Below are 72,089 nucleotides of genomic sequence, written 5' to 3'. Positions count from 1 at the left end.
TCTGGTACACTAGTCATAACAAATAATTGAAACGTTAATAATTATGTAACGTAAATATGGTATTTATGGCTTAATTATCATATTCCAAACATGAAGATTTGTTTCCTAAATGAAAGACTTGTATTTAATTTTTAAATGCTCTATAAAATTCTTACTATATTTATTTTATCTCAATATCTATCCATAATTTTTTTTGAAAGAATATCTGTCTTTAACTATTACTAAAGATAAAGGCCAAAAACCACTATTAACATTTTTCCGTCCTATAAAAAATTATAAAGGTTTTTAGTTGACTCTCCTTAAATATGTCTTTTTTTTTTTGACAAAACTTAACTATTTCCTTAATTAAAAAAAACATTTACCTTATTGGTTTTGCAATATTTATTATTTATTTTACTTAAAATAAACGGCAATTTTTTTCTAAAACTAAAAAATGTTAAATTAATTTGGTCTATCATTCTTTTTTGTGTATAGCAAAGTCGATTAATGATTGAGATTTTTTTATATTTATACTGACAAAATTTTAATAATTATATTTTAAAAAATAATTCTTCACTAGTCGTAAATAACTTTAAAATCCAAATATTTGCTCGGAAATAATATACTTATATATTGCTAAAAGTAAAACTAAAAAGGACACTTGGAAACATATTATTAAAAATATTTCCTCCAAAATTACTTTCTTAAAATAATTAATCTTACAATAAAAATAAGGTACATCTAAGGGCCTTTCCTCTAACGTTGAAATTCAGTTCGGTTCAGTTCAGTTCAGTTCAGTTCAGCTAAGTTCAGTCAATGAGAATAGACCCTAAGTTATGACTTTTACTGGCTAATTGGCGAGATTGGTAAAAAAATGACCTCGAATGACACTAAAAAAACAAAAAAACTATGCCAACAATATTGTAAAAAAAGTTAACCCTAAGCGATACCCACTGACAAAAAAAAAAAATTTAATAATAATAATAATAATATCATGTGACAATTAGGCCAAAAAAATCGATAAACTTCTTGCAAATGTATAATTTAATGCTTTCTTGGATTTTCCCCTTTTTCAACCCTTATATCTAAAAAATAAAAAAGTTGAAATAAACCGATTAAAATATAAATTTTCAGCCCTTATTAACGAAATTAAAAAAATGGTTGGAATAAAATTATATTACTCGAGATTTAGCAAGATAAATTGGAAGAAATGGTTGAAATTTTAATTGAATTTTTGTTATGAGAAAAATTAATTTAAAAAACACGCATTTGTAGAGTTTTTGTGAAAAAAAAAAATTGTTTAAATGTTGCATGAGATTTTTTTTTTAAAAACCAATTTATCGATTAATAGGTAAACCTTTTATTTTTCCCTCCCTAATCTAAACTGGGTTACTCGTATTCACTCCCCTCCTTAACGAATTGTCCCAGAAACAATCAAAGCTTCATTTTCATTCTTTCGAAAGCTTGAAAAAATCCAGGCTTTCCTTAAATTTTTCTTCAATTGGAAGTCCTGAAAGGTTTTATCTTTGCATGCGGAAGAGTAATTCGCAAAAGGAACGCAATTGCATTGTTTAAGGTAAATTTACGAACCCTAATTTTGCGTTTTGGAGAATTAGCTTAAATGGAGTGATTGAAGTGGTTGTGTAGTTTCTTTCAAAATAAAAAAGTGGTTGTGTAGTTAGTTATTATAGTTTAAAGTTGATTTCATTCATTTAATTGCGAATATGGTTGATGTTTGCTTGAAAATCTATCATGGGGGTAAGTTTAAATTGAACAACAATGGTGTGTGGGTTTATTTGGGAGGGCAGTATAGAACTTTTGATGTTGATCCTGATTAGTTTTGTTGGTTTTTTATGGAAGAGTTAATTGCTAAATGTGGTAAGTATGCTGAAAAGTACTTGCTTTACTATTTAGTTACTGGATTTGACTTTGGGGAAGGGTTGAGGAATGTCTGTAATGATGCTGAGTTTAGGACAATGGCTGAACTCATTGTGAACAGTAGACAAATAGACTTGTATGTGGTGCATGATGATGTTGAGCCTGATGTGTTTGTCCAATCCCAAACTGGTTCCAGTAACAAAAGCCAGCCCAATGTTTCTCCTGGACTGAAGTCAAACAAGTCCAACAGGCCCAAAAAAATGACTCCCACGAGGGCAAGTACATTGACCCAGAATTCAATTGTTGTGGCAGATAAGATTCCTTTCCCCACTTGCATTAAAGAAACAGAATTTCAAATGGTCCCCACTCCAACAGTCAACAACCAAACAGCCTCAAAAAGCATTCTTGTCCCCTGTTTATCCACCCCAATCCCTTCTGAAACATAAGAAAACCCTACTGAAAAACCAGATCCCCAATTTGAAACCAAAAAAACAGCTTCAACTCCATCAAAATTGATAAGGTCTGCTGTGCCTGATGTTTATGAATGGGAAGATAACAGACCAGACAGTCCTATCCTTTTAGACACCTTCTTATGGGGTGAACCTTATGGTGATGAGGATGATGGTGATGATGAGAGGGATGCTGATTTTGTAGTGGAGAATAAGAATCAATGGGATTCTGATTTTGAAGAAGAGTGTGAGGAAGACTATTTGAACAAGGATAAATTGATTGACTGTGAAGAGGAGGACTGGCTTGGTGACTATGAGATTTATGAGGCAAACTTTGGATCTGGTAAGGTTGATGGTGAGCCTTATGATCTTGAGCTGTTGAAAGACCCTGAGGTGTTTGATTTGGACACAAGTGATGATGAGCATGAGGTAGCTAGGGAGAGAGTTAGAGGTTTCAATAGTAGTGTAGTTGAATTAGCATAGAAGCTTCAAGAAGAAGTTGGGAAGGGAAAACTAGGTGCACAAAAGGAAGGGGGGGTGAGGTAGTTGAGAGTAGGGTGCAGGGTGGTTATGTGTCTGAATATGAGGATTCAGAAGATGACATTCATACACCTAGAGGTACTGAGGATGAAGAAACAATTGAGGATAGGCAACTCAGGAGAAGTTTGTTAGTAGGGGTTGACATAGACTTTAAACAATTCAAGTGTAGAGTAGGACAAAGGTTTGGCAATAGAGAAGCATTTAAGGAGGCAATGGCTAAGTATGTAGTATTTTAGGGTAGAAACCTAACAATAGTGTCAGGGAATTGAATAGGCCTAAGCAGTAAAGAATAATTGTTAAGTGTTCAGCAGGGTGTCCATTTAGGTTGTATGGTTCTTGGGATTCTAGGAGAGGTTCATTTGTAGTTAAGACTGCCATGGAGGAACACACTTGTTTGAGAAATATGGAGTAAAATAAGCAACTGAAATGCACTTGGTTGGCTGAACAATTGCTTGATGTGTTCAAGGCTAGACCACACCTGCCTGCAAAAAAGATAGTAGAGACAGTGAGGAGGGCTTACAGGGTGATTGTGAAGAAAGATTTTGCTTACAAAGTGAAATATCAAGCCCATAAAAAGTTGCATGGTTCTATGTAAGAACACTATGGGAAGCTTGGGAGGTATTTACAGGATTTGAAAAAGACAAGTCCACACATTCATTTAGATTTAATGACTTACATGGAGAAGAAGAAACCACCTAAAATATTTAAAAGGTTGTATGTTTGTTTTGAGGGAGTTTAGAAGGGTTGGAAGGAAGGTTGTAGAAAAGTGATTTATGTGGATGCTTGTTTTTTGAAAACATTTTTGGGAGGGCAGTTGATGTCAACAGTTAGGAGGGATGGCAATGATCAGATGTATCCCATTGCCTGGGCTGTTGGAAAGGGAGATGAGAATAACAATTCATGGGAGTGGTTTATGAACAACTTGAAGAAAATCCTTGAGCTTGGTGATGGTGCAGAGACTGTTATTGTTTCAAATGAGCATTAGGTAACATCAGTTTCTATCTTCCTTCATGTTTTTGAATTTGTTGTTGTACTATGTTTGTTTAGAAGAATAGTTGTGTAATTTTCTGTTTGTTGGATGTATTTTGGTAGTCCATATTGGCAGGATTGAAAGTGGTTCTGCCAAATGCTGAGCATAGACATTGTGCAAGGCACATCGTTGCTCATTGGCACAAAATCTTTAAGGGTGATGACATGAAGCTTTTGTTTTGGATCTATGTCAAGTCTTATAAAGAAGCTGATTACAATGAGGCAATTGAGAAGTTAGTAGTGGCAGATCCCCTTGCAGCAGAAGCCTTCAAGTCATACAACCCTAAGGTCTTTTGTAGGGCCTTTTTTGAAGACTAAAGTCAAGGCTGATGTAGTTATAAGCAACGTGGCTGAAACTTTTAATGGATACATCATACATGCAAGGGCTAAACATTTGATTTAAATGTTAGAGGATATCAGAGGTGCCTTGATGAGGAGATTAGCTCTGAAGAAAGAAGAGATGTTGAAGTGGACGACTGTTCAGTGCCTAAGAATTCAGAAAATATTGGACAAGAAAAAGGAGCAGGCTGCCTTCTGTGAAGTCCTTCCATCCTCAACCACACAATTCCAAGTGAGCTACAGGTTGGATACTTGTGCTGTTGACTTAGAGGAGAAGTCATGCACATGTAGGAAATGGAACATATGTGGCTATCCCTGCTGCCATGCTGTGGCTGCCATTTTCTTTTTGCACAAGAATGTTGAGGATTTTGTGGATCCATGCTATAAGAAAGAGACTTACCTGAAAGCATATGAGAAATCTATACCACCATTAGAGGGTGAAAGGCATTGACCTATGTCTGACTTGGCTGTGGGCCCCCCTCCAATCAAGATAGGTCCAAGTAGACCTAGGAAAAATAGGAGGAAAGACCCTTTTGAAGATCCTAAAAAACCAGGGAATTTAACTAGGCATGGAATGGAAATGACCTGTGGTGTTTGTAATTCAAAGGGCCATAATAAGAGAAGCTGCCCTAATAAAGGAACAGCATTGCCACAAGAACCCCCACAAAAGAAACCAAGAGGTAGGCCCAGAAAGGAGCTTGTGGTAGAGTTTACCCAACCACCACAGACTGTAGCACCTTCCCACCTCACTGCTATTGCAGAGCCTTCAAGAATTGGAAGAGGTGGCAGAGTCATAGGCATGGGAGGCAACAGGGGAGGAAACAGGGGAGGAAACAAGAGGAGCAAGTCAAACTGGAGCAACAAGGGGAAGAGGGAGGCCAAGGAAAGATGGTTGCAATGGAGGGCATGCTGGTACAAGTGTTTCAGTTCAGAGTACCAGGGGAAGGGGTGGTAGAGGTGGCAGGGGTGGCAGAGGTTCAAGGGGTGGAAGAGGAAAGGGACAAAGTATTCCTAAGGGCTATGGGATCTTTGTCACACAAGATGGAAGCTCCTATGTAAGCTATATTGCTCCCTATTTCACTAACTTTGGTTCCGTGTGAAGTCCTTTTTTCTAACTTTGGTTTTTTTTTTTTTTTTTTTTTTTTTTTTTTTTTTTTCCTTTTGGTGTACAGGTTCATGGAAAAGCATCAGCAAAGGATGTCAGTGTAACTACCACAACCTTTTCATACAACTTCACCCAAGGCTTAACTTCTTAGATTATTTGCTTCAACTTCTTTTATATTGTACTAGACTATAGTCTATGTTTGGAGACAATTTTATTTACATTTGAATGTCCACTTATATGGATTTGGATTACTTGATGCAACTTTTATTCAACATTAATGTACTATGTTTTTAATTTCATTGTGCCATTATTTTCATCCAACATTTCCATACAAACAACAACATCAAATAAAGCAACAACATCAATTCATTCTATTAAAATCAGTTGCCCAAAATATACAATTAATACCACCTAATAGGTCCACATTGACCATACTAAACAAAGGAACTTTTTTTTTTTGCCATGTACTGTCTTTTACACTTACTACAGACACTTAAACAGAACCATCAATCTAGTACTACTACTTGATGCATATACATCCCCAAAAGTCAGCACTTACACCTACACCTTAACTCACCCAAAACAAGATACATACACCAAACCATACTAAATCATCTATCCAAAAACCTGCAGCAACATCCCAAACCCCCCCCCCCCCACAAACACAAGCACTACCACTACTTAAACATAAGCACTAGAGTGAAAAATGCCCAAGAAAACATAAGAGTCAGCATGAGCCTCTTGTCAAGTGTTGTTCTCCTTCAGCTCGAACATGGTCTCAGTAATAGCAATACCCATCTCTTCAACCTCCTCGAACAACTTTTCCTTTTTTGCCTTCAATTTCTTCACTTTGTCCTTCATCAAGTCCATCTCTTACTTCAATATGTCCATCTGATTCTCAAGCTCGGAAATTGTTTCATCCTTCTCAAGTACAATGTTTTGCAGCTCACGTACATTATCAACTTCATCAGCCCACTTGAAGAACCCACAGGTCCTCTTCTCCTCCAAATTAATTAAATTAAAACTGAATACGCACAAAAAAAAAAATATATACAAGTATAAAGAAATTAGATGACAATTAACACACTTACAGGCCAGTACGAACAACCATAGAAGCGTTTATCCTTCGTGGGACCATCGTAGCGAACAGTCCTCAACGGCGCAAACTCATTGTGGTAGCACACCAGTTTTGCAGGGGAGGAGGAATTTCCCTTCGACCTAGACCTAGACGAACCAGAGCCAACTGAAAGATGACTTGCCATTTTTGTGGAAAAACTTAGAGAAATTCAATTAGCCTAAAATGGAAATGAAAGAGATGAAGAAAAGAGAGGGGAGGGCAGAGCTTTTAAAGAAGGGGAAGCTTGGGAATTAATAGGGCAGTATTAACTACCTTGCAACGGTATTAAATGGAGGGAAACCGGCTAGATTAAGAAAAGTAGGTATTTTACCTGTTTTAAAAGGTAATGGACCTGTTGGGGAAGAAGGGGTATAAAGTTTGGATTTTTGAGGAATAATCAAAAGGTTGGATTTTTAGACGGAAAAAGCTGAAAGGTTGGATTTTTCTTTTCTATTTTTCCTTTTTCAAAAAAAAAAAAAAAGGATTTAAGATTAGTAGAATAATACATGAAAACTATAATACGAAGTAAAGAATATTTGACGTATAAACCCGGGGCATTGCTCGGGCTAAACACTAGTGATTTAATTATATATCAAATAGTTTTAATGTAACTTTTAATCAATTTTAGATAACCATTAATTTTCTTTGGTTTAATCTAACTTAATCGAATATTTTAAAACTAAATATGATTAAACTTTGAAACAATGGTTAAAATTGTTATCCAATGTTAAAACTCATACTACCTCCGTATTTTATTACCGCTCCCATTCTTCCGGGCATGTATGCCAATAATGTAGATACCTAAAAATGTCTCCCCAAACTAACCAAACCCGATGATATATAACCTTTCACCGTCATTATTGGTCTGGTTGAGTATTCAATCTTTAGAATGCTTGAATTCCTTATTTAGTCCAAACACATTGTATTTCACTTTCCCAAATATACCCTTTTCATTTTTTTCTTACTTTTATAAATAAAAAAAAAACCTACCATTCTTGAGAAAAAAACTACCTTATTTTCTTTTTTAAATTTATAATTGTAAGGAAATTCATATTTTATTATTTACTCTACATGCCATCGTTAACATACTATTTTAAATAACAAACTATTTTTAATTATATTTTATAAACAATTCTTAAACCTACCCACTAATATTTTTTAATTAGAGTTAAGGAGATAATATTGTGAAAAAAAAGAGAGAATTGAGCTTGTATTACTTATAATGCACACTCACGCAATCTCTTAGCTTGTTTTTTATTAAGCCCAAAGCAAAACCCTAAACTTAAATCATACCGGAATAACAGATTCAACACCTAATTATCACGTGCTTTATGAAAAATCAAATAACAATTTAATTAAACGACATTTTGGTAAAACTGGGAAGTACAGCGCCACGGTACTAGCTTAGGGCAATCACACGATACAAAGATCTTCCAAAACTCTTTTCTTAATGCGTTTTCATCTTCTTAAAATGATAAAATTTGGTACTGCTACACGGTACGAGTATCGCGCCAAGGTACACATGTCGTGTCATGGCACATCTGCTTTGCAATGGCACTCGTTTCTAGGGTTCCAGATTATTTTTGTAACACCCTAGAACTTCCTTTCCTTTAAATTACATGTTCTGCTCTTTAAAAACATGAAATAGGAAAATCTAAGACATTACCACCACCGTGAAAATGGCTAAGGCAACTATCAAAGGCACACATATGAAGACTATCTTTAAAAACATTCAAACCAGTTAGCTCAAAAAGTCAACCAAACGAAAGCAAAGTCAAACCAAAGTCAACCTACAACTTGGAACCATTATATGTAGGCCCTTATCAAACCAAACCAACTTCAAAACTTTGCATTAGTCCGATAAACAATAATATCATAAAAAATAATTAAACACTATACACATCATAAACTTATGGAAACTAGCATGATTCGCTCTTCACTCATTGGCCATCATGAATATGCTTCATCACCCGAAAAGCTTCTCTCTACTTGTTTCCACTACTCTCCATCAAAAATGGGTCATCATAGGGCCAAGGTAAAGACAAGGCCAACAAACACTCAAACACACAATCATAAGCGTAATTAAACGCACTAACATGATATCACCTACCAACACACAACTTACCTCGTTGCACCTGTTTACAAGCACGCAACATACAACAAAACTTCTCAACTAAGCAACTAAATAATTTGTTTAGTATTGATTACGCATCGAACGCGTTCCCTCCCCCCCCAACTTGCCCCAATAAAGGGGTACTAACACAGGAGCTAACTGTGCCAGTATAAAATAACCACTCGTAAGTGGCGGAATTCCTGCGCATGATAATAAAAGAAATGTACAGCGTTTGGGTACTCTAGTAGAAGTTATGGTTAAATATAAAACCCCATAACACCCCACATATGATCATACTTAAGGTGTATACGTTCCAAGAGTTTTGGTGCGTAATCTCTTTCACTTTACGCTATTTACATATTATTAAAGTTGGTGATGACTCTCAAACCATAATCTTTCAATCATAATAATTATTCAAACAATCAAACATACCAATTAATTCTTGAATAATTAGTGACCACATAATATTTAATTTCCCTTTTTAAATCCACCTCAGTGTCAAAGACACCTTAAATGCATGAAGCGACACAAAATCCTATCCCTCGGTGTTGGAATCACCTTAAGTGCACTAAGGCACCAACATATGATGTAATCCTCGCGTACAAAGACACCTAAATAGTTCCTTTCTCATGCTTATAGCATCAATAAAAATTATATGAACCATAGTAAAATTCCCTTTTAATATTCCAAACCAAATTAAACATTTTAAACATGCTTTCTATCATACCATAAATAAAAGTGTGGTTCATATTCAACATGCCAAACCACTATTGCCAATCATTATTTAATCACAAATAAATCATGCTTCATAATTCTATCACCAACATCAACAAAATCACAATTTCTAATCATAATCTAGCATGATACTACTTGTAATTAATTAACCAAATCTAGCATGATACTACATCATCCAAAAATCTGCTAAGTACGCGAACGTACCTTGAATACGATCTTGGAATCACCACGACGATGCAAAATCACTTAATTGGAAATCTCCTACAAGTCAAAATTATAAGGACGGAGGCATTAATATCTACTCCACACAAATTTCCAGCAATATATACTCTTATTAAACCACTCATAATTTAATTAGAACAAGCTGAAATTTTATTTTAATTAAAATTCCTTGAAGAAACTTGATTTTTAACATACTACCAAAAATTCCAGCATTATATATTAATAAAAACTTGCTGTAATTATGCTTTAGAACACTTAAATTAAAGCTTTAAACCACCCTAAATCATAATCCTTTAACAATCAATTATTTATGAATCTAGGGTTTCAAAATTGGGGCTTTTTAATTAGAATTAAAATCTGAAAAATAAATTGCACCATACATAATATCTGTTTAGGGTAAAAAAAAAATACCCCAAGTACGTGGTCCGATTTCGTGGTGACACGTGGCCCAATCAATAGTCAACGCGTGTCATTGTAGGAAGATGACACGTACCAAGAGGAATGGAGCACCTAAAATAAGGGAATGACATAAGGCCTCCTTACATCAGGAGGCCCAAAATCCTAGGAATGCCACAAACGACGCCTCCAAAGGGGCACTTGTCCTTCCCTGATAGCGCAGCAAATCAGGGCACTAAATTCTAGGTCACTTACCTTAAGGGCACAAATCTCCATCCCTATAAATACCCCAATCATTGATGATGGGAGTGGTGGATTGTGACATAACATCAATAGATCACTAAAGGCTCCAACTTCTCTCTACTTTCTCACTCTACATTTATTCCGTTTTCCGATCACTAACTTGATCGTCGGAGGCAGATCTCCGACCACCGAAGATTCGTGTTTTTGCAGGTGTCTGAGTCTCATTGCCGGCAAAGCGTGACTAGTATCCCAAGGGATTCCAAAAAAACCCCGAAACAATATCAATCATCATAAAATTAACACAAAACCCTTAATTTATAATTAGATCTAAGGTTAAAACAAAAGATAAATATTTTTTTTTTTTAAGGACAAGGGTGGCCGGACAGCATGTGGCGCCACAGCCGGCTGCTGCCAGCCTGTTGGCGGTCGCCGCCATTGCCGGCTGGTGTTGGGTGATGGCCGGCGGCCCACCGATGGTGGTGGTGGCTGGCGGTGGTGATCCGAAAAAGGGGAGGGGGAAAAAGAAAGAAAGGAAAAAAAAAGAGAAAAATAAAGGAGAAGGGAAGAAAGTTTACCTTGGGTTTTCTCCACTTTAGGCAAAGTTTAATTTGCCCAACTGTAGAATATCTATACCCCTTTCTCTAGAAACCCTTCTTACCTAAATTATCCCTTTTTACTCTTTCCTAATCCCTTTCCTAAACAAACTTTACTAAAATAAAACTTTCCTAAATTAAACCTCAACTTTAATAAAATAAATAATTAAATAAACTTTTTAAAAATATTTCCAAACTTATATAAAATAAATAATTAAAGTGCCATAAATAAAACATTTCAAATCGTTTTAATAATTTACAAAATACTTATTTAAAATAAAATATGTATAAAAATACAGGGATTACATTTCTTCTTTAAATACGAGGCTCATTTACAAATATTGGGGCAGTAACATCAATTCTCTCTTCCTTCCCTCGTACTTACAATCATTACACTTTCATTAATCATCCCTAGGGCCTAGGCACTGCAAGGAATTGTACAATACCCGAAGTTCCATGCTTAAACCAAGGTGTAAGAGGTAGCCTTGTTTGAGGGTTTGGACCAAATCAACTCTACTTTAATTTAATTTCGTTTCGATTTATTTATTCTTTGAAGTTATTAACGCTTTATTTATGATGTAGCAATTTACAGAAACACGAAAGGTGAGTATTTTATACAATTACTTACTCTTGGTTTATATTAATTACTAATATCATGTTTAGGTTTACTTTTATGCTTTTAATGATTTGACTAATGATTTTATGGTTAAATTGCTTCAAATTTTGTTTTTTTTTTTTTTTTTTTTTTTTTTTTTTTTTATGTATGTTGATCACCAAATTGCATGCTTAAAGAGAATATGAAATTGAAATTAATAAATATAATATGTAATTGAAAATAACAATTAATAAGATAATTTGGACGACCGCTTAAGGTTCCTTTTTAATCTCATATTTTATTGAAGTGATCACTAATATCTAAAATTATGTGTGCATTAATATTCAACCAATTAAACCTAATCTAGTTTGTAACAAATGAACATTTGTTTGTATGCTTTTGAGATCGCAGGAAACACTTTTTACTATAAAAATCGAGTATAGTCCAATATAGGCGAAGTTGTCTTCCATAACTCACTTCGTACCATCATCCCCGATCTTTCATTCGTAGTTCCAGATCATATGGTGTTAGTAATATGAATGGGGTATAACCTTCACGAGTCAATCATTATTGCCTTTCGTTGTTCCTTATCGTGGTTGTCTTTTATGATATGTGAACGGTTTACAAGTTCCTTTAAAAACTTATTAGCGGCTCCTCATTTCTATTGTCCCTAAATAGTTTAATGTCGAATCTCACTTCCAATGATTGTCAAGCATATTCACCACGTGTCTCAGTAGGTGCTTTAATCAACGCCTATACAAACCTTTAATCAGTATTATCTTCAATTATCAATAAGTATACATCATAACAATTAAAAATTAGTAATCAATTCATGGATACAATTTCAACAGATACCCAAAATACTTAGTATATTTTTTTCCTAAGTATATATCATAACTATTATTCAAAGTAGGTCAAATGAATAATGCAAAATATGAAAAGAGTAATATTGAATCTCTATAAATCTTTCTCGAAATTTTTTATATTTATTTTTCAATTTGTCATTTTTCATTTCTTTGTAGCAATTAATCCTTTGTGATAAAACACTCAAAGTGAAATAAGACCATTAATTTGGGTTTTTATTTATTTTTAATTTTATTTAATTTTTTTTATTAACAAAAAAAGAAGGAAACATTTTACAATATTAACAATTGATTTAGGGCATGTTCTGATTTACTAAACTGAGCTGAACTGAACTGAACTGATTGGAGTTAAATCAAACTGAATAGAGCTAAAATGAACTGTTTTTGAGACAAGGAAATTAGGAACTGACTGGACCTAAGCTGAACTAAATTAAACTGAAATTAAGCTGAAGAGAACATAGCCTTATTAATTAATGTCTGCTTACATAGTTACATGCATTCTAAAAATAAAAATGCTAGTTTTATCTTGAAGTCTTTGAATGAGCATCAAACTCATTTTTATTTCTTTTTATAAGAAAAAATTGGAATTATGGAAATGAGAGAGCAGATCTTTTTAAAGTTGGAATTTGGAGGGGAAAGAGGTGCAATTAGCTAAAATAAGGGTCACGTGACAAGCACACTAAAGTCAATGCCGGAAATCAAAGTGTCAAACGCTGGAAAGTAGGTTTAGGTTGTGTTTGACAAATAAATTTTGTAATTAGGTCTGAAGTAACAAACAATTTTTTTAAAAGGTTGATTTTGATAAAATGGTCACTTTAAAAGGTTGTTTTTGACATTTTTTCCATTTTTTTAATCAAATATTGTAAATAATACTTTGTTATATGATGCACATTATATTAATAAGGAGTAACTAGGTTATATCCCGTGCAATGCACCATTATTAAATATTGAAAATTATAGAGTATATTAAAAATAAAAGCATGTAAGAGAAAATATTTAAAATACATGTAATAATTATAAATTTATAATGGATAGTTTAATCTTTTAGGAAAAGATTTATATTTTATATAAAACAAATTATGTCATAATTTAGATATAATTTATTTTTTCCTTACATAACAATAATTTTTTTAGAAGGTACTTTTGGTGGGAAATTATTTAATAATATATTGACAAGTGTGTGTTTAGATTCGCTTTTAGTACGGAGTAGTATTTAATTGATTGATTGATACATTATTACATATACCAATATCTAAACAACTTTCTCTCTCTCTTTTTTTTTTTTTTTTTTTTTTTTTTGACATTTCTAAACAACTTTCTCATTTCTACCAAAAAGTCAAAAAAAGAAGCTGAAGTTCCATTCAGTCTTTCACCGTGGAACATGGGCTATAATAAATTAAATTTACATTAGATAAACTGATGCTATAATAAATTAATGTAGCCCAAGTATAAATTCCGTGAGTAAAATTATTTTTAAAGTGAAATCTTCAATCAGTTGTTGGCTAATGGCTACCTATCTAATCTTCTACAAACAATTTCAGAGGATTTTTGCTAGAAAAATGCATAAAAGGGTATTAGACCAGACCAAGGGCCTCTGCAGCACTTCTTGGGCTCTCTTCACCACAGATACTGACAAAATTTGTCAGTAGCAACTCCCGGTGCTCTGGTTTCAAGTGTTTCTGAAGACCCCGAGCAACCATCTCCATCTCTGGCTGCAAAAACATACACACCTTGAACATTAGAGTGAATGTTACAACGGCAAGAGTAGCTACAATTTGAGCAATCAGCAGTTCAGCACCACTTTAAAACAGAATGCGTCTTTCTGGTAAATAAACAGCCTTATTAGAGGTAGGGGAGAGAACAAGTATAGAGAATGGGAAAGATATGAAATCTCTAACTTTAAACAGGAGACCGTTAAGCAAGCATAAAGCCATATAAAAGTCAAAGCAACAACACTACAACTATATTACCCCAAATGGCTCTAAAAAGCTCCTGCTTTTTAGTGGGGAGAGAGGGATCACATTTATGTGGCCTTACCCCTAATCTAATGCATAATAACTGCCTGTTATTTCATAAAAAGTAAGTGCAGGAGGTTTAATAAGTTACTTTTAGGTAGTTAATTATAGTCCAAAAACAAAATAAATACTGTATAAACATTTGACTCCATCGAATCTTAGCTTACTATGCCGTTGTATAATGGCCACAAGAAAGCCAAAAATTTCTTTCATTCATATAGTTTGATTATTTTCTGTTAAAGTTCTTTCACATATACATAAATTCAAGCATGACCCATCAAAAATACTCTAAAAAGTCTTTCACAGCCCAGCACACATAATAATCCAAAAGCAACTAAGCAAATATACATACAGAAGAAGGTTCTGGTGGAAATATCTGATGAATTAGACATATTTTCTTCAATTCCTCCATAGCTTCAGAATGTTTCGCTTGCATCTCCAAGGCCTGAAAAAAGAGGGAACAGACAACAACACTAGAATCAGTCCATTCAAACATTAGACATGGATGTTAATTGGAGCCTAAACACAGGAACTTCATATAAAAAACAAGAATCGGGTCACCACTGCCATGGTATAATGCATCACAATTCACAAGTAGGCAAGTACTCCTATTGAATTTCCTTTCTTAGGCTAATAATGAAGTGTCCGAGTGTATAGAATCCATTAGGAGATTATCAGACATAGTTACTTGAGAAAAAATGAAGAGTCCACGCATCATACAAGTCCTGTGTGTAATGAAGACCAACTTTGAGCCATTAATTTAATGACTTCACATCAACTAAAGAAATTACATTCTAGTATTATATAGCCTGAAAATTACAAGGAAAAACCTAGATAAATACAACAAAGTATAATTCATCGATGAACTTAAAACATTCTCTGCACCAATGCTTCATCATCAAATCTTGATGGATGCTAAAGTGTGGTAAATGCATCAATTATATTTCACTAAATATGTTTTTCAAGTAGAGAAAGGTTGGTCAAATTAACATAATGTAAACTAATAAGAAGCATAAAACAAATGATATTACAAACAATTAAGATTAAACATTGATAATTAATAGCATTACCCAAGCCTGTAAAAACCATTGGCGTGTTTGAGCAGCAATAGCAGCAGATACAATTGTTGCTGCTCGAGGATTAGAGAGACCTACATCATAAGCAAGCCCAGCTACAAACAGACGAGCATCTTCACCATCAATTTGGACTGAAGGACTTCCTGCCCTGCAAAATAACTTAATATATCTCAAGTATTGGAGAGATCTGGAAGTGCATCAGATCTGGAAAATTGTAAGCGGATGTTAAAAGTGAATATGACTAATACCTACAACAAGTGTTTATGACATTGTGCACAGCTAAACGATAAAAAGAGTCTCGGGCATTCTCTGTACCGAAAGAGAGTTGTACTCCAGAAATTTTACAAATCCTATGCAGCTGCTCATCCCGCCAACAAAATTAAACAAAAACAAAATAGCCATTCCAGTCAATAATTCAAGTGAAAAATAAAAACAGCAACACAAAGTACAATAAGTACACAGACACTCTTTTAATCTAGCATTTGGACGTTCAAATAATTAAAAAGAGAAAACATATAGGCTCTATCGCTCCTAGTTGAAGCTGTTGTGTTAGAATCCAACCTCCTTTCAATGTATTCTAGGCCTTTCCATTAAGATATTTAGCGTTAGACGTAATAATAATATTAATGTCGATCAAATGAAGGAAAATAATTGTAATTCCAAAGTAAAGCTATTTATTTGGTTAGGCCTTTATATATAATGTGCTGCTACACTGGTAATAAAGGCTTCCTACCCAAAGTCACCTTTGCTATAATGCTTGCATTGGGTTATTAGGCCTTTATAACGTGCCTACACTTTTAATATAGCACCCCAAACTCATTAAAGCTCTGCAAATGCAAAATTCTTCTCGTCTTCTTATTCCTGCTATGTGCACACAAGCACTATGATAATGGTCTCTGTTCTTGTCGCCAATAGGCAAGAGTTCCCCTCCTTAAAGTAAATACCCACAAGGGTTGCTATGTGCACACTAGTATCTTTCCACACTAGGCTTGCACCCTTGCCAACACATTGGCAACAGTGTGCCACACAATCCGGTGTCTAAGCACTTAAACCATGACCCATTACATCATAAATTTTAAAATTACGTTCTTCTACCTTACATAATTTGTTATCACAATTTAGCACAAGCGAAGTGAATTCACACTTCATATCATCTATAATAGTTGGAGAACTAGTGTATATCACAAGATGATTAAAAAAAAGATTATATTTATAACCAAACTCCTCAATATCAAGTGTTGGGATTGGGGGTTTTCAAGAGCTTCATCTAGATAATCACACTAAAGCCTTATTACAAACTAGCCAATCCTCTCTGTCCACCTATTGGACAATACCAGAGCACAAAGGTTACTTATCTGCAGCCCTACCTGGTAAACAATGATCGACGTTATGGGAAAAACTTTTGCTAAATGCTGGGACCTTCTGGACTGAAACTTTTATCCCATATACTCTGAGGTAATGCATCAAGGAGGGGTAGTAAAAGTCAAACTAAGGAAAATAAAGGTGAGTAGAGATGGTGATTAACGGAAAGAAGTGGTAGTAAAGAAAATATAGTGCTAATATTATAAAGGACAGGGAAGGATGATACGAATTATTATCATCCTAATGGGAGTAATTGTTACCCACCTTTACCCTAGGATAGCTATTACCCTCCGTATGAAAGAAATAGCTTTTCCCTCTCTCCTTTTGTCATGACACATTCATTACTTCATCCCCCATACAACCATCTCTTCTCGGCTTCATTTTCTGTTTTTTTGACTTTTATTACTCCCTCCGTCCCTATTTAGTTGACATGCTTTCCCTATAGGGCCGTCCCAATTTAGTTGACAGTCTTGAGACACTTAAACTTTTTTCGATCCCACTAATTTTTAAATTTCCTTTCTATGGGTCTCATATTTTTCCCAACTTCTCTGAAAACAATTCCCACACCCCACTAACTACAATAAAAAACTACACCACCACCAACTTTTACATAATAAAATACTAGAGTTGAAAAATATATCTAAAATTCTATGCTGGTCAAACCATGTCAACTAAATAGGGGCGGAGAGAGTACCTTCTACTGCAATGCCTTCCCTTACATAGCAATGGAGCGAGTTTATGACTTACCACCCCCCCCCCCCCCTCCCTTACAAACCCTGGAAAAAAGTTTACCAAAATTTAAGATAATTGAAAAAGCAATTTCAACTTGGGTCATCTATATCCACCACAAATTTACAGCAGGAAGAAGTTCAAAGCAGCTATGACCCTAAAGAAACTCAAGATTATTTGCAAAACGCCAAAACAAACATGTTAATAACAGAATTTTATAGTTATAACTTATAAGATAAAGATGATTAGCATAGGAGATCACCGACTTCAAGTATATCTTCCTCTGAGACGTCCTTTCCTCTCAATTTATCATCCATGATTGCTGGAAACAGGCCAACGAATCATGATTTGAAGAAGAAAAGTATGATTCTAACATTTAGACAGGCTTGAAATGCATGCATTTACCTGTTCAAAAGACAAACAGCAATCAATCACACAACGTTGACACCTTGGGGAGTATAAAAAGTACACAACAAAGAGGGAAGATAAAATACTAAGCATTACTATGGGGTATGGACACACAACACAAAGGTACCTGTTCTTTCAAATAACATAATGGCCTGTTTGGTTTAAAGTATTTCATTTAAAATGCTGGATTTGGCCAAATTTTCATGTTTGGGTAATCCAAATATTTGGATTTAGAATTGGCCCAATTCCAACCCAATTAAAATATGAGGCCATATATTAGATTTTGAAATTCAATCCAAAAATCCATCATTTGAAATCCCACCACCTCAAAATTAACGACATTTGCTCTCTGCCATTCTCCTCTTCGTGCTCTGCCTCTCCCTCACTCAAGCTTTCTCTCTCTTCAAGCTCTCTTACAGAATTACAGTCTCACGCAAGCTTTCTCTCTCCTCGAGTTTTTTCTCTCTCCTACTCTACTGTAAAATAACACTTCTAAAGTGATAATCTTACAAAATTGAAGGAGAGCATAATTCTCGATTTCCAGGTTGCTATGGCAGAAATCTAATCCAAGTTCAGCAAGGAGCGGAAGATTTTGTCAATTAATAATCCGCTCGTTAATCAGTGTGATAAGCTTTCGATTTTTTCCAAATTTTTGGTTGTGTAATTTTGTCAATTTGATGAAATTAGGGCTTATTGTTAAGTTTTCCCCCAATTCATGCTTCAATTTTGTTTCAATTCGTCGATTTATGCGGCTGATTGAATCTTGTATCACTTACACTACAGATTTCTCGTTCTTCGTTCTTCTTTAATTCGTGGTTTTTTCCCTAATTTTTTTAATTCTCTGAGTTGTTGTTTAAATTTATGTGCAACAGTTTATGATTTGGGAAGAAAAAAAAGCAAAAAGCAAAAAAGAAATTATTCTGGAAATAAATGGTGGAAAAAAAATCAATTTTGTTGTTGGTAATAAAAAAAAAAAAAAAAAAAAAAAACATGAAACTTGGCCAATTTCAGAAAGTGAAATTACTTGGCCAATTTCAGAAATTAAAATTCTTAATTTGCCAAACATGAAACTTGGAATTGAATTCTAGAAATTGAAATTGTGGAATTGAAATCAATGATTTCAAATGAAATGTGAGTATCCAAAAGCAACCTAAAGGTAAACTAATCATTTACTCACAAGAAATAAAAGAATAAGAGAGAGGAGAATTAGATTACAACCATGTTGGATTCTATTTCACATAACAGAATCTAAGTTTGACAGGAGCTTTGCCTTGGGTCATCTCTCTCCCCTTCCCCCAGGACCCCAACAGGAATTTTCACTATGTATGATCTCTCTATCTCCTCCCTCATTAAAGTGAGATATATAAGTACTATGTCAACTGTGACATGATCTCCACTCCGAAATTTTAACAAAAGTTGCTCACTTCCCTATTACAGGCTTTACAGCCATATGTTATTAGCTCAAAGAGGTTGCTTGCTGCCTCCGGATAAAGCTTGAACAACTTATCAAATTGATAGCATCGAACAACTTGTCAAATTCTCTAATCCAATTTTCAAGGCTTGTAGGATCTTCCTTTCAAAGATGAAGGGGTGATATAGAGAGCCACTAACTGGAAGCATAAACTAACATGCGAGCCACTAATTGGCCTGTTAAAAACTTTAACTAACAAGCGGGCACTAATTGGATTATCCCAAACAAAAGAACTACTACAACTTGACATCTAGGGCATTGATTGAAAATATTAAAAATAACAAGGAGTAAAGTATCAATCACTGTCTTCAAAATAATAATCTGCTTTGCTTGGATCATAGTCTAGATCATTGCCCTTTGATTCACCATCAACTCGGTAACCTCTAACGAGTGAACTTGGTGTATAAAAGGCTGAGGGGTAAGATTAATAGTTTAGGCTAGTTCTTTGATGAATTGGGTAAGGAACTCATATTGGTTTAGGCCCCAAACAAATTGAAGAAATAGGTGTGCATTCGGGCTTGGTTCTATAGGCTTTGAAGTATAAGGTTCATGCTTGGCCCTTTTTGAGATTTGAAAGGCTAACAGATGGTTCACTTTCTGTAATAGACTAACCTTAGGGGGGCAATTTGGAAAGTCTAGTATTATTAGGTTAGTAGTTTTTTAGCCTAAGTATAAATAGAGAGAGGGGAGGAAGAAGAAGGGAGGCAGAGTTTTGGAGTGAATCCTTGAGAGAGTCGTGACCTAAAGTCACTATTTGGAGAGTTGTGACCTCAAGCTACTAATATGAGCTTTTTATGCTAAACCTACCACCTTTTGTAAGAAACCATTAATCTGTTTAATCAAATTTCCAAGCTTCCTCCTTTAAATTTCCTCTTAATCAGTAAAGTATACAAATCAGATTACCAACTTTCTCAGGTAGACATGAAAGAGTTTTCATCAGGATTCCACACTCATGAATATGGTTAATATTTGGAATGTCAAAATCTTCCGAAGATTGGCAATTGGGGGATCATGTAGTTAATTTGGTATCGCTCTTCTAATGGTACTTCAAATACTTCCACCTCTCTCGAGGGCATACTCCAGCTATTCTCAAGATAATGCAAATCAGTTTTAGAGTTAGTCGGAAGTTCCTAACCATTTTCCCTCATGCAAGTGTCTCTCATCATTCCAAAATCTGTTTTGTTTAGTCACATCTCTATATTTGCGAATAATAGGCTCACACATATAAGTTTCAGGCAAATGAACTAGATCTAAGAGGACCATCCAAGGTGCACAACATACCACATAATATGCGTACTAAAATCTCTCACAATAAGATAATCATTCTAGCCACTACCTGAAAAGCACTAATCGACATATTAGTTCTTCCCAACAATTATAAGATTTTTGACTGAGTTAGCATGCTAGCCACTACCAGAAAAAATCTGGGCAGTAATGTTGTTCACGTAACAAAATTGTCATAATGCAGAATGGCTCATTGACCGTAAATGTTCTAATTAACATATAATGTTAAGAATGTATGCCTTAGTCAGATGGATCATCATAGTAAATGGTATGATCCAAAGGTTAATTATGTTTGCTCTAGTTCAGATACTCCTTACTTCTAACTTGCTGCATCAACCTACATAGCAAGAATTTCTACCCCAATTAATATCGACTCTCATCGTAGTAATATCCCACATATCATCACCAAGAAATTTGTTCATTAAAGAATGAGAGAAACTACTACTTGTATTAGAATTTATGGACATTAAAGCAATTACTTTCACACCACATTTAATAACAAACACAAAATCAACTATCATTAACAAAACTTTGTGTGAGTCCTAAAAACACGAACCTTGAACGAGTTTGTTGGCCGCACTCCGGTACTCCTCCCTCAATACTTCCACAACAGGCCTTGGACTAATAACTGGCCACCACCCGGGCAACTTCCGCTGCGGCTGCTTTCGTATCGAATTCCTCGACATTCCCTCCGAACCGCGTTCATTCAACTCAAGATCACTCTTTCTCTCCACCCCCTCCACAACTCTCTTCTCAACCACCACTTCTCTCCCACCCAAACTCCTATCCCTCCTCGTAACAACCTCCACCTTAATCTCCCCACCTCTCCGCCGCAACCCTAACCCTAAATTAACCAAAACCCTAACAAAAACAACACTAACAAAACTCCAAAGCACAACACCACCTACGAATCGAACAGTGGATTCAGTACACGACACAACAATTCGATTACTCCCAGGTTCGACAACAACAAGACTACGTAAATCATTATAAGCATCAATCCCAGAAGACACAAATTGATGAAACTTCGATTCACACAAATCAATTGTTCTTTGAAAAGAGAGTGGTGTTTTGGATTTCAATTGATCAACATCAAGTACAAATTGGAGTTTACCAGAATCAGAAGATGGAGATTGGGATTGAGAGGGGTTGTTTCGCTTGTTAGGGTTCCGGCGAGTGGAGCGCCGGCGCCGGCGACGAGGAGAGAAGGAGCAAGAAATTGGGATGACGGAGGTTTTGGGTTGCCATTGATGGTGTAGTTGAGGTTGGAGGATGGAGTGTGGGACTGAGAGGTAGAGGTTGGGGTAATGGCGGAGTGAGGTTGCGGAGTTTGCCGCCATTGGAGAGAGAGTGTGAAGGTTGGTTGGTAGTTGCAGTGGAGCGGGAAAGAGGTAAAAGGGAAGGAAATGTGATTGAATTGAGATAGTCTTACCCAAACATTGGAGTACGTTTTACGTATGTGATTAGTTGGTTGGATACGACTCGTACGAGAGCTAGTGGCCGTGTCACTCGTGTGGATTATTGGCTTCGACTAAGGCGATTTGATACGGGGTTGTTGCGCATGATAAACTCGAGTCTATAGTGAATGTCGAGTCTTTGAAAAGTGAAACATGATATGTAATTTTACAAGAACTTATAAAGTTACTTTATTTATTTATTTATTTATTTATTTTATTTTATGTTTTTTTATCATTAAGAATTTACGAGTTAATCTCATTAATAAAAAAAAATCTGTTTATCAAATGACAAAATCGTAAATACTTTACATGTGGGGATATTGATCATTTTTAATTGGGGGGTTGGGGGTGGGGGGGGGGGGGGGGGGGGGAGGGGTTGTTGAATTATGGGTCCCTTACTACGTGGAAAAGCCCATTTGATGTGGTGATAGTTTTGGAGCAAGTAGTATAGCTTAAATCTAAATGTAAACACTAATTGTGGTTTTACGGTGTAAACTTTGTGGGCAACAAAGGACTTTGTATTACTCACAAATTGGACAAAACCCTGTTTTCTGGTGACATGTTCTCAATTTCTTCCTTCATAAATTAGCTTTTATGATTGTTGTTGGGTAAATTGAGTACCCACATTTGAGATTTGGAATTGTATTTGGGTAACATTCCTTGTCATAATAAGAGTAATTGGGCGGACTCCCTAATTTTCCTATGGTTTTCTCTTCTCTTTGAAGGGGTTTTCCACGTAAACATCGTGTGTTCCTTGCTTGGTTAATTGGTCTCATTCTTTGCTATATGTTGCTACATTTTATGTGCTGATATTGTTGGTGTATTGTTGATCTTGGAGAATATATCATATGAGATTGCTAGTGTTGGTGTGACATTGAACAAACTAGTAGTAAGGACTTGCTTGTGGTTTGTTTTATCACTTACTTATTTCACAAGAGGTGTGTTTATCTCAACAATTTCAAACCCAAAATAAATTCTCAACCTTCTTTGTAGACCTTGTGATTTATGCCTTTATGGTATAGAAAGCCTATATGGGATGAACTCATTGAGCTGCAAATTATGGAGCTGTTCTCCTCACAATCTCACATGACCAACATGGCTCAGTGCTTTGCTCCAAGCTTCATTGCAACCCCGTATACGGAAACGGAAAATTTATCACTGCAGCTCTGCCTGTCAAAATTTACTTGCTTTCTTGTAACATAATGCCAGTTTTTTGGGCACATATACACAACTCAAGTTCAACTTGATACTCCATTAAAACTCTGCCGAGTTTTGTAAGTTGTGTTTAATTCATGTCATAACACTACCCATTACCTGGGTACATTAAGACATCAAGTTCTCCTGAATATTACTAAGCCGTGCAGCCTGTTTTTCACATTATAGGAATCTTTAGGTGAACAATCCCAGCAAAAATCAGTATGCTTGGGATCTGATCTTCTGAGCAGCGTCCTAGAAATTTTCCAACATCGTTAATCAGGCTATATGACTAAGAGTATTTGAAAATGAACAAAGATCACAATTATGTGCATTCCAATTAAATGCCTAGGCAATGCCCAAATTGCTGAGCAGTGCAGGAAGCAATTCAATACCCAAGTATGCAGGGCAGAATCAACCTGATACTATACAAGCATTGACCAAGGAAGAAATTGGCGGACAAAAACACATCATCAATGCTAATACAAACTACAGTGGTATTCAATCTGTGCATATTAAGATGATGGGGATGCTGAGCACTTGCTTTTTTTCAATAATGCCGCATCTGAAAAGGACTTTGACCAGCATAGCCATGTAGTATAATTAGTTCTTGACTTCTTGGTTCGTCACTCCATGCTACCATCAGCGGTAAGCATCTCAGGATGCAAGCTTGAATCACCTCATTGTTGCTATCTGGTAAGAGCTTCTATGATGGCAAACACCAAGGTCACAATCCTTTTAGAGGGAATGGAGAGCAGGGGTGAGTAAGCAGCAGAGAGACTGAGAGATGGAAATTGATCAAACATGGACAACCGAACCATTCAGTGACAAGGATGATCTGCAAGGAATATTGTTAATTCTGTTTTTCCGAAGAGAGTACGGATCAATTCCTGCCTTGTGAGCTGCAATAACTCCTATAGCTTCCCAGTAATTAGAAACATTCACCTGCAGAGAACCCATAAGTCAGATATTGAAGTATAGTTGGTGGAAAAAAAGCAAACAATAGGCGAACATAGTAAAATGATACAGTAGTAGAACTTAGGTAGTTAAAGAAAGGGAGAGTTCTATTGATGAGAATATGATTAGAAAAAAGATTTAGAGGTACTTGTAGAGTTGTAGCTACACTGGCAGATTGTCAGAGTACTGTCATTCCAAATACTAAACTGGCAGATTCAAAGCACTGAAGCAATCTCATTTACAGGTACTTTTCTCGTAAAAAACAAAGTTTTTAAAATTTTAGCTGTTTAATTGCATAATATTGTTATATTAAAATCAATAGGAAAGGTTCTACTAAAAGTACCTTAAAGTGGAAAGATAAATGAAGCATAATGATTTGCAAATAATGAGCTGCATACCGTTTCAATTTGAAGACTGTCAGGTGTGTCACTGAGAACAGTTGTATTCTCTTCAACAGCAACTATTAGAGGCTGTATAAAGTCACAGTAAATTAATTACTTCTAATATCACAAGCAGTCAATTCCAACAGAAATATAGCAATAACTCAGTGGTACTCCACAAGTAATGAAAGATCCTTGTATTTGGATGAGAATGAAAAAACATAATCTTGTTCAGTCCATGCCTTGTTTCTTTTCTTTCTTGCAAAAGAAAGAACACCACTTCCGGCACAAGCATCTATGGGAAGGATGACGCTATCAACATCATTTGCATATATGCAGCCTTTCTCCATTACATCTGAGCCAGTAACCACATACTGTGGAGCATTACTAAGCCCGGCGAGCACACATGGCAAGAATGTGTATCCAATCTGGTAAACAGGAATCCAAAGACAGAAGTTCATCAAAAAAATCATGGGCAATAAAATAGAATAAAAAAAAAAGTTGCAGCGTCAACACCAAAAAAAAAGTTGGACATCAGAAACATGAATGAAATCTGTTGGATCCATACGCGACCGAAAGGATTGTAAACTTGGAGAGTTGGAGAAGATCAATCACCTCTTCAGCAGCCGATTTGGGAGAAAGTGATTGGCTTAATGGAACAGGTAACAGAGCTGGAGCATGTGCGCAAGGAATTTGGAATTCTTTCACAACTAGATGACTTATAATAGCCTCTACTCCGGCCAAGGTATCAACTCCCTGCACAATTCAGAGAGGCCAATTGGATTAAATTCCCCATGGATGCACATATAATAACTTAATCCATTTAACAGAGCTAAAAGGGTGACCCATATTTAACTTTTGTGCTTAAGATTATAGTAGAGGAAATTGTCAAACAAATGTCTTTTGGACTGTTCATTTTCTAATCAACAGTCTATCCTCTTTACAGTCAATCAAAGACTTCAAACATGATCAATTCCCCAAATGCACAACAAGCATCATCAAGAACCCCATATGTGAGGTACAGCAATAAGAGTAATTTGATGATGCATGGTAGGTAGCCTTAGAAGTAATCAAATTTATAAAAATAAATCACAAACAAGGAATTAGATACAGGAACATACAATTCCTTGACGATAATCATGCATGCTGTCTTCATCTTCATCAGGAAAGCGGCCAACAACAGCAACAGCGTTCACTTGTGATCGATTTACCAAACTCTGTACAGCTCGTAGCAGTGAGTCAGGATGCTTTACCCTCCCACTTGACTGCCCAGTCTTTGGATCAATCCACTTTTCTACCTATACAACATACAGTTTAATCTCTAGCATATATAAGAATCATGGTACATGGTACGAAAATTTGCCTCATGTCATTTCTAACAAGATAGAGTTTATCAAAACAAAGCATGGGCCTCATATATTGTTCATAACAAATAGAAAGAGAGACAAAATGAAATACTCTGTTTGCAGGAAATAGCTTAATGAAAATAATGACTCTCCCCTTTTTCATGTTATTTTATTCACAAACAACAATGTAAGTCACTGTCTAAAACCAATATATTTCTTTCCTCTACTTATAGTCACTAATATAGCATTTAACATAACAGTGTAATAGTCAATTGGCACTCTCTTTTTCTAATTTAAGTACTAAATTAATGCCCTACAATCTTAGTTATCCTTTATTGTAAAATGGGGAATAATATTTGTCACAACTCAAAGGAACTTCAATTTTTAATTTTATGGTGATTTGGGAGATAAGGAAGATTAATTAAGGATTAAGAAAACTAGCGAGGAATGTTCTTAAACTAGATAACTTGATAAAAGCATAATAGTTGTGAGAATAATATTTCAGACTGTAATACTGTATACAACTTTAGCTGCTTGCTTATGTGACATGTCGATATTTATGACAGTGTGTCTGACAATACCTGATGTTCACAAGCCAATTGAAAGATCCCAATAAACAATCTCTACAAAAAACACTGTATACCACACTTACCACCTTATTAAAGAACAAGACAAGATGAAACTATGTATAATATAGTGAGCTACTAAAGAGAAATTGGCAAATCAAGAGAAGAAAAGCAAAAGACATGTATAAGGAAAAAGTCTTAACCCATTCCATTGTGCAATTATACCTTTTCTCACCATATCCACATTTCAGTTCCCACTCATTGAATTTCCTTGTTTAAGGCGCAGTTCTTACAAACAATTCAACCCAATTCACATTCTTTGTAGATTATCATACCTCAAGAGGCTTGTCTGTGACAACATATTCTAGAACAGGCAATCCAAGGGAAGCTCTTGCAGCATCAGCAACCTGCAAATGGCGCATACGGAGCTCCATTTCTATGCCAGCATCCAGAACTAGTCCAACCTGATTACATCCAAAGAAGTAGCATGAATTAAATGTTGCAATAGAAGCTAAATATGAAGTGAGCACAGGAACTACTTTGCTATTGTACTATAGAAAGTATAAGAGCGTCAGTGCTCGGAAATATCATGGGAGATAGGTATTAGATGCACACCTTATTTTGATGAACTGGATCAAGTGCCCATAAGCCTTCAGCAAACTGGTCCAGAGCATAACCTTCCACATATAATATATTTGGAACGGGCCAGTAAAGCATGGCTGCATTTAGAACCTGTAGAAATATATCAAATTTAGAACCTGTAGAAATATATCAAATTTAGAACCTGTAGAAACATATCAAATTTCTTGGAGCAGAGTCTATCACATCATCCATTACTCTTACTCTAAAGCCGGCCAACACCCTCACAAAAATCATTAATTACACACTTCATTGATTGTCCATTTGCATTGTCTTATTCCAAATTCCAAAAGATGATAAGTTGTACTTTCAATAAACTTCTGAATTCATTTTAAGACTTTCTTTGATGGGAAAATCTCCAATGCAATAAAGGCATAGTTTTGCTTCTTTTTATCTTCTTTGGCTTCAGATTAGTATGTTTTATATCGGACCATATACGATATACAAAGGGTGACAAATGATTGTAATTAAAAACATAATTTAGCCTTCTCAATTCCTAACTTGACCAAAACTCAGATATTTCAACTGATAATTACTTCCAGTGCTTAAATTATGACTTAGATAACACTAAACATGCAAGTTGAGTCCGGTTGAGTTGGGGTTTGTAGGAGTCGAAACATTTACGGATTAATAATTCTCCAAATTACTAGGTACTCGTATATCATATCATCACTAATCCCAAACTTACATCAGCATACTACCCATGTCTAATTCTATGCAATGCCAATTTTCACAAGTTATCCAAAAAATAAACCCATAATCATATTATCCCAAGCTAAACAAAGATGATAAATAACCAAAAACTCGAAAGATAGAGTAATTACATTAGGATGAGAGATGAGGCAATCAACAACAGACGCAAGCGCACGCGCCACCGGTAAAGCATCACCGGCGTAACCACCAATGGCAGCTCCGACACCCGTTGGAACTATCATCACACTCGTATACGGCCGCTTAAACTATAATAAAATACTAACAAATTATTCAAATGCGTAACAACATTATAATAAGATAATAATCATTGAAAATTGCAATTATACTTATAATTTAAGTATAATACAACATTATAGTGAAGAAGCTGACCTTGTTGGGTGGGAGGAAAGAATTGGAGCAAGAAAATGCATTTGGAAGGTTCAAAAATGGTGGTTTTTGGGGTTTGAACAAGGTTGGAAATTGGGTGGTGGAAGAAGGAAAGGTAGGACTGGGTTTTAGAATAAGCGCCATTTTTTTTCTTTTCTTTCTTGTTCTTGATTGTGTTAGAACTTAGAAGGATTAGTTATACACTTGAGACTTGAGAGCATTATAAACATTAAGGGTCCGTTCACATTTATTTAATTTCAGTTCAGTTCAGCTTCAATCAGTTCATTTTAATTCAGCTTCAATCAGTTAAGTTCAGTTCTTAATTTCCCTCTCTTATAAAATATTCAGTTCAGTTCGGTTCAGCTCCAATCAGTTCAGTTCAGCTCAGTTCAATAAATGTGAACAGGCCCTAAGTAGAGTGTTTTTCAAAAAGTAAATCAAATTATTAAGTAAAGATTAACTAATGTTAAGAGTTGATGAAATTGTTGATTATAACGAAACAAATGAAAAATACTGGTATGTTTTTGTTACGACATAAGTAAGAAGATGCCCACAAAAATTTGAGAAAGATATACACAATGCAATGATGTATGTGCATATCCTAGGTATCTAGATGATTGCTAGCAAGTTTACATTCATATATACTCGATAAAAATTGTATCATTAGAGATTATTTCCATAGTTATTTAATATATTTTGAATTTTTTATCATTATGAGAGAAAAGTGTGTTTGCTCAGGTGGCAGCTTCATAACCACAATAAATAGTCCCTCTTTGATTACTACCACATTTATTTATTGAACAATACCTGCATAATATTTATTTGGCAAATACCTTATTAGTTCTCATACATTTCCAATTTTCTACTAATAAGAGAACGGGGCTCGTATTTCTCATGGTGATAAGAAAAATAAGTTAAGGTGCTTAAGTAATTTTGATCACCACAAGTATTATTTTCTGGTAGCTATTAAGTAATTTTGATCATCATAAGTAATATTTTCAAGTAATTTGGATTTCTTAAAAGCCATAAGAACTTAAAAGTCAAGATTGGAACACAACATCCAAGTAATCACTATTCTATGGAAAGGAAAAGACATACCTACTCAAGTTAAAATTGCTACTGAACAAGAAAAGACAAATATCCTGATTCTCTCAAGACAACAATTACTCATCGCTTTTAAAACTGAATATTCAATGGTAAAAAACACCCCATGAATTATGAGATATAGACATCACAAAAGGGATGGATGTAGCCTCAAAAAACAAAAACTATCAAATTTACAAATTTCCTCCTTAGAGCCTTGATTAATTCATAAATCTTTTCAAATCATTATCTATCTATTCCTTTAGAATTTTATGAAAGCAAAAGCTAACAAACGCCCCTAACAATTAAGAGGGCGCCCCAATTGATCTTTTTGATAAACATGAGTTGTTTATCAAATCTAAAATAAAAAACTTGTAAATACATGACCAAAAAATTGCATTGTTGATGAATAGCTAACACCATTAGCGGTTTTACCAAAAATGCTCAGTGTTAGGAAGAAATTGCTCAGCCTAGGCAAAACAAGGCACACATACACAGTATCTACCCCTTCCAATGTACATATGCACTGTACAATGTGCATTCATAAAAAAAGTCGAGAAAAAAATACTTCACAGTTTTGAGACTTTTCGGAGATGTAAAATGGAAAAGGAACAACAGTATAAGGCAGTCAAAACGTGTGTACATCTATCAAAAAACGCTCATACATCATATAATTCTCCTTCAGTATATCTGGTGGTGACCACATTTTCCACCATACACCAGATAAAAAAAAACTAGCCTTCATAGGATAGTTAAAGTACAAAGAAATGTAATTATTATCTTGTGTCAAATAAATTGTATATTTAGATTTCCCAAACAATCTAATTATCTAAGAAATTGCTCATTTTCAACTGAAAAGAATAAACAAAATGTCACACATGATATACAATATTTATCCTCTATACTCTAGCCCTCAAAATGCGAATATGAAGTAAGGATAACGAATGATCCAAGCTTTACACTCAACTTAGAGTCTGCTGGCTCTCCGCTTTGACGGTCCTCCAGGAAATAGCTTCATTATCCATCCTAGCACTCGTTCCACCACCTAATGGAAGATGAAACAGGTCAGGATAATTACTCTTATCAATGTTCAGCAGTAGGAACACACAATTAATGATTAGTTTATTTATATAAGTGAAAAGCTTTAGTAAATGTTAAGCAATTATTTGCATTATGGAGTCCATGCCCTTTTGGCTTTTGCAGAAGAGAATCATTTGGCAAAACTAAAAGTAAAATCTGATACCACTCGATACAGCTTACACGGAAATTCCTCATTATTTGCCACTTGAACTTATTTTTCTTAGTTTTGATCTCCTTTTATATTTTGATTGTTTATTTAATTGCCAATTATGAAAAGTCAGTTTTATAAACCAATTTTAAAATCTCTGCTGAATTAAGAGCTTGAAAAAGTCAGCGAAATTCACCATCATAAATTTAGATCCCCATAAACTCTGCAATCATCTAATTTCACTAAATATGTAAGAAATATCACCACAAAAGGAACATTAAATAACCATTCACAGTATGACTCAAGCTTCCCAAGCCAATGACCTCCCCCTTCACCAAACAAATAAATAAAGAGCAAAAAAGGTACCTCGTCGCCTTCATCTGCATACGCAACAGTTTCCCGTACAACATTAGAAGCAGTAGGCTGCTTGGCAGCAATATTCTCACTTGCCATGCTTTGGGACATCAACAGCTCTAGTCTCTGAGTCTGAACTTCAAGTTTCTGAGATAGCTCCTTGTTCAATTCCTTCAGATCGAAAGTAACATTTATGAACACAAATAATATGACAGTAAGGGTGCAGGATTGCAATTAAGTCAATAATACATGTCACAATACATGCTGGACCCAAGTCAATAGTCTGTTGTGCCACTTCACATTAACTAATTTACAAAGACTTACTATGACACTACAGTTTGTTAAGGGTTTTTTAGTTGATTACTTCAAGGTCATACTTCACAAACAATCAGCATATCTATATACATACCACCAGAGTACTCAGCACAATGGATTCTTTGAAGTTTTTACCCTTTATTATTATTCCAATATTATAAGCTACTTTAAAAACCTCCCTCAACACCAGAATAATTCAAATGATTTCCTCTTATTATCCGTCTAACGTGACAATTCCTATTTGAGAGAGACCCCACTATTATTTTAATACATCTTTCTTTCCACTGCCAAAAACTTATGCCCTCCCTTCTCTTAAAATTCAAAATAAAAAATAAATTTTTTTAATAAAAGACAAAATTCCAATAAAATAATAACCTACTATCTCATACTCCCTCCATCTCATAATACTTGACACAGTTCCTATTTTCATCCTTCCCACAATACTTAACACGTTACTAAATATGGAATGAGACCACTAATAAAATAATATTTTACCACATGTTCTCTCTCCTCACCTACCCCACATATTATTTTCTTGTAATATAAAAATACAAAAGAGAATTTTTTATACAATAAACAACTTAACTTGACGTCCCAACTCCCAAGTATTAACCACCCGGTACTTCGAAAGATCGAGGCGTTTCAGCCTAGATCTGACGAAATATTTGGGCGTTTCTGCCATTTCTAGAAAAGAAAAAAAAACTCCGACTATCTCTCCGGCGACAGCCTTCCCCTTGTCCCTTGAAATTTCCACGCAACTTATATAAAGCTAGTATAAGGAGGTGGTGTGGGTGGTAGATGGTGGTAGTTTAGAGAGAGAAAATTTATAAAGAAAGAGTGTAAAGGTAATTTCTGATTGTAAATTGATAAGTGGTAAATAGTGGTGCTGGTGGAGTACTGGTGGGGATGGCTTAAAATTATGATTATAAGGGTAAATTCTTCGTTTATTTTTATGAGGGTAGATTCGTAATACATATTATGCGGGCGTTAGTTAGAGGTTTGAGGGCGGTATTTAACAACCCCCTTCATTTACGTAAATTTAATTTAAAAAAAAAAAGAAGAAAAGAAAAACAGAAAAGACTAGTTCTTTTACTAGTGTAGTTATTGGTTGATCTTGCTTAAGAAGGAATTAGGTTCGGGTGGGTCTCATTCATTCATAAACAAGATTAATGGCCAAAGTGGTAAAACTGCAACTAAAAAGATATGAAAGTAATATATACATAGGCAGATAGGCCAGACAAATAATAATAATAATAACAATAACAATAACAATAACAATAACAATAACAATAACAATAACAATAACAATAACAATAACAATAACAATAACAATAACAATAACAATAACAATAATAATAATAATACCTTCAGCCTAGTACTTGTTGAAACTTCAGTAATCAAAGCTTGCATCAATTCCTCCTTTTCTGATGTTATCTGCAGCCAAAACTTCTACTTTTAGTTACTGAAAAGATATATACCAACAAAAAACACATGAGCAGAAGTGATCAGCTACCTCGCTAATTAGTGAATTGATATTTTGTATCATTTGCACTTGGTCTGGAGGGATACTCATAGCAAAATCATCATGACCAGCTAAGTTATTTTGTAAAAGCAACAAGTTGTCTACATTGTCAATCACTTGCATGTTGGATGAAGCTTGTTCAGAGCTATCTCCTGCAGTATCTCCTACAACAGTGGCAGGATAAGCCGATAAGCCATCAATCACAAGCATATAATTTTTCCACCCATGAAATAATTGGGCATGCAATACTAGAGATATATGGCGATAAAAAGTGGGCTGGAGGAAGAATCAAACCCAATATGGGGAGTGTATTGTAAATCACAAGCACAATAACACCAGCTTTTTAAAATTGGTGACAAAGAGAGATGAGAATTTTGGGATCACAAATACCTAAATCATTGGTAGAAGTTGAAGCATCTTTTTTCTCATGCCCCTTACTAGAATCAATAGAAATTCCACTAGCTGAAGCTGTCCTTAATTTAGACTGAAGCAGCTTTTTCTCTGCAAAAGTAGAATGTTTACAGTCAAGAGGAAGTCCAGGCCAAACAATTAGCAAGCAAATAGATCAAATTTCAAGTTGCAAAGAAAAATGCAAACAATATCAAGCAACAGCAGTTACGAATTATGATAGCTACTTTTAAAAAAAAATGGAATTTTATCACACACTTTGCTACTTAAAAAATATTAACTACAAAATTAAAATGCACTGTCAGTCTGTAACTACATAGAAGTTTAATTATGCATACATAAAGGATTAAAAACCAACTTACTACCCTCCAAGAAGACATAAGTAGCACTAATTTAGCAACAAATGCATCAATAGTCTGCAGCAACTGTATGAGCTACTTCTATATTTTGTGAAAAGATCTGTATAGCTTAAACTACACACCTTCCTGTAAGGCATCAATAGTCTGCAGCAAATCTCGGCGTTCTCTGTCAAGGCTAGACATTTTCTTCCTGCATGGCCCACCATACTTAAAAAATTACGATTGGAAAGAATGACACTTAATTATACATTTATTAAAATAAAAATTAGGGAGCTACAGTACAGAGATGATAATCAGAAATAATTAACATCATGTTCAAAACAAGAAAATTCGTTAATAATAAAGGACTGCCGCATGCATGATATGCACAAGAAAAAAAGCATTGAACAACATTTGTGATAGAAAAAAAAAAAAAAAAAAAATAGAGTCCCGCAAAAATTGACTAATCGTAAGAAGTAACATTCTGTCTCAGAAAGCACCATTTCCATCATAAAAATTTTAGCTTTTAACATAGGACCCTGAATTTGTGTGTAGGAAATAAAGAATCCTAATTACAGGGACTAACAAGGAAGTGTTTAGTGGTCAACCTGTACAAAAGGAGGGTCGAGAAAATACACTTCCTCCGTTTCATATTAATTGAAGTTTCTTTAGACACATGTACCAATACATGTTTTCAAATGATAATATCTTCAATAATCAATAGACAAAATTATAATAGCATTTATCTTTTTCTTATATTATTAAGGAGATGGAGGAGGGCTTTCAAAAAAGAGCTTGAGACAAGTAGATCTTCAGAAAATACACATTGAGACAAATCCAACTAGACCTTACATGACTATGTTTTTCTCAAGTATAAATCACAATATGTAATCAAAGTAACTTATGTTAATAGTGCTATATTCAAAACATGTCAGCTAATAAGAAATGGAGTATACAAATACCCACAAGACAATTAAAACCTCCCATAGAAATGAACATATAGACAAATAACACTCAAATCTATAACATCAAGCATGACTTACTTACAAGTTTAAGTAAAACCAATTCTCATGTCGAACACTTGACTCCAACTTAACAAGATCATCATAAAGTACAATAAAAACACAAAACAACAAAGCATAAGAAATAGAATCCATCAGAGCAAGGTTTAATTAATAATTTTTCAAATAAAGAATACACAATGTAGTTAACTATAATCACTCATCAATTATTCTTCAACAATAACATAGCAACACATAATAAATATATATTATATCAAAAAGTACCCTTTCATTTCCATTTACAATTTAAACTTCCTTTGATAATGTAATGTAATGATATAGGGGGCATTCTAATTGTAAATTTTCCACTATTTTTTACATTACAGAATTAGTGGAACAGCTCAAAATGCCATTTTTCATAGTCAGCATCTTTCTACATAACTTTGAACATTTAAAGTAAGGATATTAAAAACATCTATCGAAGGTCAAGGATGACCAATGGAAAAATATGCAAATACACACATGAGAATGTGAGATATGATTCTTATCCAGAAATTGTGAACGTCTGGTCAAATTTTTAAAAATTCAGGAAAGATAATGTTGTTTATACAAGATTTGCAAACCAAGTTTAATAACAACACACGTTTTTTTTTATGGATTACTACAAATCTACAATAAATCAATAATCAGGAAGCACGCTACTATATTAAGGCCATAAGTATATGAATGGATTATTCACAGATACTAGAAGCTAATTTAGACACAGTAACAAACTAACAAAATTACATGAGTTCTACCACCTCTATTAAGAATGATATTTGCTGCATGCAGATGTATGCTGCAATGCTGCATGCCCCATAAACTTACATATAGAAATAGGCTGCATGCCTTGAAAGATAATCCGGTAATAGAAAGTAATACAAAACAGAATAAACACGGAAGCAATAAACAGTAGAAGCTATGGCTTTTAGAACTACTGAGGAGGAAAAATCCGTACTTGTAGGAAGCTACTTCAGCATTTGAGTTTTCCAACTCCCTCTCCAACTTCAGCTCATTAGATCTTAATCTAAGGGCCTACAAGATAAAATTAAGACACACAAAATAACTAAACATAGCAGCATTAAAAAAATTGACACGTTGAAGCCAAACAAATATCAAAAGTCAATGCCGGACCCATATTTAAGTATTCTTCAAAAACATGGATCAATGTGGAAAGGATGTACATCAGCTAATGTCAACCCATATAATGTTACAAAATTCACAAAAATGTCATTAAATATTATGGGCAACAAATGTCTTATAAAGAAACGAGATTAAAAAGTAATGTTGTATTTCTAACAATATCCCCTCCCATGTCTTGGTCAAGACATATACGGTCTGAAATACTACACCCATATCATGTTACAAAATTCACCCCTCTCTCATTGAATAATATAGCCAACCAAAAAAAATGAATTTATAAAGCCACATATTCTAACAAAGCTCCCTATGTTGGTGATAATGTATGCCCCTGCCCACCACCCCTTTTCTCTATCCCCATCAGAAATTCAGATAATGATGTAATGAAAATCACCTTCTCTTCCAAGCTAATAACTTCAGAAGCCAGAAGCTTTGCGCGCTCATCAGCAGCATCACACTCAAGTTGTGCGTTCACATATTCAGACTTGATAGCCTCAAGCTCAACCTACTGCACCAAGATGACAGAATTAAAAAGAGCCAAAATATTGGATTGTAAATGTGAGCTTTAGGTGTTTATTAAAAAGATGATGTTACTAAATTCATTTTCCTTTGTAATTAAGTTTATTTTAATGTTCTTTGTCATAAGCACTTCATCTTATACATTGCAAACTCAGTTATATGCCAATGACATAAAAGTCAGCATAAATATTATATTATGGTTTCAAATAAAGATGAGGTCTATGGAGAACACTAATCCCTTCCATCCTATAAGTATGGTCATTTCTAAAGAGTAAAACAACTAAGGGAACATTATATAATGCAACGTTTCCCCTTATTTTGGTTTTGACTAAATGACATTTGCCATTTAGAGTTATTGCAAATTACATGTTTGAATTTCAAAAGCTTGACATATATTTCAACTTTTTAAGACATAATAAGAAGAAAAAGAAAACAGGCTACTATTAGGGGATTATTAAATACCCCCACAAAATCCACATCACAGTCCATCAGCAGGCTTCACCAATAAGCAAAAATTATTGTCATAGATAGACAAGGATAATGACACTAACCAGCCGGGACTTTATATCATCTTGCAATCTTTCCATCTCAGCCTTTAACTGGCTCACAATGCTTGCCTGAAAGTAGGATAAATAGTTTAGTTGGCAATTATCAAAGAGCTTAATGCACAATAGTGACAATACTAAAGGAAACAAATTAAAAATAAAAAATAAAAAATAAATAAAAAAAAACCTATACAAAACAGAAAGTCAACAAGAGTAACCTCCATTACATTACATCAAAAAAGGCTACCCTACACAAGAAGTGCCAGAGCATAGAGTAATTTTGACTGGCACAATTAATTCTATTTTATCCGGGGACTAAATAACTAATATGCGAGGAATTAGAAGAGGCTAAATTTGATAGCTCTACCAGCATTAAAAGAGGTTCTCAAAAAGTATCACAAAACTCTCATTTACAACAAATTCATAATAATAGAATCCATTTATCTCAAACAGATATAGATCAAATGTTAAACACATAGATTTAACCATTTGGTGAATCTTGAGACGTGAAGTGTTAACCCAAAAAAACCAAGAAATTTACTAACCATGTACCCAATCGAGTATGTCATATGAAATAGTTAAATTAAAATGAACAGAGGAGACACCGACCTGCTGATTATAGCTCTCTGTCAAAGAAGAATTCTCAGCAGCTAATGACTCTGTCAAAGTTTTAGAGGCCTCCAATGTACGTTGCAGAGAAAACTTCTCTTGCGTCAAATCTTCAATGTGCTGCGGGCAAAAGCAAAGGAAGCAGTAAATAAGTAAATTACTAGTCGATCTATATTCAAAGCACAAGAAGCATGTCATAGCAAATCTTCTTCTAACCCAATCTTTCACATAAACTAAAATGCATATCTTGATTCTTGAATGAAGGTGCAACATTTAATAATGCCTTAAAAATCCAATCCTCCCACAAGTAAGTATCCAACCTACAACTATAGCAATTGGAAAGTCAATTTTGAAAGTGACCAGAGCACACTATCACATCACCTTTGCTAACAAAATATCTGAAACAATATCACAATAGAACAACCCTACCTACATATGTTTTCAACGGAAAACCACATTATTTATTACTTTCATTATAAAAAATATTAAAAAGGTTTTGTTAAATTCAATCATAAAGAGCTTCAATCATATACATGCTCCTAAGTGAGTACTAACTCAAGCATTTCAGGTCATAGATCCATGGTCATCATGGCTAGAAAGTCCTTGAATACAACTAAGGAGTTATTCAAAACCACTACTATGAGTTGCCATGCCTAAAATATAATTTCATACAGCTTCCTAATGATACTCCAGGCATTTACAGTAATAATTCGATTCAAAAAAGAATCAACAAGAGCCACACAGCCCGGTACAAGGAGATTTGTGAGCAAATACAAATTTGAATGTTGAATTTTTTACAGACTGGTATATTAGATGAGTTAGCACAGATATTGTAACGTTGTAATGCATATTGTGACTCTAGACAGGAGGAAAACTCTGATATGCTATACAGAGCAACTGAGCAAGGAAATTTTCCAATTCAAACAAACATGATTTGTCAGTGCAAATGAGAGAAAAGCACAAGATATTTTACATACGGAAAAAAAACGCATACTCCATGGCCAAGAAACTGTAAAGGTAATTCTGCACATTGGAGAAAAAGAGATACCTGCTCCAATGCAGCAAAATCTTCATTTTGTTTTTGGGAAGTGAATTCCAGCTTACTCTCCAGGCTGTGCTCAAATGATTTGTGTCCCTTTGACGCATTGCTGAAGAAACCATCACTTGGACTAGAATAAACTGATGTTGGAAGGGGTTCAACAGGAGCATATGCTGTAGAAGGATCATGAATTGCAGACGATTCAGCAATATTGCTGCTAGGAACCTTTGCATTCATGAACTTGTCATTCTCAACAAAAGGGCTGCCGGATGCAGAAGAATCTTTAACAATGTTAAGAGAATCAAGGAAAGAAGGACGAGATCTTCTGGGATATGGTTCAGCCACAACTGAATGCGAGGGACCATTAAATAAACTGCTGGTGTTAGAGTTAAAACCTATCGAACGTGTTTCAGATGGCCATTGATTTTTATAACCTGCCAAATTCCCCACTACATTACTAGGTTGTCTTTCCTCCACCCCAAAATGATACTTCGACTTCAGAAAGCTATGACCTAACTCTGATGCAGATTCTGGCAAATCCAAAAGTGAGCGAACAGAATCTGCAATGATAGCAAAACATGTTACATGAAACAATCATAAAACCCATCATTATTTAACTGTCAGGCTAAGTTTTTGCTTAAACAACTCCACTGACCAGACTCCTGATGTAAAACATTGGTGACTTGGCCCTCGGTAGAGACTTTTGCAGCAATATCATTGGTGCTTGCCATAGTGTTAGCAAAGCTTACAGAAGAACTAAAGTCATTATCATATTCGTACAATTTTGAGTGAGAATCACTACTATTATAAACTTGAGAAGCACTGGGTCTGCTAGATGATATTGAATCTGCAAATCTTCCACTTCCTGTACCGGTCCCAAAGTTTCCAATACTGTCATCTGTTTGTTGTGAGAAGTCAGAACCTGCTTGGTAGTTTGAAGCTGGAACCTCATGACTGTTTCCCACTTGTTTTGGAAGCTTCTGAAGCAAATCAGGTGAGCTAGAATTATCACTTTGGGTATCAATGTGTGCATGAGTAACCGAATCAGGCCCATTGTATCGAGTGAAAACATGTGATTTGTCACTTTGTTCAGTATAAACAGAAGCTCCAGTTACTGCATAAGAACTACTGTCGGTATGAGCATTGACAGAATTGTCAGACAACGCTTGTCCATATCCTGAAGTTTGTTTATCAGATGGCGTAGCATCATCTGTACGAGGTTGGACACTTGATGCTTGCTTTTTGGAAGCTCCTCTCTTCTTTTTGAATTCTTCCAGCTAAAAGAAACATATATTAGAACAAAACTTTGAGGAGATTGGTCCTCGATACAAAACACAAGCACATACATAAAGTTATACAACCTAAATAGAATATAATGAGATTGATCAACACATAATGTTTAGAAAGTAACAATAACAACACAAATTGAATCTAGCATAATACACAACATTTTCCCAGTTATTTCTCGCAGCATAAACAAGAGTATTCTTCTTAGTTCTTACCCCAACCACTTCACTATTGTGCTATGCAAAGGGAGACAGGAGTCAGGAGGAGGAGAAAGAAGGCCGGAGAGACATATTTGGTGCTGTCAACCCAAAGTCGCTAATTTATGTGCTCTACAAAGTCCTTTGTATCCTTATAAACTGGGAGATGCTTGCTGAAGTATGAATATCTGGGATGATATAACTCCCTGAGTCCCTCGTTCTTTTACCCCCGTTTTTCTCCTCTACTCAAAAGAAAGAAAGAAATCTATACTTCCGCGGAACAAAGTAAAAGACAAGTGCAATATAACAACCATGCAAAGCCCAGAAATTTAGGTAATAAGAGGCTGCATTGATAAAATTTCCTGTGCATGTCAAGCAAGTTTACATACAAGCAGACTTATTGTCCAGTCATATGCTCTGACAGCATTTCCAACCCAAACCCGGCCTATGTAGCACAGAGAAAGATACGGGGACAAAATTAGGGATGGGGTCATGGCGGTGGAGAATAGAACAATCATAGTTTCAAAAAGGGTACATCTTTGAGAATTTAGAAAAACATAAAAATATACTGCCAAATGAGGATGAGAAAGAAAAGAGTCTCATGGTGGAGTTCCATCTGCACGGCTGCACCATAGTGGTTTATGGGTTGTGGCATTGAGCCATTACTGAAATAGTGAAATAGAAAGAAGTAGAAGGCAAAGTGAAGAAAGAAGAGATAAGTTGTTTTCCTGGTTCAAAAGCCCTAGATCTGTCGCATTCTATAAATTAATATCATAACCAACAAATATTCTAACATGTACTCACAAAGTTCCAGTGTAGTATACTTGAATCCGTTGTTTATCTAGAAACAGCTAGTGAGCATTCACTACTTAGTACTATATTGCATACATCTTGGCCTCCCCATTCATCACAAATGGGGTGACAATGTGACAAGGTACACATGTAGTGGTGGGCCTGATGGCAGTTTTTAAAGGATATAGACTTAACCGATAGCCAAATTCAAACAGGAATGAAGCTAGAAAAAGATTCAATCATACCAAATTTGAACTTAAATGCTTTATGATAACAAACATATTTAAATACGACTTCAGTATCCAAATCATCCCAGCAATCTAGTGATTCAGTGCTATTCTCATTTTGATTTTCCTCGAATTTGGCTATAAGGTTGATAATCCGAACAAATTCTGATTCTAAACCTAATAGCAAAATAGGTTCATTATTACACTCCCCAAAAGAACTACTGAAGGCACAAAATTAAATTTTATACTAAGCATGTAAGTATGTAACATCATTGTTTCACCAATATACCAGCAAAGTTGCTGCCACAATAATCAGAGTTTACACTGTTCCCACGCACGAACACTGAAAAAAAGAAAGTTACTCTAATTGGAAGCTCAAAGCAAAGAAATCCCAAAGTACGCACACTCCTAAAGGATCATAATTTAACATTATTAGCAAAATTTTCAAGCTCAAACAAATCAAAGACCAATAGATCAAAACAGTAAGTTATCTTCTCCAAGTCAAAAACTTGACATTATCCGCGAAATTTCAGAGCTCGAACAAATCATTCAAAGTACACATATGTGACATATCTTACCAACAACAACTTAGCCTACTGATCAAAATCGCGGTCATACTAAAATTAGTTCCCGGGTTTGCAACAACTTAGCCTACTGATCAAAATCGCGGTAATACTAAAATTAGTTCCCGAGTTCGAATCATACCTCTAAAGCTTCATATACACAAATTAACAACAACAAAAGAAACCATCTAGAAAATGAAATAGCTTAAATCAAACAATCAAAACCCGAAATCGAGGCCATACCAAGCGTCTTCCAGCTTCCAAATCCTTCTTTTTCCGGGACGAAACAGCTGGTTTAGATAAAACTTGAGCAGATGCCATCTCCAGAACAAAAATCGCCCCTTTAATTCAGCATCACACAACCCACATTCAAAAATCCAACCCCTTCAAAACCCTTTCAATTTTCACCCAAATTTAGCGCAATCAAAAGTTATCTGATTAAATTTGTCGGTAATTTGATTCTGATCCAATCCGCCCAATCAAAATCGTCGGAACAGATCGATTTACACCCACAAATTGCAATTCAAATTTTTAAATTGATTGTAACTATAACCCCAAATTCAGCAGATCTCTCCCGATTAAATTAATAATCAAATCCCCCAAATCTCCGAAGAAAACAAAGAAATGGGGGAGAGACGGAAAAAAAAAAAACCCTAAAAATATGAGAAAATTAATTTGGGGGAAATTATAAAAAATTACAAAAATTCAAATTTGTACAACAAACTTAAAGCTGAAAATTGAATTTTTTAAAAAAAAAAAAAAATTTAAGTAGGTAAAGAAGTAAAAAATAATGCTCCTATAATTGTGTGAAATTTAAGGGAGCATGAAAAGAGGTTGATTTTGCTGAAGAAGAAGCGCCATTGATTTTGATTTGATTTGTCGGTATTTTGACACTTCTTAATAATTTTGAGATCTACCCTCTAACCTAAAAAAAATACCATAATAAAAACGTTAAATGTGTAATTGTTGGGACGTGGTGTAATTTTATTCATTGTTATAACGTGGCATCATCAAGAATAATAATACCAACTTTATTAGGAGTAGGATAAAAATAAGATAGAAATTAAAATACTCCGTATATTGTACGGAGTACTAAGTACTTCCTTCGTTTCTATTTAGTTGACGCGTTTGATTTAGGCACATATATTAAGGAGAGGAGAGAGATTGATAGAGAATGAAAAAGCAAGTGAGGTACCTTATAAATGCAAGGTAAAAAATTTACCCTAAAAGGAAACGTGTTAACTAAAAAGAAACTTCCTAAAAAGGAATACGTGTCAACTAAAAAGAAACGGAGGTAGTATATATTAGGACATTTATGAGAAATAATGACATTTACATAGATATAATCAAATCGATAAAGAATACATAAGATGCCGATAATACCAAACATACTAAAGAAAGACAAGCACATTAGGGACGTATATATGTCATTTTCAGCGTAAATACTATTGTCATCTTGACATCATTTATACATTTGTACGAATGTAGTGATGTCTGGATTATTACTTTAAACATCATATTAATATTGCATATTATTTAAGTTTCTAGTTACATAAAGTGCATAGTATGTGTATTAAACAATGAAGGAACTCATGGAAAAGAATACAAAATAAACTCCCAATCAAAGTTGGATATATTCTGTGTCAAAAAAAAAGTTGGATATATTCAATTTGAGTTAAATATGTAAATTCCTACCTTATAAAAAGTAGAAAACTACACTTATGAATAGTATAATGCCAATTATACCCTTCAAAATGTGTATTTACATACATACCCTCATCAATATGTACATGCTATTTTTAATGAATAGTGTTTAGACAATTATACCCTCTAAAATATTTATGTACTTTTATGCTTTCATTAATGTTAGTTGTCTTGAACATTTATACCACCTAAATATAGTTGTTTATATATTTTCTCTCTTTTTTATTCTTTTATTTTATTTATTTATTTTATTTTTTTTTTTTTTTTGAGGAAAATTTTCTCTTATTGTTAATTTAACTAAATTTGTGATTTAAAAGCCAAACCAAAAAAAACCTTCAAGATATGGTTAGCTATGACGCGCGCATCGCGCGCGTTAACTGCCCTAGTATAAATAAAAGATGGTTAAAATTTAAGATAGTAAGACCTCTAACTTTATTATAATTGGTCAAGGGTGTCATGTGGCAAGTATACTTTCTTAAGAACACTAAGGGTCTGTTCTCTTACATTGAAATTCAGTTCAGTTCAGCTTAGTTCAGCTCAGCTGAGTTCAGTTCAGCTCCTAATTTCCTTCTCTTATAAAATATTAATTTCAGTTTAGTTCAGTTCAGTTCAGCTGAGTTCAGTCAATGTAAACAGGCCCTAATGGATTATAGATATTGAATAGCCAATAAAATAGAAAATCGTACTCATGAATTGAATTTATAAACATTAGGTAATACTAAAACTTCAGATTAATTTGTATTAAAAAAAAATAAATAAATAAAACCTTCAGATTAATTTGAAACACTAATCCTATGTTTGATATGATGTTCAAATTTGTGAAGTTAAACTTAAAAATTAATCTTATCTTAAATCATTACATCACAAGTCTACAATATATAGGAATACACATGTTCAAAATTTCAAGTAGGCTTAAAAGATCTACTCATGCCTAAGGTAGTAAGGAAACTTTTTGTTAAAAAATTGGACATGGATAGATTAGTTTGGGTATGATTAATCTTACAAATATTAGTTAATACAAGTACATATTTGGGTATGTAATCGTTTCATTTATAAGGCGATATTTTGCGCGACAAGTCACACCATTGTGTTATTGTGCAAACTACCAAGTCAACACCATCCTCGTTGCCCAAGCATATTCACTCCACTTCCAATCTTTAAACATCAAAACATGAACTAAGGGCTTGTTTGACATTGTTTTTTGTTTTCAGTTTCCAGTTTTTTGGAAAACAAAAACCAAAAACAGAAAACAAGAAAAAGGTGTTTTCCACTTTTCTGTTGTCAGTTTTCATAATTATCATGGTTTTAATTAGTTTTACTAATTTTTGATTCATTATGTGACATATATCATATGATTTTGAAAAACAAAAAACCAAAAAACAGAAAACCACAGTGATGTCAAACGAATCCTAATCTATTGAAATAAGTTCTATGACTTCACCAACAAGAGTTGGCTCAAGTGGTAATTAAGAAACTTGATGTCTCTTAAGGGAGGTCTCGGGTTCGAGCCTCACCGTATGCAGAAACTCTTATTGGGAGACTCACCCACCATAAGTCAGGTGTGCTACCCGAGTCGGATCCGAATGTAGTTGGAGCTAAGCTCCGGTGAACCGGGTGGGCATCCTAAAAAAAAAAAGTTTAATGACTTCTATCATCCAAAAGGCCAATATATCATATTCTTATGCCCGGTCTTCTCAACTTTAACAAGAGTGATAATATGTACCGTATAATATACAAACATGCACACACAAGTATATGTGTGTGTCACGTAAGCTTGCCACTTTAACTTAACAAAATAAATTATGTTTTGAGCAAGATTAGAACCCATACGTTTGACATATAATGGTAATACATTTAGCATCTCAACCAATTTTTATTAATGTTTTAGAAATTCTATAATTTAGTTATTTTTCACAAGTTTAGAAAATAAATACATTAATAACTAAATACCCGTGTCAATGCCCGAATCTTTCACTATTTATATTGTTAGTGGACCAACTCAACCAAAAGCTTAAGCTGATGGTTGAGGCCCAGGAATATGTTTTATACTCTATCACGCCCCCTCACACGAGAGCCCGTTGGGCTAGAAGGTGGATGCAGCATGAGCCCTCCTCATACCCTGCGCTTAATATTCCACTTGAAAGTGGGTAATTGGTATACACTAGACCCTAGTGTATGTACCACAACCTATACCCCCATCTAAACGGTGCCGTTTAGCAAGTTTCCCCTACCCCCACAAACTACAGTAAATTAGGAATAACTTCCCCTACCCTACATATATATATTTTAAAAAAAAAAAAAAAATTCATTTCAAATCATTTTCTCTCTCTCTAAAAACCATCTTCTTTATTTCTCTAGAGTTTCTCTCTCATCACACCGTCGAATCGGACGAAATTCGCTTTAAATTATTACAAAATTGCTTCAAAACACTACATAATTGCTTCAAATGTCTGATATTCGAGATGAAATTAAACAATCGCAGCAACATTTTAATAAAGAGTAAGTCATTTTGTTCATTTACTTGCGATTTTAGTACAATTTTTTGTATGAAGCCTAATTTTGGTTCATTTTCTTGTGATTGTAGAGTGATTTTGGAAAAAAATACTTTAGAGAAGAATATGCAAGATGAATCTGGAAAAACGGAGCAAAATGTGTTCAAAGAGGAAGTAATTTTGTTCATTTTCTTGCGATGAAAATTATAGAGCGAATTTATATGTGAAACCTAATTTTTGTTCAATTTTTGCAATTATAGTATGACTTTGGAGAAGAACACTTCATAGACGAGTAAATCAGTGACAAATTCTGAAGAAATGTATGTACCCTAATTTTTGTTCATTTTTTATCAATTTTGTTCAATTTTATGTATGAACCCTAATTTTTGTTCATATTATTGCGATTGTAGTAAGATTTTACTGAAAATTAACAAATCAATTAAAACATTAACAATTTATTAAATAAAACATAGACGATGAAGATGATGATGTACCCTTTCATTCAAGAGTAGAAAATTGATATAAATGTTCATTTCATTTTGATAAATGTTCATTTATATATTAGTATACAATCGTTCACATGTTAATAAATGATTAATACAAATATTTATTTATTACTACATAGTCATTGTAAAAATCTCCTATTGTAGATCAAGAACTTTTAAAAGATATTAAAACTTATGGTATAGATGTTAACATTTCTACAATTCCGAGGTAATATATGAACATATACTGAATTATAAATGTTCATTTGTATATTTGAATATATTTGAGTTTATATTTGACTTTATATGCCAAAATAAAAAATGTTCATTTTTATGATACGTTATGCACATTTATGAAATGCATAAATATTTATTCATGTGAGTTGAGAAACTGACTTATGCATACTATGAAATCTTTTGATCATATATGAAATTCATAATGTTCATTTACATATATAGTAATGTAAATCAATGTAAGTATTATACTATAATCTTAGCAATTTTTATTGAAGAACTAATAAATTAAATCTGTACATTCTTCAGTTTTGTTTGCAGAGCGAAGGAAACCGTTTCAGAGAAGAGAAACAAATATTGTAGTTCATAGTTATTTTTTTTTATTATGATTGTTTCTTTAATTTTTTTTATTTTTATGAATGTTCATTTTCATTTTGTAAAATGTTCATTTATATGTTAGTATAACGTCATTCACATTTTAATAGTTGATAATTGTTAATTTACGTATTGATAAATATTCATTTTCATTATATACAAATGTTAATTTACGTATTGATAAATGTTCATTTCGTTCTTATTCATGATCAACAAGTAAATGCATTAATTTTAAAATGAATATGTGCATATACTTAAAAGTTCATTTTTATACTACTAATTAAAGCACCCAGTTATATCATGAATTAGTTATTTTAACAAATTTAATAAGGAATTTCAATAAGAGTGTGTGCTATGTTGTAGTTTTCATGGAAATGATTCTTACAATTACAATAAGGAGTGTGTGCTACCTTCAAAAATTTTCAATAACAAGTACAAAATTATAAATTTTATACATTTTTCATCTATAATAATGCTCCTTAATTAAATGTTCAATTATAAATAATTGTATGTTCATTTACAACTATTAATAAAATATGTTCAGTTTTGAAATATTATATGTTCAAAATGACGTCACTTGGGGAGGGGGGTGTAGGTAGCAGAAGCTACACCGGGGTGTAGTGTAAAATTTTCAGAAAGTGGGGGGTGGATGAGATTCGAACCCGTGACCTTTGTGTCACGATGGCTCTAAAACCATATTAGTGGACCAACTCAACCAAAAGGTTAAGCCGATGGTTGAGGCCCAGGAATATGTTTTATACTCTATCATATACAAATAGTCGAACACAATTACCAAATTAAAAAAGTACTGTACAAACTAGAAACCCGGAGTATATATTACCCGGGCCCCACACTAGTTTCTCCTAAAACTCCGAGCATGGAGAAATGGAGTAAGTAATAAAATGCGGAGGGTGTAGTGAAAGATTTATGTGGGGTCGAGGCTATATATTTTGATAATAATCAGATTCTAACTCAACTTGGTCTTAAAATTGAGACACTAAAATGATTTTTCCTGAATTAGTTAAAGTACCCTTAAATGACTTCCTTAAAATATGTGAACACTTATTTGTTGAAATTAATTTGTTATGGATAAAGTAATATAATTTGTTTTAACACCTTAATATTTCAAATTATTTCCATTTAATTGAGGGTTGTTTGAATTTTGTTTTGCAAGAAAAACATACACCCTTAATTAGACAAACAACTCGTTTAAAGACACCCATTATAGTATTTATTTACTATAAAAACTACTCCCTCCGTCCCTGAATTACATTCCTCTTTTTCTCTATTATGTGAGGAATTAATGCTAGAAAGAGGAATGTAATTTAGGGACGGAGGGAGTACAACATTATACGAAGTAGTATTTTAATACCCACTTCATTAGTGTCTAAAAAAAAAATACCCACTTCATTGATACTCCAACAAATCAAGACATTCTCACACATCATTCTCCACCAAGGCCCACAAATCGTCATCATCTCTCATCGTCATCATGGACACATCACCTTCATACCCACATGACCAAATCTTAGGTTCACTCTCTTCTCTCTTCTTCTTATAACTTGTACTTAGTACGAGTACTTGTTTTATCATTTATGGGTTTACTTTTTAATCTTTTTCCTTTTTTTTTTTTTTTTTTTTTTTTTTTTTTTTTTATTTACGGTAAACTTCACATTATATTTTTCTTTAATGAAAAATGTAAAAATCATAGATATGGTGTTCCTCTACATTTTTTATTCTTGTGATGGTAAGATTGAAAAGTTTATAATCTGTAATTTATTTGTTTGCATTTGTTTCTGTTTTTTTTTTTTTTTTTTTTTTGGGTCTCTCTTTCATCATTCATATACCCTGTTTTTAGTTAAAAAAAGAATTGGGTTAGAATTATAAAATTTTGAGTTTATGGGTTTTGCTTGTGAATTCTTGTGTTCTTGATTATTTGTATAAAATTTTGAGTTTATGAGTTTTCTTTAAATAATGATGATGGTTGGGCATGTTTAGTTAATTTTGAGCTTGTTTACTGTAAAAAAAAACCTCTATTCGAAACCCACATCTTTTTATAATTTTAATTGATTTTTTTTTTTAATTTTGTTTTTCATGATTTAACAAATTTCAACTAATTTCTGGGTTTTACTTGAAGTATATGGGTTTATTTCTTGCAAATTCTTGTTTCTACTTTTTTTCTCTATCATTCCCTCAAAAAAATTATATGGGTTTTGTTTCAACATCATGTCTTGCTGTAAATAAATTCCTGAATTTTCTAAAATCAGATATCTCTTTTGTTTGACTAATTATCGTCTTCGATGTTGTATAGGCTTAGTAGTTCACCCGTTTCAAATTAGCAAAATGCCTATGTACTCGATTGAAGAGAAAGAGGAAGGTCGAGACTACTACATAAGAATTGACATGCCCGGAATTTCCACTAAACAAGACTTGAGTTTTCTTCAAGGTTCTAATGAAAGACAAATGAGGGTTTTCGGCAATGTGGCTCGAAATAAAATACATGGATGGTCTGATTTTGAGAGGGCATACATGTTAAATAAAGATAATCTAGAAACATCTTGAAGTAACTAGTTAATAGATATTTTGTAATGTTCTAGAAGGTTTATGAAAATATCTAAGGGAAAAATCTAAGCCTAGAAAGTCCTAGATAAGTAACTAGAGAAATCTAGAGTAGAGGAGTAGTATATGGCGGTGGCAAAGAACGACATACACCCACTATAAAAAGGAGTAGGTGTAGCCATGCTAAGCAATGTAATTCAAGGTAATTCACTTTATGCAATAATACTCAACTTTGCAATCCACTACGTGCCTACTTCCACTCTTCCCATTTCCAACATTTGGTATCAGAGCCACTTAATCCAAAGCCTCCATTTTACATTCATTATCCAAATTCAAATATAACAACTCCACATAAATTCAAATGGCCTCCCCTATTCTAAATCCAAACACAAACTTAAACACAAACACAAACAATTTTAATCCCCATGTTAATTAGGTACCTACATTTAAGGGGGAGAAATTTGATCAATAGAGTATGCAAATGAAATCAATCTTCATCACCCAAGACATTTGGGAAATTATTGAAGATGGTTATGAGAAACCCAAAGATGCCAATGAAGAGGCTTCTTGTGATGCCTCCAAGAGAGGCCAATACAAACAAAACATGAGAAGGGATCATTATGCCCTTTCCATAATTTATCGTGGGGTAGATGAAACAATACTACCTACGATCATGGCCGCTACAACGGCAAAGGAGGCGTGGAGTATCCTGGAGACAAAATATAGAGGCTCGGAAAAGGTAATACTCTTTGAACTTTAATCTTTGTGGGGTCAATTTGATAGTCTACAAATGGCCGATAATGAATCAATTCAATCTTATGTTGATCGAGTCTCAAATATTGTTAACCGAATTCGATCTAACGGAGACACAATTGAAGATGTTAAAATAATCCGGAAAATACTACGCACTCTCACCAAAAAATTTGATCACATAGTGGCTGCTATAGAAGAGTCTAATAAAGATTTAAAATTGCTCAACATGACTGAGCTAATGGGCTCTCTACTAGCTCATGAAGAAAGAATGCGTAGATTTGATGAGCAACCAGTAAAACAAGCCTTTCAGGCTAAATTAAAATTTTCTAATGGAGAAAATAAAAATGGCCATGAAAATAATTTTCAACGAAAAAAGAAAAATTTTAATAATCGAGGTCAGGGAAGAGGAAATTATAAAAACCAAGGGAGCCGAGATAATAACACTTTTTGCATATTATGCAAGAAAAATGGCCATAATACAAGAGATTGTCGGTACAAATGCAAAAGATGTACACGACACTCTCATTTTGAAAAAGATTGTTATTTCCGGCAAAAAGAAGAGGCCAACTTCACTGAAAATAATGATCAACTATTTTATACCTGTCTAAATGCTCAAGAAGAGCAAAATGATATATGGTATATAGATAGTGGTTGTTCCAACCACATGACCGGAAATAAAATTTTCTTTGTAACTTTTGATGAAAATATAAAATCACAAATTACTCTTGGTGATGGGAATAATCAAGAAGTTTCCGGAAAAGGAACAATTGTTGTTAAAACAAAAAATGGCTCCTCTAAATTCATCCCCGACGTCTTTTATGTTCCTGGGCTGGCACAAAATTTACTAAGTGTGGGCCAATTAGTCCAAAGGGCTATATAGTGAAATTTGATAATAATCAATGCCACATATATGACAAGAAATAGGGGCAATTAATCACCACCACTAAAATGGTTCCAAATAAAATATTTCCACTTAAGATGCAATTGGAGTCAAACATTGCCCTAAGCACAACAATGGATGAGTCCACCTTGTGGCATTTGAGATTCGGGCATTTAAATTTTGATAGTTTAAAACTGTTAAAAAACAGAGAAATGGTGATTGGGCTACCACCAATCACTAATGAAAAGAAAATTTGTGAGGGTTGTATCTATGGCAAAATGCATAGATCACCATTTCGAACTTCATCTTGGAGAGCTAGAGCTCCATTAGAGCTTGTCCATGCTGATATATGGGGTCCTACCAAGAATTCGTCTCTTGGCGGAAAAAGGTACTTTATGTTGATTGTTGATGATTTTTCACGCATGATGTGGGTATATTTCTTGGAGAAGAAATCAGAAGCATTATCCCACTTCATGCAATTTAAAGCCCTCATAGAAAAACAAAGTGGCATGGGCATTCAATAAAGGTTCTAAGAACCGATCGTGGGGGAGAATTCACAAGCAATGAATTCAAAAATTTTTGTAAAGAGCACGACATCAAAAAGGAGCTTACAGTCAGACGCACACCACAACAAAATGGTGTTGCAGAAAGGAGAAACAGGACAATTGCTGAAATGGCTCGGAGTATGATGCAAGGAAAAAATCTGCCTAAACATTTTTGGGCAGAAGCTGTCTGCACAGCTATTTACATCCTGAACAAGTCTCCCACGAAAGCAATAAGAAGCATGACGTCGTACGAATCTTGGCACAAACAAAAGCCAAGAGTTGAGCACCTCAAAGTTTTCGGGTGCATAGCATATGCCCACGTCTCGAAGGAGAATCGGGATAAGTTAGATGGAAAAGGAGAAAAATGTATCTTCATTAGATACAGTGACGAGTCAAAAGGATATCGTCTCTATCAGCCCGAATCCAAGGAGTTGATCATCTCCAGAGATGTTATATTCAACGAAGGAGGACAATGGCAGTGGAACGAGAGTAATTTAGAAGTTCACGATCTAGAAGTTCCAGCAGCAGTCATTCCACTTTCAAGTTCAGATCAAGACGAAGGCCCAAGCAGCCCAAGATCAACACCAAGCAGCCCAAGATCACCACAGAGCAGCCCAAGGTCACCATCAAGCTCATGTTCAACACCAGAATCAAGTCCAACACAAGAAGTTCGACGATCACAACGATCAAGGCGTCGTCCAGCCTACTTGGATAAATATCAGTGTAATCATGCTATCATGGCCCTCATTGCCAGCGAACCACAAGGCTTCCAAGAGGCGGCGCAAGAAGAATAATGGATTGACGCCATGAATGAAGAAATCAAGATGATTGAGAAAAATCGCACATGGGAGCTTGTTGACAAGCCACAAGACAAAGAAATCATAGGCCTGAAATGGGTCTACAAAATCAAGTACAATGAAGATGGCTCCATTTAAAAATACAAGGCTCGCTTAGTTGCAAAAGGCTATTCACAACAACCCGGAGTTGATTTCAACGAGACATATGCACCAGTTGTTCGAATGGAGACGATCAGGTCAGTCTTTGCACTCGCAGCTCAACTTAAATTACAAGTTTTTCAATTAGATGTCAAGTCTGCTTTTCTTAATGGCGAGCTAAAAGAAGAAGTATATGTTGAGAAACCGCAAGGATATGTAATCAAAGGCAAAGAGGAAAAGGTGTATCGCCTTCGAAAGGCCCTATATGGGCTCAAGCAAGCTCCTCGTGCATGGAATAGCAATATTGATGGCTATCTTATTCAAAATGGGTTTACAAAAAGCCCAAGTGAGCCATCACTCTACATCAAGACCCAAGGGTCACATGATTTTCTCATCTTGTGCTTTTATGTAGATGATCTTATCTACATGGGCACTAACTCAAAAATGATCGAAGATTTCAAGAAGGGTATGATGTCGGAATATGAGATGACCGACCTTGGAGCTATGAAATACTTCCTTGGCATGCAAGTCAAGCAAAGTCTAGGAAGAATTTTTCTCTCACAAGAGAAATATGTCGAAGACATGCTCAAAAATTTTAACATGAGCGATTGCAAGCCAATGGCGACACCAATGGCTGTGAATGAGAAACTCTCCAAGTATGACGGAAAAGAGAAAGTAGATGCATTGCTCTATCGTAGCATGGTCGGATCTCTCATCTATCTCACAAACACAAGGCCCGACATAGTACATGCAATTAACATTGTCTCTAGGTTCATGAGTGAACCTAGAAAGACACATCTTGCAGCAGTAAAGAGGATTCTCAGGTACATCAAAAGGACGAAGAGCCATGGAATAATGTACGAGACCGAGAACGACTACAAGCTCACAGGCTACACAGACAGCGACTGGGCTGGAAGCATCGATGATCGAAAAAGTACGAGTGGATACGTGTTCCAGATAGGATCAAAGTCCATCTCCTGGTCATCAAAGAAACAGGCAACGGTGGCACTATCATCATCAGAAGCAGAATACATATCGGCTACAAGTGCAGCATGTGAAGCGGTCTGGCTAAGGAGAATTCTTCAAGATCTACGGCAAGACACTAAAGAACCAACAACCATCTACTGTGACAATATGTCAGCTATTGCCATGACAAGGAATCCAGTCTTTCATAGTCGCACGAAGCACATCGAGATACGACATCGCTTTATTCGAGAACTAGTTGAGAAACAGGAGATCGAGGTACAATTCTGCAAGACGGGAGAGCAGCTTACAGATATATTCACCAAGGCACTACCAACAGATAAATTCCTCCGTTTTCGAAGACAACTCGGTGTTCAAGATTTTTCTGATTAAGGGGGAGTGTTAAATAAAGATAATCTAGAAACATCTTGAAGTAACTAGTTAATAGATATTTTGTAATGTTCTAGAAAGCTTATGAAAATATCTAAGGGAAAATCTAAGCCTAGAAAGTCCTAGATAAGTAACTAGAGAAATCTAGAGTAGAGGAATAGTATATGGCGAACACCCACTATAAAAAGGAGTAGGTGTAGCCATGCAAAGCAATGTAATTCAAGGTAATTCACTTCATGCAATAATACTCAACTTTGCAATCCACTACGTGCCTACTTCCACTCTTCCCATTTCCAACAATACACTTCTATCATTGACCTCAATAGAAAGCAGAGTGAGATTGACATTGAGCACTATGTTGTTAATGGTTGCGTCACATTAATAATACATGATGCAAAAGCTCAAGTCCACACGCTCCAAGTAGATACAGGTTTATTCCCATGTACTATAATTATTCCCATTTTCATTGCATAATTCATGTTTTTGTATTTATAAAACATTTTTATCTATCCTGTTTGATAATTCTTGCACTAAATATTTTTGGTTTATTTTCTTTAGGTAGTGCTCAAAACACAGTCAACACTATCAACTGTCCAGGAGACAATATCACATTTGGTAATTCATTAATAAGTTACTCAATAATCACTAATTAGTATAAAGTTGGTGTATTAGTACTTGATAATTCAATTAGCTTGTGACCCTGATTTTAATGTTTTATTGTTTGTAGGTAATCATGGAACTACTTTGATGGATCAAAAAAATTGGGCAAGACTTGGAAAACGTGGGTAACTCCATTTATAATTTATAATTATTATAATTTGTCATATAATTGGAGGAGATATAATTAGTGTTTTCTTTATAAAATTACATGAGTACTTTGTGAACATCAATTAATTTTAAGGTACCAAATATAAAATGCAAAATGCAATAGCACAAGGGTACTGCCTAGAATTCCCCTACAAGATTCATGACTGAAATATCATAACTTATGATTGTAATGAACGAGTGCATCTCCTAGGCGCATAGGGCCTATGTATTTGGTATGCACATAGGATGTACTAGATTAATGACTGAAAAAGCTTTACATCTTGTTGTGAAAGTTAAGTCAGTTGAGAGTTGAAGGTTTTTGACCCTCTTACCTTGTGTTAGATTGCAGTCTCTTTAGTGTCATGTGATTATAGCACAAGTATTTTTTTGCTGTGGAATGTGGATGTAAGCCTTATTAGACTTGGTATAAATTTGTGGGGGTGATGATGTGAGCACCAATGCACCTTTCATGAATATTATAATAATCGAACAGTATATATAATACAAAGCTCTAATCCTAGATAAACATGGAAATCTAAAGATTAGGAAACAAGAAAATATATCCTATCAAATAAATAGTCTCCTAAATATATAATAGTCTCCTAAATATATGATATATTCTACTTTATCTTTCTGATATATTTTTGAAATCAACTGAGCTATCTTGATTTTTTTTTTTGGTGTTTTTCTCAGTTACTTTGCCGCCGGAAGCATACTCTGTCAACCTATTCATCAACAGTGGTCCAACTGGCTGCGTGATTCATAAATTTGCGAAACCAAGCCCATCCAAGTTTGTTCTCTACGTGCTAATGGAATGCCCTGGCTTGGTAGATTTTGATTTCAACCTGTCCTCCCACGCCTGTACAATTGCAGGGCCAGAAGAAGAAGATAAAGATGAGGAAGTTCTCAAGTGTGAGCGCACATATTTTTGGTCAATGAAGTTTGATTGTGGCTGCTACCGATTTGATGTGAAGGGTACCAAAAAGATCGATCAAAAGCTGTCGGATGGTCTCCTGCTTCTTAAGCTACGTGGTACAACCACATAGCTACATCCCAAATAAAAATGGGTTTATCTGACTCTGCAGTATTAGTGTGAACCTTGCTAGATTCAACAGGATGTAACCTAGTAACACCGTCTAAAGCTATTGGTCGATGGTGGTTGTGGCCATTAGCATGCTCTTTCTTAGCCCCTGCTTGAGCTCATTCTGCTGAAATGGGACGTTCTTTCTCTGTGAAAGAAAAAGCAGAAGACAAGTTATTTGTGTCCGAGTCAAGGAAGAGACAAACTATAGCACAATCATATATCTTAGAAGTTAACTACTATAATAAATCTAAGGAAAAATTAGAAATAATAATTCCCTCTTTAAAAAAAAAGAAATAATAATTCCCACTTTCATGAAGTTTGCTAGAATAATCCCAATTTGAATTATTTTGGAATAATCCGAACTTTGAGGGTTATTTATTTTCTTCGATCCCAATTATCGGGTATCTGTTGAAAAGAGTTTTTTTTTTTTAAAAAAAAATGCCACGTGTTAAGAGCTAATTAGCCAAAAAAATTAAAAAACTATCAGAAACCCAACTCCTTTGCCCACCGTAACCCCATCCACCACAATCCCACAACCCTCCTCCCGCCGTCCAGCCGCCCCTACTCCCGAAAAACCCCAGTCGTCCTTCCCCCTTAAACCACCACCCTCAAATTCCCCTAGAAACCTTAAATTCGCACTGCTCCCTGCACTCCACCGCAGTAAAGTAGATCAGCAGCCCGCACCAACCACCAAACACCACCGCCCAACTCAGCCAGCTGTTCCTCTCACCTTCAATTATCCACCATCAACTCCCACTCTTCCACCGAACCGCATACGTACACTAGCGCAACTAGGTCCTGAAAACCCCCCCAAAAATTCCTCCCCACTGTCGAAAAATCGGCGGTTTCGTGGAGGGGTTTCATCCGTGGTTTCGTGGAGGGGTTTCATCTATGGTTGCGTGGGGAATGGGGATGTTTCAAGGAGGGAGGAAGATGACGGCGTGACGTAGGGTCTATTACGCTACTCGCCGGCGAGAATGAGGCAATACGCTGGGCAGTTGGGTGGTGGTTAGAGAGGTCCGGTGGGGGAAATAAAGGAGGTTGACCGGTGGTTTGGAGATTTTTGTTTTTTTTGTTATTAAATTCTTTTTGGACCAATTAGGACTTGACATGTGTCAAGTGACCTAATATAATAGGTCATTGACTTTTTGTTGACCGGCAAGGGATTAAAGAAAAAAAGAATCCCAAAGTTTGAATTATTTCAGAATAATCCCAATCCAAAATTAAGATTATTCTAGCAAAATTCATGAAAGTTGGGATTATTAAATCTAATTTTTCCTAAATCTAATTACTATAGTCTATACCCCATTTGGGTCATTGGGTGGGATACACAACCATTTTCAGCTTTTTCGCCCATTCTGGAAATTAAGATGCGTCATTGGGTTGGCACTACCGCACTACCGCTTAACTTTCGGAATTAAGTGTTATAATTATAATTTTGCAAAAACTATAATAATAATTTAAAATCGCATGATTTTAGGATTGAATACTCCCTTTATACCTATTTTTTTCTTTGTAAATAAGTAGGTCAAATTTTGAAAATTTTGACTATTAATATCCATCAATCTATAAAATATTATATATATAGTCAAGTGATGTCTTGTTGAATTTGTCTCATACTTTAATTTATTAATATCAAGTTTATGAATTTTACACATATAATAATAAAACTATAGATATTATGAAATGCGTCTAGAAAGCCATGAAAAGGAAAATGTGACAAAAAAAAAAAAAAAAAGTAGAGAGTATCACATTAATTCAGTTTATTTTATTTAAAACTACTAGTACTTTGTATTGCCTAAAATTATCTACTTGAGTGTGATACACTAATATTCATTATAAAATTTCTCAAAGTAATTAATAAATATTCGCTGTAATATAATTTTGTCTAAAAATATGTTGAGTTTTTTGATTTTTTTTAAGAAATTTATTATGTATTATTATTATTATGGAACGAAATAAAAAACTAGTGTGTTTGTACTAGGGAAAGAAAACCTTGGCTCTTTTACAAATTAGGCTGTTTTTCTTTTTTTTTTTTTTTTTTTAATGGAATAGGTTGAATTTGTTAGCTTATTGAATTTCTTCAAAAAAAAAATTAATTTGTTTTTATAGGCATTGAATCTCTTCTCCTATTGGTTATATTTTCTTTATACATGTTATCTTGCTTCTGCATTTAAATTTTACGTTTATTTTCACTGCTGCTTCTTATAATCCATATTTTTAACAAGGGATCCGAGTTTGATTCGAATCCAATCCGATCCGAAGAAAAAAAATCCAATCCGAATCCGTTTAAAATTAGTCTGAATCCGAATCCGATATAATTGATCCGAATCCGAATAGGAGGCGGATCGGACTTGGACCCTACTCAAAGTCCGACAGAGTCTGATCCGATTCCGAATCCGAGAATATGAGCATGTGCTTTATAACTTGGGACAATTGTTTGCTTGTTTTATAGCAAAATTTGTTATGTAACTTAGTTCATAATTTAAATTTGTTATGTTTATATTTTACTTGGTATGACAATACAAGTAATTATAAGTATATATGAAATTACAAAAACAAAAAAAAAAATATTCGGATTATTTCAGAGGTCCATATAAACGGACCGAATTCGGATCCTGAAATCACGAATCGGATCGGATTCGGACTCGGATCAATCCGAGTCCAGGGTCCGTTTACTAAACGGATCAGATTCGGATTTAGCCACATCCGACCTGAATCCGATCCGTTGCCATCCCTATTTCAAACGAAACCAAAATCTTGGGCCATATCTATTATTAAAATAATAATCAACTAGTATTTAGCCCGAGCGATGCCTCGGAACATACGTTATATATTATTGTAAAATAATTTTCATGAATCATACTTATAAAGATGAATTTGTGTGAGCCTTTCATCCCTAGGTGGTATGAGATAATATTCATATTCAATATTTATTGAATTTATTTTCTAAGTACCTTTTTTTTTTTTACAAAAATATTAAGGCTATGTTTGGGAGAAAGCTGAAAGTTGATTGAGTTAGCTAATTTTGACTAGCTGATTTTATTAACTGATTTGACTAACTTATTGTATTTACTGATCATATAAAAGTGTTTGGTAAATAGCTGATAACATAAAGGTGATTGAGTATGTGAAATAATCAATAAGCTAATTGTGGGGTAGAGTTTAGATAGGATTTTAAATTAAATGAGGTTATAAGTGTCATTTCACAATAATAAATGAATAAGCTAATTGAAAAATCTCATTGCTTTTTCAAAAAGAGCTTATTTAGTGAAATAAGCTCTTTCAATAAGCTTATGACCAAACACTTGTATTAGGGCCTGTTCTCATTGACTGAACTCAGCTGAACTGAACTGAACTGAGTTGAACTACACTGAACTAAACTCAGCTGAATTGAACTCTGACGTGGGGAAAACTAGGTCGTTGGGCTAATTCTCCCTAAGCCAAACAAAATTTATAAACACTCAAGAAACCTAAATACAAGTATAGAGGTAAGTCAAGGGTCGAACCCAAAGGAACGGTAATGCTTAAGTGCTTCCAATTATATGCCTAACCTAGGTCGAAGACAAGAGATAAAAGGTGACTCTAACAACTACTAAAATGAAGAAACCAAACAAATATAAGAGCTAGGGATTAGGATTAACTTATAATAGCAATGAACAACACAAATTGGAATGGAAAGTCGACTAAGTCAAGCAACGTGAGGGAAAATCAATCATGCAACCAAAAGAGCATGTCAAGCTATTTTCCTAGAGGTCTAACTAGCGTCAACTATGATAAACTCTAGCTAGGAAACATCACATGACACCTCAATCGTGTAAATGCAAGCCACAAATCAATGGTCCGTATCAATGTGAACTTACAATACAATCTAGTGCAATAATCAAAGTTAGCTACTCTCTAATTAATTACACACATGCACATGATCAATCAACCAAGTTTAATCACATCATCAACTCCATCAATTATCCCCAATTTACATCAATTCATTACATCATAAGCTTCACCAAATCCCTAACCAAACAACTACTCAAACATTATCATCAATTCTACCAATTTAAACATGAATATCCAAAATCAATCATCAATTCATCAAAATCCAATCAAAATCAACAATCAAAACAATGAATATTAAACAAAGCAATAAATGAGATAGAGTTAGAATGCTCTTTGATGATAGAGTAGATCTCCAATACAATTGTCACATTTGAATCTTCAATCTCTCAATCACCATTGAAATTCCTCACTTTCTCTCTCTAAAATTTACTCCTAAAATTAACCCTAAACTAGAGAGAGAAGCTCTCAACTAAGCTAGGAAAATGATCTAATTTCTAATTCTACTTGTTTTTTCTCTCTCTACCCAAAAATGGGTATTTATAAAATACAAGGATTAAAGAAAAGAAATAAAATAGAAAATAAAATAAAAGAAAATAAAAATAAAAGGAAAAGGAAAAGAAAATAAAATAAAATAAAATAAAACAACAAAAGAAAAAGAAAGAAAATAGAAAACTAAAATTAAAAGGGAAATAAAATAAAAAGAAATTGAAAATAGAAGATAATCAGCAACGAAAATTGCTGCTCCTCCAAATGGGGAATAATCCCCTGCTTCTCCTCTCACAAAATCAGCTACTAATCATCAACAATCAACGGCCAAAGCTTCTCATCATCATCAATCAACGGTCCAAGTAAAACCCAGCTGGGTGCGGCCGCATTCGTTGAATGTGCGCCCGCACTTGCCGAGGTTCGAAGGAACTCGATTGCGGAGGTTCAATTGGAGTTGCTGCGGTGGCTAGGAGATGCTTCAAGGGCGGCGCAAATGGAGGTTGCTGCAATTAATGTTGTTGTTGCGTGAAGAGGTGGCTGAATTGGAGTGGAGTCGGAGCTGTTGTTGCGTGGTGTGGTGGCTGTGACTTGAGGTGCGAATGTGGCTGTGGGTGTGTTGTGTGTTGCGTGCATTTGGTGGTGAGTTGGAGGTGCGGTGGAGCTGCTGGGAGGAAACGCTGCTACTGGTGTTCGAATTGGGGAAATAAGGGAGTTGTTGGAGGAGGTTGGTGGCTGACTTGACGGCGTGTTGGTGGCTGGCTGGAAGAGGTGGTTAATTGCATGGTGAGGGAGTTGCGAGAGCAGGGGAAGTGGCAGCAGCTAGAGATGTTGCGTGAGGGAGTAGAACAGGGGAAGGCAGGGGGAGAGTTGTTGTAGCTTCTGGTTGCTTTAATCACCATCACCATCATCACCGTGATGGTGATGAAGGGTCAACTATGCAGTAGCTAGCATCAATTTGGACTTGGAACCAACACCTACAAACACACATAAAACCGAGGAATAAAATAAAGTAAAATAAAAGTAAAAAAAAATAAAATGAAAATGAAAATAATAAAAGAAAGAAAATATAATAAAATGAAAAAAAAAATAAAGTAAAGAAAATGAAATGAAAATAAAATCAAATAAACTAAAATAAAATAAAACTAAATCTATAAAATCTAAAATAAAGAGAAAACAACTAAAATAACGAAAATAAAAGAAATAAAAGAGAAAATACTAGAAAACCATAGAAAGGTAGAAAAGAGAGAGAAAGCATAAAACCGAGCATTTATTAAGCAAGAAAGCAATGAAAAGAGGACAAAAAGGACCTAAATGCTCATCAAATGTGTGCCATTTATGACACACATCAAACTCAACTGAACTGATTGAAATGAATATTTTATAAGAGAAGGAAATTAGGTGCTGAACTTAACTGAACTGAGTTGAACTGAACTAAACTCAGCTGAACTGAACTGAACTGAACTGAATTTCAACGTAAGAGAAAGCCTTTAGCTTGTTTGACTAGTCAATCAACTAAAGTTAGTCAAATAAGCTAATATACTCTCAATATGCTTACTACCAAACAGGGCCTAAACCTTGTGCTTTTTAGTTATATACTTTTTTTTTTTTTTTTACATATTGATAACGTGGTTGGTAATTGGCTTAGACGGTTAAGTAGTAATCTTTCTCATAAGAGGTTGGGGGTTCGAATCTCTTTAACCTTGTCTTTTTATAAAAATTTAAGGTTGATTTCTTCGGTGACGTGGCGTAATAGTTGAGATGGTTAAAGGTGACGTGGCATCATGAGATGTTGGGAAGCTGACGTGGCGTAACTAACAAAGCCTACGTGGCACATCGACGTTCTTAGAAACGCCTTTTAATAGATAGTATAGATAGATTGGCAAAAGGTCTCAACTAATCTCCATTGAGAATATATTGGCTCTTAGGCCACGTAACATTTATGCACCATTAATAATATTGCAAAATACTACGAAGTGCTTTATTTAATTTTATTACTATTTCTTAATTTTTTTTATTGAAATAATTTGTATTTAAGAAACAAATATTTTGATGTTGTAAAAAAAAAAAAAACAAATATTTTGCATAATATAATTATGGAAAAATTAGAATTAATAATCCCAACTTTCATCAACTTCGGTAGAATAATCCTAACTTTGGATTATACTGGAATAATCCGAACTTTAGGGGGTGTTCTTTTTCTTCAATCCCAAACCAGTCAACAAAAGTCAATGACCTACTATATTAGGTCATTTGACACTTGGCAAGCTCTGATTGGTCCAAAAATTAAAAAAAAAATAAAATCCAAAAAATCGGAAATTCAGAAAACCCAGCCAACCCCCTCCCCCAACGTCCCCTTCCTCTTCCCCACCACCATAGCCAGACTGCCACTTCTCCCCTCTCTGGACCGCCGCCTATCCCCCACCCTTTGTGTCGCCGTATTCCCCCTTCCTGAAACCCCTTCCTATTCTCCCCACGCAACCATCGAAGCTCCAATTTCGCAGCCATCGAAACCCCTAAACGCAGCCGCCGAAACCCCTGTATCGCAGCCACCGATACCCCAAATCGCAAATTCAAGGCTGTTTCGCAAATTTAGGGGCGATTTTTAGTGGTTTCAAGTGAATTTTGTGACAGGTATGCTTACGGCGTTCGTGGCTGAGAAATTGAGAAGAGAGAGAAAATGAAAAAGGGTTAACATTTGGCCGGATTTCGTGAGTGGTGGCCGGATTTCGTGGCTGGTGGATGAATTTCGTTGATGGTGGTTGGGTTTCTTGCCTGGCTGGATTTCATGGCTGGTGGCCGGCGTCCATGGTTGGTGGTCGGATTCAAGGATTTTCAGATTTTTTTTTTTGTTTTTTTATTAAATTTTTTTAACCAATTAATTTGTGACACGTGGCACTTTAACAAAAAAAAAAAAAAATTAACCCATTCAACCGGTAACCGGTATTTGGGATTGAAGAAAAAGAACGCCCCCTAAAATTCGGATTATTCAAGTATAATTTAAGTTGGGATTATTCTACCAAAATTGATGAAAATTGGGATTATTATTGCTAATTTTTCCTATAATTATAGCAATATATAAACTTATTCAATAATCAATATTTTAGAAGATTTTATATATTTTTCCAAAAAAGCAAACATGTAAATAATGTTGATATAACCTTCCAAAAAAAAAAAAAAAAAGCAAAAAATGTATATATAAAATATACTTTTTTACTCTGTATCTTAGAAGACCCCATATATTTTTTCCAAAAAAGACACACCATGAAGTAATTTAATAATGACAACTAAAATTATCGCTTAATATATGATAACATGTAATATCATAGTCGGCTTGCATACAAATATCATGTTTTGAAAATCTGAATGTAAAATTGGCAATTACTGATATTACAGTAACTTTTTTGAGATATATTATCTTAAATAAGTTAACAAATGAGATTTGTTTTATTTAATTTTTTATTGTACGCATCTTTTTTTTTTCACGGTTAAATGTACTTTTTAAACCAGATTTAGGCCCTGTTCTTTTCACCTTAAAAAAATAATATTAAGTAAAAATAATTTCAGTTCAGTAAAAATAAGTTCAGTTTAGTAAAATTAATTTCAGTTCAGTAAAAATAATTTTAGTTCAGTAAAAATAAGTTCAGTTCAGTAAAATTCAGTTTTCTTAAAGAAGAATTATAATAGAAAATCAGTAAAAATAATTTCAGTTCAGTAAAAATAATTTAATTTAAGTAAAAATAATTTCAGTTCAGTAAAATTAAGTTCAGTTCAGTAAAAATAAGTTCAGTTCAGTAAAAAATAATTTCACTTCAGCAAAATTAAGGTGAATCAAACAGGACCTTCTCTAAAGTCTAAACCCTCAAAAGGTCCGCTCTATCCCATAATTGGATGATCATAGGAAGACCTAGCCCATTTATTTATTTGACAGATTTAACCATTAATAACCCCTTTTAAATAGGGCTCCAAGGAGTCCAACGTTCTCCATTGAAGCGCACTCAACGTTCTCCATTGAAGCAGCTTCTGAGGTAAGTTGTTTTCACTTGTTATTAAAAAAAAGTGTAGGGTTCGAAAATCTGATTTTTTTTTCTTTGGTTCTAAATTCTAAGATTATGAAACCATCATAACCAAAAGAAAAGAAAATTATGAGCCTAATTTGATTATTGAATCAAATATCCCTAAAATTATGAGATAATTGAATCAAATTTGGTTGTAAATGATTAAATGGATATCCACGAACCCGCTCCACCCGCTATAAATAAATGGACAAAAACCCGAATTAAATGGATGAGAAGCGGGTGACGAATGAAGCGGGTGATGGATTGGATCGGATATGGATGATACTATTTTCACCCGTTAACCATCCACCCACCCGTTTAACATATATTATATTTTTTAATCTAAGAATTTTAATAATAAAATATGAAATGTGCAAGAAAATTACTTATTTTTTTGTTGCAAATTAATTTTTCAAACAATATATTGTTATTGTTTCATTTTGTATTAATAAAATAAAAAAATTATTGTACAAATAACCGAAAATTAGAGTTTATGTGAGTTTTTTTTCCACTTTAATACTCATCCATTAGTCATCCGCTCCACCCGTTTCATCCACGGATGATGGACGGATGGATATGGATGATGGGTGAAGTGGATGACGGATGGATGTGGATGGAGCGATTAGAATAATGGATGGATGCGGGTGAAGCTCCACCCGATTCGAATCCGATCCATTGCCATCCCTAGTTAGGATTCAACTATGGAATTTCTGCTTAATTTTGTCATTTTTTTTTTCAATTTATCTCGAGTATTTTGTAATTCTGATTATTTTTATGTATTATCAATCTATAGCTAAATTTGCTACGCCATGTCTCATAATGATACCATCAGCAAGAGTCCCTGTGACAATCCAGGTAATTCATTTTGCTCTATACATTCTTTTGAATGGAATTATAGAATTAATTAAGGTCAAATGGTGAATATTGCGCGCTTTAATATATTAATATAATATTGCTTTACAATGTAGGAATATGAGAAGTTTCATGCTTGCTGTACTGAGTATATATTTTGTACTATAAACTTGATGCGTTTGTAGCATATTGTTTTGACATGAATGGTTGGGAACTGTTTTCAATTCGTGAACAATATCAAAAGAATTTCATGGAAAATCCAATAACAAAATTCTTTCTTTGGACAATTAAGACAAAATTAATTTCATTATGTGGTTTTACGTGAGCAAAAAAGATGAAAATAAGAAAATGAAAAGGGGAAGTGAAAAGGTTCGTGAGGGGAGTGTATTATTTTCTCTATTGTTTTACAGTACAGTAGAAAAAATTGTTTTACATTTTTTTTTGACAAGAAAGTTGTTTTACATTCTTTTACAAACTAAACAATAGAGAAAATGAAAATTAAAAGTAAATCAGTTTTGTTGAATTTATATTCTACTGGCCTGTTCTCTTCAGCTTATTTTCAAGTTTAGTTCTTATCTTAATTTCATTTTCTCATAAAATATTCATTGTTCAGTTCAGTCAGTCAAAATAGGTCCGTAATCTATTCGAAGCCTGATTCCTATTCCATCTCTTTGACTTAGAGATTGATGTTGACTTAGAGTTGTAGATGTACATTAAGTTTGCTATACTCCATCTTTTAGGAAGTTTGTTATACTGTGTATATATATTGTGCATGCGTAGTCTAACTTAGACTTGGAGTATATTTATTGTGCATGCGTAGTCTAACTTAATCCTTAAATTATCACATTAACATAATATACTACGGAGTAACTTTGCTCGTATATGCTCCATTAAGGGTTTGTTAGGCTTTTTGTTTAGCTCCAATCAGTTTAGTCCAATTCCTAATTTCCTTCTGTTATAAACAATTCATTTCAGCTATATTCAGTTCAATTCAGTTGATTTCATTAAATCGGAATAGGCCCTAAGTCAACATGTAATAACATGTAAATCTTGACACATTCTGTGTTTAATTGTGTTATACTGCTGTGTAATGCGAACAAAAGTCTTGCTCAAAATATTTTTAGAAGTGTAATGCTATCTTGGTGGTTTTCATGATATAGTATTTCTTGATGGAAATGCTACACATTTGGAGCAATCTATATATTAATCGAGAGTTAATACAAGTTGAGAGTACTAACGTTTGGGAAAAGTTGTACAAAAGGGACTCAAGTTTCACAAGTTGCACATAGGGTACTGAACCTGTTATAGGAGGTAAAGAATCTTGTACTAACTTGTTAAAACCGGTTAATACAATTTTTTGTGGAAAATAAAAAAACAAGCTACCCTCATCATTTCTTTTTACAGAAAAGAAAAAAACAGAGCTCTTCCTTCCCCTTGAAGCTCATCGCCATTAATGTGGAAATTCGGTTCAGAAACATCATCCAAGAAACAGTCAGTGATTTACGTTTGCCAATTGGTATATTCTATTTGTATTTACTCTTTTCAACAATGCTTCCAATTCTTCCTTTTTTTTTTCCCAAATAGGAGGCTCAGATCCACATCTCATCAAATATTCAAATTAGGTAGAAATTTTCATGGTGGGATAATCAACCATGGCGGCAAATCGCACCCAAATAATTTCCAACCAAACCAAACCAATCCAAAACACAAAACAAAACAAAACCAACATTTTCTCTTCTTTTTCTTTTCTGCCAAGACAAATGAAAAAATCACCCCAAAACCCTCAAAAAAATTCTCAAAACCCAGATTAAATTTGACCGTTTTAGAGGTGGTCGGAGAAATCACCGGCAAAATACAACCGTCGTTGTCGGTGGTCGTCTAAGGAGCGGGGCAAAACGGTCCTCGGAATACTCCCATGGCCTCTCCTTACCTCATTAATAACACTTCGTATTTCCTGTAATTTTTGTAATTATTTCTTCTGTTTTTTTTTTTTTTCAATAGATGCAAGGTGGAGAAGATGGCTATGGAGATGAGTACATAAAACAATTACAAACGTTAGTACCTTCTGAATGTTAGAATTTTAATTTCCTTTTTTTTTTTTGTTTGGTTAACCTGTTGTAGAAGGTCACTTATGTGGTGAGTACTCTATCTGCAACTTGCCAAACTTGAGTCCCTTTTGTGCAACTTTTCCAAACGTTAGTACTCTCAACTTGCCTTAATTCTATTAATCGAATAAACTACAAAGTATTATTTTTGAGTTCTTTTTTCTCTATCTTTGAATACTTGATATATGGTTCTCTCAATTTTGGAAAAATGCTAATATAATTAAGTTTGTTTGTATTTATCTTCTAAAGAGCCTAACCATCCTTTCCAAGTGATGAATGATGATTCGCCTAAAGGTGCATTCGAGGAGAAGCAAATTGGGACAGATTACCATGTTCGAATTGATATGCCAGTATGCCTGGGGTTCCCGAAAGTGGGTTAACAATAACTCGAGATTATGAGAAAAACCAAATTCGATTTTGTGGTAAAGTCCCAACTTTTGAAGAGTGGCCAAAATGTGTAAGAGCATATGCAAGTGTTATTAATGGCTCTTTGAGGTTCATTTTTCACAACACACAAGGAGATCTTCAAATCCTCAAATATAGAGGTATTGATTATTCAACCATTTTTGGTTTTATTTATCTATAGTGTAATTTCTTAATATATATTGAAAAATGTTTACTCCGTTCTAGGCTTTCACAAATTTTTGTATGCGGCTGGCCACATGATGCGACAGGGGTTACTTGTATGGTGTTATTATAGGTGTTACTTGTTTCTGGGGTTACTTGTATGGGTGTTACTGGTTTTGTCAGGGGTTACTTGTAGGTGTTACCTGTATTCTGGGGTTACTTGTATGGGTGTTACTGGTTTTGGTCAGGGGTTACTTGTAGGTATTACTTGTATTATGGGGTTACTTGTATACGTGTTACTAGTTTTGGTCAGGGGTTACTTGTAGGGTGTTATTGGTTTGGTACGAGATTTTGATCTGGGGTTACTCAACCCATTCAAGTGTTCCATACAAGTAACCCCAGAATACAAGTAACATCAGAATTGAAACAAGTAACCCCAGAATACAATTTTTTTTTTCAAGAGTTACTTGTACGATGTTACTGGTTTTGGTCAGGGGTTACTTGTAGGGTGTTACTAATTTTGGTCGGGGTTACTTGTAGGGTGTTACTGGTTTGGTATAGGGCATACGTACAAACAACCCTTGAACAAGTAACTCATACAAGTAACCTTGAATAAGTAACTCATACAAGTAACTCATGCATACAAGTAACCCTTAAATAAGCTAGTAACTCATATAAGTGACCCTTGAATAATGAATCATACAAGTAACTCTTGAATTAACTCATACAAGTAACCCCTGAATAAGTAATCCATACAAGTAACCCCTTAAAAAAAAACAAGTAACCCCTAAAAAAATACAAGTAATCAATAACTCCTGAAAAAAAAAAAATAAAACAAGTAACCCCTTAATAAGTAATCCATACAAATAACTCTTGAAAAAAAAAAATTATAAGTAACCCCTAAATAAGTAATCATACAAGTAACTCCTGAAAAAAAAAAAAAAAAATACAAGTAACACCTGAAAAATACAAGTAACCTTGACAATACCAGTAACTCCCATTATTTTTGTTGACTTGGCAGCAGGCCACATGGTGTGGCCTGCTGCACCAAAAAGGCACTGCTAAGCTTTTTTTTTTTCTTATGACAAGGTGGGAAAATTGCAAAGGAATCTTCCCAGGATCATCTAATTTTTGGTATGACAATAAAACATTATTCATTTTTTTTTTTAGAGAAGTTATGTTTTATGTATAAATCTTTTGAGTTTTGACATTTTGTTGTTAATTTGTCTCTTAGGTAATTTGGAATCCACAAGTAGTCGTGATGATGTTTCTACTCTTGGTGAAAGTGAGGAAAATTGCAATGAATCTCATATAAATTACTCGTATATATATATTCGAAAGATTGCAACAAGTATTTTTCACGCATTTTGAGTAAGAGATTTTGGTTGTGTTAAAATTATTTTGTTTAAATTGGTTCACACCATTAAATCTCTTCCTCAAAATGTGTGGAAAAAAAAACACTTGTAGCAATCTTTTGAATACGGAGTAAGTAAGTATATATATATATATATATATATATATATATATATATATATATATATATATATATATATATATGTGTGTGTTTTTTTTTTTCTTTTTCCAGTATCTTTGATTCAAGAGAATTGTGAAGTCAACCCACTGATTATTGGTTTTACAAGATCTTGCATTGTTAAAAAATGGGTGAATGATGGTGGTAAAGGGAATGATATACACATCCTTCTAGACACACCTGGAATGGAGGACTTTAAATTTGACATTGGCACAAAAGCTTGCATCATACGTGGGGCGTTGGTGGAGGAGGAGAAGAAGAGTGATCTTTTGCAAACTGAAAGGAGTTATTTCATTTCCATGAAATTTGATTGTGGTTGTTGCATTTTGATAAAAAAGCGACTATGAAGAAACATCAAATTCTTAAGGATGGGTTGCTCCGTCTCCAATTGCGAGTAATAAGGTCGTGTAAATATAACTTTATCTCCAATTGCGAGTAATAAGGTCGTGTAAATATAACTTTATCAAATAGTTTAGTCAAATAAGTCACGTTATCTCATATTGGATGGGTTAGGTTATATAATTTAGGAGTTGAAAAATGTTTAAAGCTAACCCAAAGTTTTCAACTTTAGATAAAACAAGTTTATGTCACTTTTTAGACATGTTTAAATAATTTAAAAATAAGCAAATCTTTTGGTTTTGCTACTTGCTACATGCCTACATGTGTTTACATGCTTTAATTTGCTAATTGGTTGTAATCTTTTCCTCAAATAATTCAAAAAGTGTTACTCAAAATTCTAGTTTTTCGTAGTTAATACTCCCTCCGTCCCTAAATTACATTCCTCCTTTCTATTTTTGGTATTCCAAAATTACATTCCTCCTTTCTATCTTTGGTAAGTTTTTTTAGTAAATCAACTCTCTTTTTTTGTTTTATATTTAATGCTTTCTCACTCATCCTTACCTAATCTCACTCATAATCCTTGTGCCAAATTACAATGAATATGATTGGTTAAAAATTTTCAATTAGGAGCATGTGATTGGTCCTTTTTTTTTTGCAAAGGATTGATGACATGTCATGAGTAATAACTATTCTATCTTTGTACTTCTCATTGCATTATCTAATTATTGTTATTTGTCTTATTCTTCTCTCCTTAATTCCCGTGTAAATTTCTAAAGAGGAATGTAATTTACGGACGGAGGGAGTAGCTGTTAAGTATAATCACAACTTTTTATATGTAGCTGGTCACACCGTGTATCCAATCATCATAGCAGTTACTCGGTCAGTGTTATAGGGGTTATTCAATTAGTGTCTTGTGATTTATTTTGTTCTTTTACAAGCGGTCACATATTCTAAAAATAGGAAAATAATAATAATAATAATAATAATAATAATAATAATAATAATAAGGCACGGTATCTAACTAGCTATCATTCTATCAAACTAAAGTATTAAACAAATAATCTTTTAATCTAGCAACTTAGAGCATCACTCAAGTCATACACTAATCAAATTCAAAACTGGTTCAAACCTAATCCTTGTATGAATTGGAAGTCTAGAACCGAATTAGAACCGTTTGAGGGTTTGGACCCACCGATTTGTTGCTCACACCTTCTCTTGGGGCTGGCGCCTGGCGGGGAAATTGGCAAATTCTTTTTGGATCTTACATTCTTCATCTCCAAATAAATCATCTCAATTCACAAGTACTATTCTTGAGTCTTGCTCTGTGCTTGAGAATCTAAAACTATGGCAGCCATGCCTAGATAATCTCCTAACATATCGCATTTTCAATCAATTCTCATTTTCTCTCTCCTCCCACAATACCCAACACAGACAAAGAGCGTCCTTTCTTCTCTTCCCAAATTCAGGATCAAATCAAAACATCCCAGAATTTGAATTCCAGAATCATTTATTCAATTATTCCCCAGGTAATAATTTGAATTTAAATTGTATTTATATTGGGTTTTTCATTTCTACTTTGGCAAGCTCAAATTAGTTTTCAGAATTTTGTTGGATATGCTATGCACTGAAATTTACATTGAATAGGGCTTGAATATTTAACTTTGTTGTGATTGGAATGATTGATTGATTGTATTAGTTAGTTATCTGGGCTTCAATTGTTGGATTAATAGCTGTTTTACATGATTATGAAGTTTAATTTTAGCAAATATGCAAGATTGTTTACCTTTGAGTTGGGCTGCACTATTTGATTAGTGTAATTGATGGTACAATGTGTCTATTAAACCATTATCCGTAACCCCTTTAAAACTTTATTCTTAACTTCAATCAATGCGTTGAAATTAATCTTATTTTAACCCAACTAATGTTTATTACTAATCCTGTTTATGCATGATCGATGACATTTGAAAGTGTTTGTAGCATCAGCTAATGGTGTATCACGATGCTCATAAGATTTTGTGTAGTGATATCGAGAATTTGTGTTTACTGTTCAATTATATTGAGGAGATAATTATTTGTTCTGATGCTGCATTGATTCAACTATTACATGTTTGATGAGGTTTAGCTGACAAGCAGTATGATAGGTGACCCATGACTACTTTTGATAGTTTACCCTATGTCTCTGATTTCTGAACAATCGTCTCGTTTATAAGCTATCTACCTCATATATTATGTACTTGCTATAAATGTGTGATGCATATTGGACTTGAAATTGATAGGAAGATTGTGTTGAACAAGCTTTTATGCTTCTTCTAAACCCATTTGCTGCATGGGCTTTCATGTTGGCTATGAATTTAGTACTTTTACACCTTCAGCATAACTGAGTTTTTAGACTTACTACTTACTCCTCTACCAAACAGGTGTAACACAATTGTAGCTTCTTGTTGAGAAACTCTGGAATTTATGTCCAATCTGGTAGAAGTCAATGGCAGTGATTTTAACATCCGGACCTGTGGGATTGTTCCAAACAATCAGTACTAGTGCACATTTGTCAAGAAAATTTGCTTGTACTTGTATATCGTATGAAGGAAGGGATTTAATACGTGAAGGAAAACTTGGGTGGCAACATGTGTTTCATGAAAGCTACGGTCATTCCAAATTGCAGCCTGTTAAAAAGCTAGGTCTCCAAGCTAGAGCTTTAGCTGGAGTACCCCTTGAAAAGGCTGAACAAGGATTGTCAAAATACCA

The 72,089-nt window shown here is 34.3% G+C and overlaps 5 protein-coding genes across 5 annotated transcripts in view; 2 read left to right on the top strand and 3 right to left on the bottom strand.

Moving 5' to 3' along the window:
* Positions 1-13,532: 13,532 nt before the first annotated feature.
* On the bottom strand, positions 13,533-21,946 carry LOC145608828 (uncharacterized). Its single transcript, XM_081664420.1, has 6 exons — positions 21,098-21,946; positions 17,645-17,700; positions 15,536-15,645; positions 15,282-15,435; positions 14,564-14,656; positions 13,533-13,908 (listed from the first exon to the last, which is right to left on the bottom strand). Exons 1-6 carry the CDS (start codon positions 21,879-21,881, stop codon positions 13,771-13,773), a joined length of 1,335 nt encoding a protein of 444 aa, XP_081520546.1. The 5' UTR covers positions 21,882-21,946; the 3' UTR covers positions 13,533-13,770.
* A 1,565-nt stretch (positions 21,947-23,511) lies between these two features.
* Positions 23,512-28,324, bottom strand: LOC145608896 (uncharacterized). The gene is made up of 9 exons (XM_081664481.1): positions 28,164-28,324; positions 27,905-28,039; positions 27,057-27,173; positions 26,777-26,905; positions 25,651-25,827; positions 25,145-25,285; positions 24,772-24,957; positions 24,548-24,619; positions 23,512-24,137 (listed from the first exon to the last, which is right to left on the bottom strand). The coding sequence occupies exons 1-9, from the start codon at positions 28,302-28,304 to the stop codon at positions 23,991-23,993; spliced, it is 1,245 nt and encodes a 414-aa protein (XP_081520607.1). The 5' UTR covers positions 28,305-28,324; the 3' UTR covers positions 23,512-23,990.
* Positions 28,325-29,889: 1,565 nt separating this feature from the next.
* LOC145609140 (protein BLISTER-like) lies at positions 29,890-42,279 on the bottom strand. Its single transcript, XM_081664694.1, has 13 exons — positions 41,610-42,279; positions 38,956-39,577; positions 38,310-38,860; positions 37,262-37,381; positions 36,659-36,724; positions 35,983-36,093; positions 35,407-35,483; positions 33,552-33,619; positions 33,053-33,163; positions 32,654-32,826; positions 32,506-32,574; positions 30,838-30,996; positions 29,890-30,288 (listed from the first exon to the last, which is right to left on the bottom strand). The coding sequence occupies exons 1-13, from the start codon at positions 41,685-41,687 to the stop codon at positions 30,211-30,213; spliced, it is 2,283 nt and encodes a 760-aa protein (XP_081520820.1). The 5' UTR covers positions 41,688-42,279; the 3' UTR covers positions 29,890-30,210.
* Positions 42,280-67,069: 24,790 nt separating this feature from the next.
* On the top strand, positions 67,070-69,551 carry LOC145609448 (uncharacterized). The gene is made up of 4 exons (XM_081664932.1): positions 67,070-67,452; positions 68,564-68,608; positions 68,709-68,759; positions 69,060-69,551. Exons 1-4 carry the CDS (start codon positions 67,260-67,262, stop codon positions 69,350-69,352), a joined length of 582 nt encoding a protein of 193 aa, XP_081521058.1. The 5' UTR covers positions 67,070-67,259; the 3' UTR covers positions 69,353-69,551.
* Positions 69,552-71,764: 2,213 nt separating this feature from the next.
* LOC145607960 (isoamylase 2, chloroplastic-like) overlaps positions 71,765-72,089 on the top strand; it is a 2,800-nt gene continuing 2,475 nt past the window's right edge. The window contains exon 1 of the mRNA XM_081663554.1: positions 71,765-72,089. This exon is cut by the window's right edge and continues 2,475 nt beyond it. Within this exon, the coding sequence (XP_081519680.1) occupies positions 71,827-72,089 (263 nt within the window). The 5' untranslated portion in view covers positions 71,765-71,826.

Source organism: Chenopodium album, chromosome 23 (assembly GCF_948465745.1).
Source record: "Chenopodium album chromosome 23, dcCheAlbu1.1, whole genome shotgun sequence".
NCBI classification, from domain to species: domain Eukaryota; kingdom Viridiplantae; phylum Streptophyta; class Magnoliopsida; order Caryophyllales; family Amaranthaceae; genus Chenopodium; species Chenopodium album.
This window is presented reverse-complemented; position numbering and strand designations above follow the sequence as displayed.

Bases quoted from the DNA above. Each gene is read 5' to 3' on its own strand.
- LOC145608828 (XM_081664420.1), bottom strand. From the start codon at position 21,881: ATGGCGGCAAACTCCGCAACCTCACTCCGCCATTACCCCAACCTCTAC. The intron at 17,701-21,097 runs GTTCGTGTTTTT...GCCTGTTTCCAG, and splicing joins GGCCAACAAACTCGTTCAAG to CAATCATGGATGATAAATTG. The intron at 15,646-17,644 runs GTCGGTGATCTC...CGGGATGAGCAG, and splicing joins CAGAGGAAGATATACTTGAA to CTGCATAGGATTTGTAAAAT.
- LOC145608896 (XM_081664481.1), bottom strand. From the start codon at position 28,304: ATGGCGCTTATTCTAAAACCCAGTCCTACCTTTCCTTCTTCCACCACC. The intron at 24,958-25,144 runs GTGATTGATCTT...CCTGTTTACCAG, and splicing joins CCAAATCGGCTGCTGAAGAG to ATTGGATACACATTCTTGCC. The intron at 24,138-24,547 runs GTATGCAGCTCA...GGTTCTCTGCAG, and splicing joins ACAGTCTTCAAATTGAAACG to GTGAATGTTTCTAATTACTG.
- LOC145609140 (XM_081664694.1), bottom strand. From the start codon at position 41,687: ATGGCATCTGCTCAAGTTTTATCTAAACCAGCTGTTTCGTCCCGGAAA. The intron at 39,578-41,609 runs GTATGGCCTCGA...TGTTTCTTTTAG, and splicing joins TGGAAGCTGGAAGACGCTTG to CTGGAAGAATTCAAAAAGAA. The intron at 32,827-33,052 runs GTATTTGTGATC...CCACTGTTGTAG, and splicing joins AACTTCTACCAATGATTTAG to GAGATACTGCAGGAGATAGC.
- LOC145609448 (XM_081664932.1), top strand. From the start codon at position 67,260: ATGCCTGGGGTTCCCGAAAGTGGGTTAACAATAACTCGAGATTATGAG. The intron at 67,453-68,563 runs GTATTGATTATT...TCTTATGACAAG, and splicing joins TCAAATCCTCAAATATAGAG to GTGGGAAAATTGCAAAGGAA. The intron at 68,609-68,708 runs GTATGACAATAA...TTTGTCTCTTAG, and splicing joins CCAGGATCATCTAATTTTTG to GTAATTTGGAATCCACAAGT.